Source organism: Ambystoma mexicanum, chromosome 9 (genome assembly GCF_040938575.1).
Source record: "Ambystoma mexicanum isolate Mex_15411 chromosome 9, UKY_AmexF1_1, whole genome shotgun sequence".
Taxonomy (NCBI): domain Eukaryota; kingdom Metazoa; phylum Chordata; class Amphibia; order Caudata; family Ambystomatidae; genus Ambystoma; species Ambystoma mexicanum.
This window is the reverse complement of record NC_090931.1, coordinates 1,485,053,590-1,485,125,678: the sequence shown is the minus strand read 5'-3', so window position 1 is coordinate 1,485,125,678 and position 72,089 is coordinate 1,485,053,590.

The following is a 72,089-nucleotide window of genomic DNA, read 5'->3' as shown; positions in this document are numbered from 1 at the left end:
GAAACCGGATATATTTACCTTATGTACTTTGATTGTAAATGTTAGTGTGACACAAGGTTATCTTTCTTTAGTTTTAGTTTTCTAAGTAGGAACATGTTCGTTAGGATAGGAGCAGATAGGCATTTATCTGACCCCTCTTTATTTTTAATGAATATGGCAAACATTGAGAAAACTACAACTTTATGTCCATCTCTCATTTCTGACCCCTCATATATGGTATCAGGGGTGGGATTGGACTCAATTGACACAAATTGGGGAACCCTTAAGTTTGAGAAACTTATTAAAAGAACCTCTGATCCTACCATTGTTACCGGACAATCTGTAGGATTTGATATATATAGTAGTACAGGTGAATTACTTCCACTAGGAGACAGAGCATTGATATCCACAGACTTGGTTCTTTTCCCCTCGTCCCCTCCGGTACCTACATCAGACTAGTCTCTAAGTCAGGCCTGACCTGGCGCTATGGCTTAGACGTATTGGTTGAGTCATTGATCCTGATTATAGGGGGGATTAAATGTAATAATGTAAAATAAGGGTGAAAACCACAACCAAATTAAAGCAGAAGAAAGAACAGTCCAAGGGATATTGGAAAAGGCTCTGTTTCCAAAACCCCAACAAATTCAGAGCAGTAATAAAATCGAGAGAGAAACTCTGGGTTTTGGAGAAGCAGATATAGAGCCTCCTCCTGATTCAGTAATAAAATATATCCCCACTCTAGAAGAAGAGGCGGAGGTTATTCCAGATCTAGCGTTTGCTCAACAAAATGATTCCTTAGTAGCAGAACCATTTCTTCAAGTATTGCCTGTAGAGGAAGGAAGGGAAAAGAGTGGACATTTTTTTTTCTAAAGTTGAAGGACATATTGGATGGAAAAGGCAACCGGCTTTGATCCAAGTACAACTTTATTGAATCAGAACTTATTCAAACGTCTTTCTGAATTGATTCAGAGGAAGGGAACCAAACCCTGGACACAAGAAGTGCTTTGAAGTTTTGCACAGTTTTGTTGAACTAAAACCTGATACATTTACCCTGTGCACTTTTGGTTGTATTTGATAGTGTGAGAGTCGGATACATTTGGACACTAGATCATCTTTCTTTAGTTTTAGTTTGCTAGGTAGGAACATTCTCGTTAGGATCGGGACACATAGCCGTTTATCTCACCCCTCTTTATTTTTAAATATGGCGACCATTGAGAAAATGACAACTTTGTGTCTGTCTCTCATTTCTGACCCCTCACAGCTGCGATTCCTGATTTGGTTCTCACCACCCCCTCTTGCCTTCGTTCTGGGCTGTGATTCCTTATTTAGTTCTCGCTGGACCTCGGATGCCTTGGTTCTAGGCTCTGATATCTGGTTAGTTGTGTGCTGTGATTCCTGATTTGATGCTCACCGGACCTCTGATGCCTTGGTTCTAGGCTCTAATATCTGGTTTGTTCTGGTCTGTGATTCCTCATTTTGTGCTCACGGGACCCCTGATGGCCTTGTTCTAGGCTATGCTATCTGATTTGTTCTGGGCTGTAATTCCTGATTTGGTTCTCATCAGACCTCAGATGCCTTGGTTCTAGGCTCTGCTATCTGGTTTCTTTTGGGCTGTGATTCCTAATGTGGTTCCCACCAGACCTCTGATGCCTTTGGTTCTAGTCTATGATATCTTGCTTGTTTTGGGCTGTGATTTATGAATTGGTGCTCACCGGACCTCTGTTGTCTTGGTTCTGGGCTCTGATATTTGGTTTGTTTTAGGCTGTGACTCCTCATTTGTTTCTTACCAGACCTCTGATGCCTTGGTTCTAGGCTATGATATCTTGCTTGTTTTGGGCTGTGATTCCTCATTTGGTTCTCACGAGACCTCTGATGCCGTGGTTCTAGGCTCTGATATCTGGTTTGTTCTGGGCTTTGGTTCTTGATTTAGTTCTCACCAAACCTCTGATACCTTGGTCTAGGCTCTGATATCTGGTTTCTTTTGGGCTGTGATTCTTGATTTGGCACTCATGAGACCTCTTATGCCTTTGTTCTAGACTTTGATAACTGTTTTCATTTGGGATGTGATTCCTGATTTGGTGCTCAGCAGACCTCTGATACCTTGGGTACTAGACTTTGATATCTGGTTTATTCTGGCCTGTGTTTGGTATGCCAGAAGACCGGGGGTTTGCACCACAAAATCATAGCTCAGTAGAGTTCCCAAAGCCTATCGAACACTCCCCTGGCAATGACGGAGGACTCAACCATGGTGCAAGTTAGAAATGTCTTTTATTTTCCGCACAGACAGGCATCATACAGGAAAGAACAGAATCTCTGGCAGTCACAGCTTCTCAGCACGTGTCACAAGCTTTTATCCTGTAGTGACCTCACAATTCCAAACCTCTCCCAAAAAACCTAAGAACCAAACCAATTGGGTAGCTTGAGTGATAACACTTATAGAGATCCCCTATATGGTTTGTTTGATTGGTCTTCCCATGTCAGGTGGGTTCGCCTGAGACTTCCCCAAAAACTATATATTACATTGTTGCAGGGTCGCAGGACTACCATTGGTGCTTGCATCCTCGCACACCACCCCAGGATTTGAGCGTCTTGATTGGCTGGAGTGGGCCCAGCCCAGGGACCCTGTTCTGGTCTCAGCGCCCAGTGTACCTTTTAAAGGTAATGGGAAAGACTACATGTCCTTCTTGTTGCCATTGATGTGGCCCCCTAGCATGGGAGAGTGCCTGCAGGATTCAATGTTCCATGGACAACACATGTATCAATCTTGTCTGCTCCGCGTCAAACAGATCCTCTTCCCATCCTGGGTAAATGGTCATTGTACGACTGGGGTAAGTCACGTAGGTAAGGACAACAAAACGGAGCTTTTTGGTCTGCAATTAGTGAAGATTTTATTCTGTTATTTTGCAGGTGGCTCCCGTCGCCGGGAGCCAGGAATCTTCCACCCGCCGTGGTCCTTGGCTGCAAGCACTGGCCCTGTGCTTCACGCTCTAGAGTCTGCATCTATTCTTCCCTGTTTTGAGATCTGTGGCTTTATGTGACTCCACTACAGTCATTCTATGGTTTCCCTATATATTGTATAATTTCCTTTAGAGGTTAGTAGTACTCAAGCCCTACCAGGTTCACTATATGTTCCTATAGCTCCATATGGTTAGTTGCAATAAAGCGGTTGCAAGCTTTCTCCGGGTGAACTATGCTTTCTTGCATTTCTGCGTTTGTATCTGTCTTCTAGCTACAGAACGGTGTGTGTATGTTCTTCCTGTATGCATGTGTGTGTCTGCGTAACTTTGTGCCGAGATGCGAGTTTACTTTGTGACTAACATTGCTATGTCGTGTTGTCACTAATTACGTCAGCACGGCTGTACATTTATCATTAGTACACCTGGTCCAGTTATGAGGCACCTGTATCCTTGAAAAGATTGGCTGGATAGGGTTTGAACGGTTATATAAGAGAATATCTGCTCCCATACATGGAATACACTCGTCCACCTGGGGGTTGGCCAAACAGCGACTGGCATCTCTCGTTCCTCATCCTTCGGGCTGACATGCGCATAGGGGACATGAGGGCCATCCTGGGGACCCTCTCTTCGCCTGTAATACCTGGTTTGGTGCTCATCAAAACATGCATTGTTCTGGGCTGTGTATCTTGATTTGTTCTGGGTTCTTATACCTGGTTTGGTGTATCTTAATTTGGTGCTCATCAGACCTCTGATATCTGCATTGTTCTGGGTGCTGATAACTGATTTGTTCTGGGCTGTGTATCTTGATTCGGCACCAGACCTTTGATGCCTTAGTTCTGATATCTGGTTTATTCTGGCCTGTGATACCTGGTTTGGTGCTCATCAGACCTCTAATGCCTTGGTTCTAATCTCTGATATCTGGTGTATTCTGGCCTGTGATACCTGGTTTGGTGCTCACCAGACCTTTGATGCTTTTGTTCTAAGCTCTGACATCTGGTTTATTCCGGCCTGCGATACCTGGTTTGGTGCTCATCAGACCTCTGATGCCTTCGTTCTGGGCTCTGATACCTGATTTGTTCTGGGCTGTGTATCCTGATTCGCACTCACCAGGCCTTTGATGCCTTAGTTCTAGGCTCTGATATCTGGTTTGTTTTGGCCTGTGATACCTGGTTTGGTGCTCATCAGAACTCTGATGCCTTGGTTCTAGGCTCTGATATCTGGTTTATTCTGGCCTGTGATACCTGGTTTGGTGCTCATCACACCTCTGATATTTAGTTTATTATGGCCTGTGATACTTGGTTTGGTGCTTACCAGACCTCTGACATCTGGTTTATTCTGGCCTGTGATACCTGGTTTGGTGCTCATCAGACCTCTGATATCGGGTTTATTCTGGCCTATGATACCTGGTTTGGTGCTTACCAGACCTTTGATGCCTTTGTTCTAGGCTCAAATATCTGGTTTATTCTGGCCTGTGATACCTGGTTTGGTGCTTACTAGACCTTTTATGCATTGGTTCTAGGCTCTGATATCTGGTTTATTCTGGCCTGTTATGCCTGGTTTGGTGCTCAATAGACCTCTGATATCTGGTTTATGCTGGCCTGTGATACTTGGTTTGGTGCTTACCAGACCTCTGACATCTGGTTTATTCTGGCCTGTGATACCTGGTTTGGTGCTCATCATACCTCTGATATCGGGTTTATTCTGGCCTGTGATACCTGGTTTGGTGCTCATCAGACTTCTGATATCGGGTTTATTCTGGCCTGTGATACCTGGTTTGGTGCTTACCAGACCTTTGATGCATTCGTTCTAGGCTCTGATATCTGGTTTATTCTGGTCTGTGACACCTTGTTTGGTGCTCATAAGACCTCTGATGCCTTGGTTCTAGACTCAGATATCTGGTTTATTCTGGCCTGAGATACCAGGTTTGGTGCTTACCAGACCTCTGATATCTGGTTTATTCTGCCCTGTGATACCTGGTTTGGTGCTCACCAAACCTTTGATGCATTAATTCTAGGTTTTCATATCTGGCTTATTCTGGCCTGTGATACTGGTTTGATGCTCATAAGACCTCTGATGCTTTGGTTCTAGGCTCTGATATTTGGTTTATTCTGACCGAGTATACCTGGTTTGGTGCTCGCCAGAACTTTGATGCCTTGGTTTAGTCTGGCCTGTGATACCTTGTTTGGTGCTCACCAGACCTTTTATGCATTAGTTCTAGGCTCTGATATCTGGTTTGGTGCTTAAGAGACATCTGATGCCTTGATTCTAGGCTCTGATATCTGGTTTATTCTGGCCTGTGATACCTGGTTTGGTGCTTACCAGACCTTTTATGCAATGGTTCTAGACTCTGATATCTGGTTTATTCTGGCCTGTTATGCCTGGTTTGGTGCTCAATAGACCTCTGATATCTGGTTTATGCTGGCCTGTGATACTTGGTTTGGTGCTTACCAGACCTTGACATCTGGTTTATTCTGGCCTGTGATACCTGGTTTGGTGCTCATCATACCTCTGATATCGGGTTTATTCTGGCCTGTGATACCTGGTTTGGTGCTCATCAGACTTCTGATATCGGGTTTATTCTGGCCTGTGATACCTGGTTTGGTGCTTACCAGACCTTTGATGCATTCGTTCTAGGCTCTGATATCTGGTTTATTCTGGTCTGTGACACCTTGTTTGGTGCTCATAAGACCTCTGATGCCTTGGTTCTAGACTCAGATATCTGGTTTATTCTGGCCTGTGATACCAGGTTTGGTGCTTACCAGACCTCTGATATCTGGTTTATTCTGCCCTGTGATACCTGGTTTGGTGCTCACCAAACCTTTGATGCATTAATTCTAGGTTTTCATATCTGGTTTATTCTGGCCTGTGATACTGGTTTGATGCTCATAAGACCTCTGATGCTTTGGTTCTAGGCTCTGATATCTGGTTTATTCTGACCCAGTATACCTGGTTTGGTGCTCACCAGACCTTTGATGCCTTGGTTTAGTCTGGCCTGTGATACCTCGTTTGGTGCTCACCAGACCTTTGATGCATTAGTTCTAGGCTCTGATATCTGGTTTGGTGCTTAAGCGACATCTGCTGCCTTGATTCTAGGCTCTGATATCTGGTTTATTCCGGGCTATGATACCTGGTTTGGTGCTCATCAGGGCTCTGGTATCTGGTTTGGTGCTCAAGAGACCTCTGATGTCTTGGTTCTAGGCTCTGATATCTGGTTTATTGTAGCCTGTGATACCTGTTTTGGTGCTTACTAGACCTTTGATGCCTTAGTTCTAGGCTCTGATAGCTGGTTTATTCTGCCCTGTAATACCTGGTTTGATGCTCATCAGACCTCTGATGCCTTGGTTCTAGGCTCTGATATCTGGTTTGGTGCTCAAGAGACTTCTGATGCCTTGGTTCTAGGCTCTGATATCTAGTTTATTCTGGCCTGTGATACTTGTTTTGGTGCTTACCAGACATTTGATGCCTTAGTTCTAGGCTCTGATATCTGGTTTATTCTGCCCTGTGATACCTGGTTTGGTGCTCATCAGACCTCTAATGCCATGGTTCTAGGCTCTGATGTCTGGTTTATTCTGGACCGTGATTCCTGGTTTGGTGCTCACCATACCTCTGATGCCTTGCTTCTAGGCTCTGATATCTGGTTTATACCGGGCTGTGATACCTGGTTTGGTGCTCAAGACACCTCTGATGCCTTGGTTCTAGGCTCTGATATCTGGTTTATTCTGGCCTGTGATACCTGGTTTGATGCTTACCAGACCATTGATCCCTTGGTTCTAGGCTCTGATATCTGGTTTATTGTGGCCTGTGACACCTTGTTTGGTACTCATCAGCCCTCTGATTCCTTGGTTCTAGGCTCGTATATCTGGTTTATTCTGGCCCGTGACACCTGGTTTGGTGCTCATGAGACCTCTGATGGTTTGGTGCTCATGTGACCTCTGGTGCCTTGGTTATAGGCTGTGATCTCTGGTTTATTCTGGCCTGTAATACCTGGTTTGGTGCTCATCAGATCTCTGATGCCTTGGTTCTTGGCTCTGATACCCGATTCGGCACTCACCAGGCCTTTGATGCCTTAATTCTATGCTGTGATATCTGGTTTATTCTGGCCTGTGATACCTGGTTTGGTGCTCATCAGACCTCTAATGCCTTGGTCCTAGGCTCTGATACCTGGTTTGGTGCTCCCAAGACCTTTGTTGCCTTAGTTCTAGGCTCTGATATCTGGTTTATTCTCACCTGTGATACCTGGTTTGGTCCTCATCAGACCTCTGATGTCTGATTTGTTCTGTGCACTGTATCCTGATTTGTTCTGGGCTGTGTATTCTGAATCTGCACTGGCCAGATCTCTGATGCCTTCGTTCTAGGCTCTGATATCTGGTTTATTCTGGCCTGGGACACCTTTTTTGGTGCTTACCAGACCTTTGATGTCTTGGTTCTCGGCTCTGATATCTGGTTTATTCTGGCCCATGATACCTGGTTTGGTGCTCACCAGACCTCTGATATCGGGTTTATTCTGGCCTGTGATACCTGGTTTGGTGCTCATCAGACTTCTGATATCGGGTTTATTCTGGCCTGTGATACCTGGTTTGGTGCTTACCACCGTTGATGCCTTGGTTCTAGGCGCTGATATCTGGTTTATTGTGGCCTGTGACACCTTGTTTGGTACTCATCAGCCCTCTGATTCCTTGGTTCTAGGCTCGTATATCTGGTTTATTCTGGCCCGTGACACCTGGTTTGGTGCTCATGAGACCTCTGATGGTTTGGTGCTCATGTGACCTCTGGTGCCTTGGTTCTAGGCTGTGATCTCTGGTTTATTCTGGCCTGTAATACCTGGTTTGATACTCATCAGATCTCTGATGCCTTGGTTCTGGGCTCTGATACCCGATTCGGCACTCACCAGGCCTTTGATGCCTTAGTTCTAGGCTGTGATATCTGGTTTATTCTGGCCTGTGATACCTGGTTTGGTCCTCATCAGACCTCTGATGTCTGATTTGTTCTGTGCAGTGTATCCTGATTTGTTCTGGGCAGTGTATTCTGAATCGGCACTGGCCAGATCACTGATGCCTTCGTTCTAGGCTCTGATATCTGGTTTATTCTGGCCTGTGACACCTGGTTTGGTGCTCTTGAGACCTCCGATGCCTTGGTTCTAGGCTCTGATATCTGGTTTGTTCTGGGCTCTGATATCTGGTTTGTTCTGGCCTGTCTCTGGTTCTTATGTAAGTTCTCATATCTGCTCCCTGAGTTCTTCTTTGCGCTCATATCTGGTTTGCGTGCACCCTTGTACCATAGAAACACATGTGTGCGTGGTAACTCACTTCACGGTGGCACTTCGTGGCTGTGAAAGAGGTAACTGTCATGTGGTGAGGTATAGAGGGGTGGGTGGCGAGGGTGGCGGGGCATATGGAGGGCACTCCCATTTAAAGAGAAGCAAACGAAAGTAACTGCCGCCAAGTAAATTACCACTCCGGGATGTCTGTGGGTGAAGCTGCGTTGTGTGGTTTGGTTCTCACTGGACTTCCAGTGCCTGCGTAGGTTGTGGGGTTTCTGGATCATGATGACGTTTTGATTTTGACTAAAAATCTGAGCAAACACAAGATGTCGACTAAACCCATGAACAGTGGGCGGGGTGTGCACCGTCGAACCGCTGGCCGTCAGTGGTGTTGTGGTGGGGGTGGTTGGAGATGAGGTGAGATACTTGTCACCACTTCCCACTTTTATTTGGGAGCCTGGGGGCTATGGGACGGAACACGCTTTTATAGCGAGATCTCAAGCAGTGGTAGTATCCGGACCCCATTTCCAGGGTGTGTGTCCGTGTGGGCGGGGTAATTAGATTGCGCTCCGACTATTTTGGCGCCTAATCCTAATGAAAGGTGGGATTTACCTGGTAACTGCATTTCCCCAGTGCGCGTGAATTGGGGTGTGAGATTTCAGCTCCCGCGGGATATAACAGCGTCATTTGGGGCGGGGGGCTTGTGGACGTGCGTCCACTCACACGGGCAACACTGTTACCAGAGACCCCCCATCACACACCGCTGCCTCGCGAGCACAGAGGCCTCTCACAAGCACCGAGGCCTCCATAGGCACGGAGACCCCTCACAGCCACCGAGGCCCCTCACAGGCACAGAGGCCCCTCACAGGCACCGAGGCCCCTCACAGCCACCGAGGCCCCTCACAGGCACAGAGGCCCCTCACAGGCACAGATGCCCCTCACAGGCACCGAGGCCCCTCACAGGCACAGAGGCCTCTCACAGCCACCGAGGCCTCTCACAGCCACCGAGGCCCCTCACAGGCACAGAGGCCCCTCACAGGCACAGAGGCCCCTCACAGCCACCGAGGCCGCTCACAGGCACAGAGGCCCCTCACAGGCACAGAGGCCCCTCACAGCCACAGAGGCACCTCACAGGCATTTAAACACCTCACAGCCACCGAGGCCCCTCACAGGCACAGAGGCACCTCACAGGCACAGATGCCCCTCACAGGCACCGAGGCCCTTCACAGGCACAGAGGCCTCTCACAGCCACCGAGGCCCCTCACAGGCACAGACGCACCTCACGGGCATTTAAACACCTCACAGCCACCAGACCCCTCACAAGCACAAAGGCCCCTCACAAGCACAGGGGCCCCCTCACAGGCCCGGAGACCTCTCAGAGCTACCAGGCCCCTCACAGGCACAGAGGCCCCTCACAGCCACCGAGGCCCCTCACAGGCACAGAGGCCCCTCACAGCCACCGAGGCCCCTCACAGGCACAGAGGCACCTCACAGGCATTTAAACCCCTCACAGCCACCAGGCCCCTCACAAGCACAGAGGCACCTAGCGAGCACAGAGGTCTCTCACAAGCACCGAGGCCCCTCACAAGCACAGAGGCCCCTCACAAGCACCGAGACACCTAGCGAGCACAGAGGTCTCTCACAAGCACCGAGGCCCCTCACAAGCACAGAGGCCCCTCCCAAGCACCGAGGGCCCTCACAAGCACAGAGGCCCCTCGCGAGCACCGAGGCACCTCACAGGCACGGAGACCTCTCAGAGCCACCAGGCCCCTGACAGGCGCGGAGACCTCTCAGAGACACACTCATACAATCGCCCCCCCCTATAACACTGGCGAATGCTTCTGGACTAAAGAATCTCGTTGCCCTTATGCTGTACCCTATGTGAGGGAAGAAGAACACTATTGGGTATGTTTACCCATACCCATTTCGAAAATTTCACTCGACCACTAAAAAATTTTATAATACAAAAAATATTTTATTAAGACAATGTGTTAAAAATATATTAAACAGTTCACAATGAAAAGACTCTATGCAGACCAGATGCCAATTATCATTCATTTTTTGTACTGAAAACACGCAAAGTGCGATAGTACCTCCTTTCGCACACTGGGCCATATATTCACCGACTGGCTCTCTCTCTTCAGCAGACACTTTTACCCACACAGGTGTGAATGCAAAAACCAGACAGCTCTCCATCTACGAGTCGCTCCCTCCAGACCCTGAGTGTCCTCATTAGGCGAATGCTTGCAAAACAAGGTTCTAGTTGACTTAATGGTTGCTTAATAAATGTTGCCTAAAACTGCAACAACACCAATGCCGGACATGTTTCGTTCTCTTTACAACATTAAATTATAACAAGGATAGAACTTCTTCAGAGGAAATTCGACACGCAGGTTTTCATTCTCTTTCACACTCCGTGTAGTAATGTTCATCTGTGACCCTATAGGGAACAGCATACAAAAACAGCCTTAAGTATTGCTGCTACTGAATTAAACATCTAACCAACAAAGGAGCAATGTGTCTCCTGTGGTAGGCTTACCATGGCCCTCACAGGCGCAGAGACCTCTCAGAGCCATCGAGGCCCCTCACAGAGACAGAGATCTCTCAGAGCCATCAGGCCCCTCAAAGAGACAGAGGCACCTCGCCAGCACAGAGGCACCTCACAGGCGCAGAGACCTCTCAGAGCCATCGAGGCCCCTCACTGACACAGAGGCACCTCGCCAGCACAGAGGCACCTCACAGGCCCAGAGACCTCTCAGAGCCACCAGGCACCTCACAGGCCCAGAGACCTCTCAGAGCCACCAGGCCGCTCACAGAGACAGAGATCTCTCAGAGCCATCAGGCCCCTCACAGAGACAGAGATCTCTCAGAGCCATCAGGCCCCTCACAGAGACAGAGGCACCTCACAGGCCCAGAGACCTCTCAGAGCCATCGAGGCACCTCACAGGCCCAGAGACCACTCAGAGCCATCAGGCCGCTCACAGAGACAGAGATCTCTCAGAGCCATCGAGGCCCCTCACAGACACAGAGGCACCTCGCCAGCACAGAGGCACCTCCCAGGCCCAGAGACCTCTCAGAGCCACCAGGCCGCTCACAGAGACAGAGATCTCTCAGAGCCATCAGGCCCCTCAAAGAGACAGAGATCTCTCAGAGCCATCCCATCAGGCCCCTCACAGAGACAGAGATCTCTCAGAGCCATCAGGCCCCTCACAGAGACAGAGGCACCTCACAGGCCCAGAGACCTCTCAGGGCCACCAGGCCCCTCACAGGCACAGAGTGTTATGTGTGGGTCCCTCCTAAGGGTGATATGCTCTTAATATGTGTGGAGTATTATGTGTCCCCCTCCCACGTGTATTGCCCTTTTAAGATGGGCCATGACAGCTGATAAAAGGAGCCCATGCAGGCACATGCAACAGAATAGCTGCAGACTCCCAAAGAGAGGTGACTGAGTCTGTCTCTCATTTAGCCCTGCAAGTCACACCGTGTGAGCACGGGCCTGCAGGCCATGATGCTGTGGGGCCCTCGAGCCAGCAAGTTGGCAAGAGTCTGCATGGTCAGGGTATTGCCCGCCCTGCTCCCACTCAACCCTCTGAGGCACTGGGCATCCAGGATGCGGGTGACCCATAGCTCCTATGGGGGCCGGCATGGTGGTGTTGCTGCCCAGCTGTCTGCTGTGCCAGGCTCTCGGAGGAGGAATGGGAGAGATGGCGGCACCGACCGCTGAAAGGAAAGGAGAAAGAAAGTGAATGCCCCAGCACCCCGCCAGCAACCCCCCCTGGCCGCAGCCCCCCCCCCGATGATGGTGCGCGTGCGGCCGGGGTGGAGGTAAGCCTGCGGCACCCGCCGGCAAGTCATCTCATCTGCTCCCGTCAAAGAAAGTGCCCAGCTCCACGGCGGAACTCCCGAGTAAAGTAATAGAGAAGCGACGTCCATGGAGCGCAGTGAAATGAAGCGGTATCTGCCGCTGGGACGAAACGGGCCGACAAGACGGGGAGCGGCAAGGAAGTGGGGAGAGGTCCCGCTGAGCGCTGGAGCAGACCCGGGCCCTGCAGACAGTGAAATGACGGTGCTCCGTGTCGGCGCTAGGAAGACAACATGTAGATGGCTCTCATAGGTTCCCGGACCACCCTGCGGTGAAAAGGTATAGCGCTCTATGTTGGCACTATGATAACAAAGCAAACAAAAAGGGCCCCCTGTGGGACCCTGGGCCAACCAGGCGGTGATTAGGACAACTGTCCAAGGGCAGGGAAATGAAAGGAAGCGCTTCACGAGGAGCACGGCGCAAGAAGGACAAAGGAGTGCTCCTGGGCCAGCTGGTGGTGAAAGGCATGAGGTGCTCCCGTGTTGCAGTTGTGCAAATAGAAGTCCCGGTGCAATCCTGGGCCCACAGGCGGGACCATCAATGAGATTTCGATATCAGAGCTACACGAATATAAAAGGCCGCAAGAAGCACCCTAGCGCCCCCCCCCCCCCCCCGCAGAGAGGGGTACATAAAGACTGTTGGCATTGCACGCACAGAGCTGAGCCCAGTCGCTTCAACTAGAAACAGGATCTTGTTTCTTTGGTAGCAGAGTTTGGATGCATGGAAGTTCCACAGTTTGGCATGAACCTATTAGGATACGGTGGGACTGGCCTGAAACAAGAGGAAAGATACTTGGAATCAACAGAGAGCGGCTTTGACAAGACTACCCAAGTGAGAGGGACGACGGCTCTCACTGCAGACCCAAGGCAAGTGCCCTCTGGTGAACCTAGGCCTCAGTGGTGACATAATGCTATACGCTTAGCGGGGACATCCCCTGTTGGCCACACCCTTTCTAGTGGCGTGAGACATTTAGCAATCGATACACATACCAAAGAAATATAAAGGACAACTGGTGTGTATTTGGAAACACAAGATCACATTTATTGGAGTCATACAGCAATACAGGGGGGAGGAGGGCAGTCCAGGCCCAAAGTAAATTCACATCCTTAGACTTCTAAGGTGACCCCTAAAATGGGCAATGTCATTTTCATAAGTTCCCGGAGACACTTGTCACTTACGGTTTGCAGAGTAGCGGACATACGCCTCTGATTTGTCACTTGCGGTTTGCAGAGTAGCGGACATACGCCTCTGATTTGTCACTTACGGTTGGCAGAGTAGCGGACATACGCCTCTGATTTGTCACTTGCGGTTTGCAGAGTAGCGGACATACGCCTCTGATTTGTCACTTACGGTTGGCAGAGTAGCGGACATACGCCTCTGATTTGTCACTTACGGTTGGCAGAGTAGCGGACATACGCCTCTGATTTGTCACTTACGGTTTGCAGAGTAGCGGACATACGCCTCTGATTTGTCACTTACGGTTGGCAGAGTAGCGGACATACGCCTCTGATTTGTCACTTACGTTTTGCAGAGTAGCGGACATAGGCCTCTGATTTGTCACTTACGGTTGGCAGAGTAGTGGACATACGCCTCTGATTTGTCACTTACGGTTGGCAGAGTAGCGGACATACGCCTCTGATTTGTCACTTACAGTTTGCAGAGTAGCGGACATACGCCTCTGATTTGTCACTTACGGTTGGCAGAGTAGTGGACATATGCCACTGATTTTTCACTTCCAGTTTTGTTGAGTAGCGAACATTCACCTCGGAATGTAACTATCAAACAGTAATTCCACATTGCACGTTCCACATTCCAGTTGCCACGTCATGCAGTCGGGAACAAAGAGTGTGCTCCCGGCCCCAGCACACTGGTGCGTCATCTGGTAATTTGTGCAAATGCTTATTGTTGTTTCTGTGGTAACAAGGCAGTTTTGGAAACCGCTGAAGACTTGTTGGTTCATTGTAATTCACTGATTGTAAACCGTACCAACTATTTTAGACATTTATCTGAGGGGACAATGGCAACGACTGTGAACTATTCTGGGAATCGCGCCGGAGTGGTCATTTTGTTTCATTGTGTTTGGCCGTTTTAGGTTTTTCTCTGAAGTCTGAAGTCTGAAGCCTTTCAAAAATATTTTGCTGTATTTAATGACGCGTGTTTATTTTAACGATCTGTGATGTTTTTGATATATTTTATACACATCGTTATAAAGATTTGGTGTGTTTGACTATTGTAAAGATTGTTCTAACCATACACTATGAAAAGAAGAGAAAAGGAAAACAATAGGATTGACTACTGACTCAGACACAATGATAGGGGCCAATCATAAATCGCAGACCACTAAGTTATTTCCTCTTGGCATATCACTGCAGTAGCAGTTGGCAACTACGTATTGTATTGTATGAGTATTTATAAAGCGCAACAAAGACCTGGTGGCATCAAGGCGCTATGGCCCACGTTTGACTGATTGGAGGGTAGTAGTTTGGAGGTTGAATGGTGGTTGTGATTGCCATCCCTTGCCGGCAGACCAGCCAGACAAGAGGGTTTATGTTGAGGGGTTGGGGAGAAAGGATATGATAGCTTATTAATAAAGCGCTTAATACCCAGAGGTTTCTAAGCGCAGACCCGGGGATCGAACCCGTGTTGCTCCGTGTTGTCTTGCTTCCAAGGCGAGCACGTTGACTTTGAGCTATCCTCCCGAGATGTGCCTTGCGTCTTTTGCTGGATGATTTGCCTGTGCTTGGCTGTTGGAGCCAGACCAGACCCCTGGTTCAGCTAAACCCATGAATTCTCTGCACCCAGCTCTTTTTGAGTGGAGGGTCATAGACACCAAGTACACGGGGGAAAGGGGAGGCGGCTTCCTTTAGTTCTTTCCCAGTGGGGTCATGGACCCTTGTAGAGATGTTTAGAGTTTTCAGTTTCCGACTGTGCATTCTAAATGCACCTGTGCACAGTGTCAAGGTGGCTGGAGAAGGAACACCACTAGCTTTTATGTCATACCTACAAACTGCAGTGGAGTAACTTTGCTGCAAATGTTGGGGGGCACATGACATCTAAAGGAGAGGGGCACCTGCCAAATCAGAGGGACAAAATGGGGTGCCACGAAAGCTAGGGGAACAAACACCCTTGACCCCCCCCTAAAATTACACCTTGATGAACTGCTCTGTTAATTTGAGCATAATCAGGGATCCACATCCGATGCTGAATTCTAGGAAAGTTGGGTGGCAAGTCATAAAGCAGAAAGTGGCAAAGTTAGCTCAGCAGGTTGAGTGACTATTGCTGAGATGCTGTACGTTCAGAGTTGCATGTATGTAAATGATATGGCTTTTTCCAATTCCTTTAGTAATATGTGCTGTAAAAAGCACTGTTTCGGCCGGGTGATGGGGGTCAGCTTCATGTTCAGGGTATGGTGTGGGGGTTCCTGCCTCCTGTAGTGAAAATAAAAAGTTGGGAGGAGGTGGGGGTGTGAGGAATTCGACCATCTGCACGGTGGATGTGCGCACGCCTGGACTTTTTTGAAAATTTTAATGAAATTGAATGATGGTAGATCAACATCCGGAAAATGTATGGAGCTACTCTGCACACATTTTTCCATGCTCACCGCACAACATACACATAGAACCCATGTACTCTGGGTGGACACAGCCTACAGGCACAGTCTCTCCTCTCATATCTAGTTGGGATCTGACAGGTGAAGTACACAATGCATCTCCAGAAGGGGAGGGCCAAACCTCCCCCCTGCCATAGACAGTCTAATTAACTAACAAAGGCTCCATTTAGCTAGTGGCAGCATTGACATACTAATCAGAGTTTAATTGAAGCAAGCCCACATGGGGCCTGGCTACAGAGACTAACAAAGGAGACAGGAAACCCCCAACACCCTTTCATATGCACTGTGCAACAATGTGCATAAGGCACAGAGCAATCTACGGCCAAGGAGCAGAATTCCTACAAAAGAAAATAACGATTTACAAATCGCCCAGAACACTCAGATCAAGCAACGATATCCGCCTAGAACCAAAACCATACACAAGTAAAAAGCTAGGAGGAACCTCCTCTCACCTGGCAGCAAACACTTGGAACACCCTCCCGAAAGACATACGAAATACAAAGGACCACCTAAAATTCAGGAAACTACTCAAAACCTGGCTCTTCACCACAGAACCAGACAGAATCAACTAAAAAAAACAATCCCCCTGGACTCACCCCTTCCGAAGCCCAAGGGAGAGGGACCGTGCTGGAGACAAAGGAGCATTAATCACTAACACCCGACAGGAAAGAGAGCGCTTAGAATTCATAGGGATTCATAGGGAGAAGACCGTGCCCTAGTAGATCAGGGAGGCGATGCCAGGCAAAGCCCACTTACGACCAAAGAGCAACCCATAACCTTAGCAACCTCACCTCCTTTCCAGCCCACAGATCACTAGACAGCCACAGAGATAAGCCACGGCCTCATGCAGAACCAGGCGAATGAACCACAGAGGAACGCTCCAGCAGACAGCAAGGCCAAAGACACCCAACACAGACGCCCGAAAGAACGAGATAACCCCACTAAACCCTCTGCTAAAACCTCAACTCTGCACACGCCTCTCAAACCCTAAATAAACACAACCCCTCTCTTGCACTGCAAACCTCAAGCACTTCACTACACAGCAACAACAAAACAAACCACACATAGTCCCGCACATCAGCACATGGGAGCCCACAGATCCGTAAACCGCACCCATGCTCAGCGAACAGTGCTAACCGAACTGAGGCTGCCAACAGAACATCACACATCTTGATCTACCTTATCCCGCTACACCCTACTAAACAATCCTACCCACTTAGCTTTCAGATCCGCCAGAGCGCCAGGGGACCACTCCGGTGGTGATAGTGCATGCTATAAATATCCTTTAACATAATATAACCGTGTCAAACTGTAGCCAGCTCCTGCCCTCAGTATCGATAGACAGTGAAATGTCATGTCTGGGACTGTGTGTATAACAGTAGTCATCCAGGCAGGGGGGCCCCATTCAGAAGGTACGAGAATGTGGTTTTGGGGAGCCAGAGAGTCTGCTCTAGCTGCAGCTTCATGGGAGACCTGCCACTTTAATCAGGAACCACAGAGAGCTCCATTAACCAGAGAGACCCTTTTATCCACAATAGACAGGAAGATGGGTGGGACTTAGTAGCCCATATTTTCACCCGTTTTACCTTTTCTGTTGCAAAGCTCTCTGGTTATGAACTTAAGCATACAGGAGATTGTTGGTGGGGACCCAGGATTGGTTCATTAAGGTAGGCTTAGCCTACACCAATCCCTCTGGTCCATTTGGCTTTAAAGTAGGGCACCCCCCCTCTTTTGGCAGATCATCTGAAGGCATCACCAGAAACAGATGGAAGAACTCATTATTGCACCCTGACTGAAGGTACATTCTGTCTTACATGTTCTGCCAGTGAATGAAGGCCAGGACCTCCAAGAGGGATGCAAGATCCCTTCGTTAAATATTGCCCAGGGAGCACAGGGCGATAAAGACCTCAAAGGACACTACGGCCACTCCAGAACCGGTACCCAGCCAGCACACAGCGTGCCCTGCTAGGCTCTGCAGCAAGCTCCCTAGGTGGAAAGTGCCAGAAAGTCTCTGAACCAAACCAAGGACTAGGCGGCACACTTTCCTCAGTTTTAGGACGTTCGCCTTAAAGGACGACACAAGCCCAGTGAAGAAGCTAGGAGTGCATCAACAAGCATCTAACGATGTTCGTCTTAAAGGACGTTTTCGAGATGCCTCGATCAGTCCTTCAGGACCGCCAACCAGCACTGAGATAAGGATTCCTGATCGCGAGCCGATGTGTAGGCCAGCTTGCAATCATTCGTCCAGCTATGCTCGCAGAACTACCTGCTGCTGAAACCCACAGCTTTCTTCCATCTTGAACTCTGTCGCAGAAGCTGCAAAGTGCCCTGAAACCGACTCGACCTTGTCGAGCACCAAGAACCCCTCCAGCACAAGGTAAATTGTGGTTCTGTACCCTTTGTCCTTTTCTGAATGCCCTAGTGACATTTTATGATATGTTGCTACCTTTGTATTGAAACCAAGTATCCTTGAGCTATTGAGATTAATTACTTTACCGACTATCCTCCTGTCTGTAGCCAGAGTACATCCCTTTTCCTTCTTTGAAACTGTTCTCTCCTTTCCTTTAAAGGGTGGGTTGTATTTCGGAGTGTGCTAGAAGTGTCTGTTGTAGTAATAATAAAGTAGACATTTGTGTACAACCTTGACTGGACAGTCCCTTTTATTATTGTGTAATAATTGTATTTTTGCTGTATTGCAACTAACCAATGATCCAAGACCTTTCAGAGATAAGCCTGCCGTTCCGTCCACATTACCAAAATTGGACAAGGAGGTTTATAATGTGCTTGTGTTTCCAATCTGTTCGGATCCCCTCTGGTGTACTCGAGGTGTGGGGCTGATTGATGGTTTAGAAAGCGATATTAATCCCTGGACCACTGGAGCCCCAGAAGTTGATGTTCTCGCTTCTTGGGTGGTGCACAGTCCACAGAACGGGTACGTTTGGTTCCTTCTCAGTAGCGGCTTAGCCATTTTTATTTAATTCGGACATTTGTTGTGCACGCTCTTTTACCTTCTTCAGGCGGAATCGCCTCTTTTGGAGTCTACGTTAATGGATTTAGCCATGTTCAGTTTTTTTGCAGCACACTCCCCTTTTCCCTGTTCCCACATTTTGGAACGGCTGTCATCCGGCTCTTTTGGGAACCGGGTTTCTGGAGACGACTTAAGGACCCCAGGGCCGAGGCAGGGTGATGATGAAGGGGTGGTGGCGACGGCAGGGTGGCTGTCGGGACTACAGGGGCACACTCTTGGAAGATATGAGAGACTGCCTTCAAAGTTGCTGCCGCTCTGGATGCCTTCACACCAGCAATTTACTGTCTTATTGATTGAGAGTGTGTGGGGCTCTTGCGCTTCGGGGTGAGGCCAATGAATATCTTTGGTACTTTTTAGAGAGTGGCTAAGAGCCGAATAAACCAGGCCAAGGCTAGCCGTAGCCGCAGTCCCAGGGGTGAGCACACCACCCTCCCCGACATTCTTCTAAAGAAAAGCACTTTCTATTCAGGCCCCGCCGCAGGGCGCTAGTCTGAGAGACAAGACTCCCAGTCCCGGGATCTGTGCAATGCCGGCTTCCCACACACACAAACCATAGGTGCCGCTTTCAGAGGAGTGCACCAGGGCGGGCTGTAAACCTCCGAACTGCCTGGCCAGACATTCCTGAGGGTGGGGGCGGGGTCACTGGCCGGAGAGTCTCTGTCCTTATGCACTGCAGCCAACCTCCGCCCTGCTCTGGCGACCAAGGGGGACAGCCGCAGGGCTGTTGCTAGGTCTGGAAAAGATCCGGGGCTACGCTAATTTTGGGACTGTCGTGACTCGGGGCTAGCTAGCCTTTTTGGTTGTAACCCCTCAGCTTCTATCCGGGGCTACAACCAAAAGACCCAGGGCTAGAGGCCCCTCAGCCCCCGCCCCGTCCCCATAGCAACGCCTCTGGGGACAGGAGTGAGCTGGCCCAAGGGACGCGACATTTGCTCAAGCACAGGGTAGCTACACATGTCACCAGGTAGTCAGGCACAGGTAAGGGAAACTAGACATAGACAGGACAGAGACCCCAGCATCCTCACCCCTCACCCCCACCACCCAGATGCTAGATGTAATTGTAGTAAGTAACTGTCAACCTTGGAAATTAGGAATGGAACACTTGAGGCCCAAACATGTTACACTGAGGCCAGACTCCACAATCCCAAACATGCAGTGATCGAAGTGTACGAAAAGAAGCAGTGGAACTATGTTCCCTGTTGGTCTGCCCCGCTCCCCAAAAACCTCATTCCTGCACCCCCTCCCACACAATCCAAACCCCCAAACAAACACACCTGCTATTTATGGGAATGTGCGGTGCAGAGCACTGAAGTGCAAGCTTCAACTTCTTCCTACACTTTCCTTTTAAAACTCAACCATTCCAGAACGGTTTCTTTTTAAAATAAAAGTATAGGAACAGCGAAAGTTAAAAATAAAAAGTATGGGAACACGGCTCCTGACCGCCCACTTCGATCTCTGCAAACATGGAACACGGCAGACAGGCGCCATAATCACAAACACACATCACAATCATGCAGGGAACCCGTCCACTCAAGCAGACCTAGGAGACTAGAGGTACAGACTATAACAGACTCACTCCACACCCCTCAGGTGGGCGAGAACCCACAGTTCATGAAGTTATGCAGCCCCTCACACAAACATAATACAATCCACCTTCACACATGCCTCAGTCATTAGAGTTCAACGAGGCAGCTGTTTCCTCTTCATCCCTCTTCTTACTGAAAAGGACCGTCCTCAGTGCCCCCTCCAGACCCTTGCTACTGCGATGGGTCACTAGGCGTCAGGGCGAGGGTGTAAACCCCACACCCATTCACTCCACAGACGCCTGCCTGCCGTATACCACACATGGCAGTTCATATGTCACGTTACAAGGCTTTTATACTGCGCCAAATCATACCATAGTGTCCTGGAAGTTGCCACATTGAGCCCCCACCCGGGTATCCAGACCTAGTAGGGAGATGAGGATGGGAAAGAGGGTGACATGTCACATGCGTAGGGGGGCAGTGATGTAAAAGGGGTTCCAGCACATCCTTATCGGGGAGAGGATGGTTCACTCTATGCATGTTGGGCATCAAACGGATTGTTTATGGGAAGAAGTTTCGAGGGGCAATAGGTGATCGATAACAGAGGCATGTTAACTGCTCGAATTGTTTTTTCAAATGTTTTCACTGAATTGTTTGCCACAGATGTGGGGAGACACCCACTGCCCCAACCCACCCGATACCGACCGCCATCAATATTGCCTGACCCCAACCCACCACTTAAAATGATTAAAAAATGCAACCCAACAAAGTGATGAGTTGGGGGTCGAGCGAAAGTCCAGACACAGTTAATAACGGGGTGTTTGGCTGCATGATGGGCTGGGGCCACATACATTTATACATATGGTTCAATTTGAGGTGCTTTTTGGTGATACCCTTAGATTTGTACTCTCGCGACCGAATCTATTTGGAAAATGGAATTTTTGAATTGTAGATTCTGTTTTGTTAACCTTCAGTTTGTCGCACAGGTGCATGCAAACACGGAGACCATGAGCTCCTCAACTCTGTTAGTAAAAAAAGAATAGAAAACTTCTAACTGACTCGACGCTTGGAGCATGAATTGGACTTTTTCCAGCAGATGGGATTGACCCCAATTACTAACTGGACCTCAATAAAGCAGACTATCGGGACCGCGATACTTTAGGAAATGCCCAGATTTGAGAAAGGCAAAGTGTAATGCCGAAACACGTGTTATCCAAACGAGCCTAGAATTATCACAAAAATAAACAAAATTACACTCAGACGGACTTGAATGCTTTCATTTATTCATTGGGAATAGCATAAGTCATATATGTGAAGACAGGAAATACTGGCGCAAAGAAAGGTGCAAGCAAAACCAAAAAAGTTTTCTACATTTATACATATGATGGAACCATGGTGGCTTTTTGACCTGCAATTACCTTTAAAATTGTTCATGGGGCAAACTTCGGAATAGTAATTTGGGACTGACAAGACTGGCCACATGTGGCACGGTCTAGCAAAGACTGAGGGCAACCACAGAAATAAAAGATATATATATATATATACATATATATGTAATGATTCCGTGGGTATCCAGGCTTCACTTGTGTTGCTTAGAGTCTTTAAGACTTTTTTCTTGAGCCATGCTATTTGGGGAGCTGCTGGACAGTGGGATCTGCTCAGCATTGGTGGACTGGTGGAATTCTGCAGCGAGTAGGGCGTGTTGGTCTAGGGCACTTGCTTTGAGATACAGGACAGCTCAACACATACTCAACACTTTCCCTCCTTCGTGACAACGGCATTTTTGAAGGGATCGATGACTTTGATGGGGGCTACCAAATATGGAAGATGCACGTTTGCCATTTTGTGGAGATTTGATCTTTGTCTGTTCTCCCCGTTCGATACATCATACTGTAACTTTGTCAAATTAGTCGGCTTGTTTCTTTTAGATGCGTTGAACAAATTGATTGCTGTATGACTCTTCCTTCTTCCAATGGAATGGTGGTTTTGAGTTCTGTTGAAGCCGGATTGGGTGTGGTGTGGGCCTTGCATCCACAGTGCTATTTCTGTAGTAGAGTTATTACTCACCCTATGAGCCGACAGCGCGCTGACCCGCTTAAAGGAAAGCACTATTGTTCGTTCTGGATTTTGCGTGGTTTCTTTGATGAGCCGATTGACTCTTTCCACTTGGCTGTTGGCACGGGGATGGTACAGGGCAGCCTTGTGATATCTTAGCCCATTCCCGCAGGGTGGCAGGTATTGTTTTTGTGTTAAGATGGCAGGATGCCAGGCATTGGTTTTGTGTTGTGCGCCGTTGGCACGCAGGGTGCTGGTATAGATTTTGTATTGAGAAGGCAGAACACCAGGTATTGGTTTTGTGTTGTGCAGGGTGGGGATGCAGGGTGCCAGGTATGGGTTTTGTATTGAGAAGGCAGAACACCAGTTATTGGTTTCTTTGTTGAGAAGGCAGGACACCAGGTATTGGTTTCGTGTTGTGCAGGGTGGGGACGCAGGGTGCCAGTTATATGTTTTTTGCTGAGAAGGCAGGATGGCAGGTATTGGTTTTGTGTTATGCTGAGTGGGAGCGCACACTGGGTATTGGTTTTGTGTTCTGCGGGGTGGGCACCCAGGTTACCAATTATGGGTTTTGTTTTGAGAAAACAGGAAGCCAGGTATTTTTTATTATGGGGACGCAAGGTGGGAGTTATGGTCTTTGTGTTGAGACGGCAGGATACCGGGTATTGTTTTTTTTGTTGTTGTGCGGCATGGGGAAGCAGGGTGGCAGGTATTGGTTTTGCGTTGTGCATAGTTGGGAGGCAGGGTTTTGTGTTGAGGTTGCAGGACACCAGGTATTGGTTTTGTGTTGTGTTGGGTGGGGATGCAAGGTGCCAGGAATGGGCTTTTTGTTGAGATGGCAGGGTACCAGGTATTGGTTTTGTGTTGAGGTGGCAGGACACCAGGTATTGGTTTTGTGTTGTGCGGGGTGGGGACAAAGGGTGCCAGGTATTGGTTTTGTGTTGTGTGGTGTGGGGACACAGGGTAGCAGGTATGGCCTTTGTGTTGAGAAGGCAGGGTGCCAGGTAGGGGTTTTGTGTTGAGGTGGCAGGATGCCAGGTATTAGTTTTGTGTTGTGTTGGGTGGGGATGCAAGGTGCCAGGTATGGGCTTTGTGTTGAGAAGGCAGGGTGCCAGGTATGGGTTTTGTGTTGAGGTGGCAGGATGCCAGATATTGGTTTTGTGTTGTGTTGGGTGGGGATGCAAGGTGCCAGGTATGGGCTTTGTTTTGAGAAGGCAGGGTGCCAGGTATGGGTTTTGTGTTGAGGTGGCAGGACACCAGGTATTGGTTTAGTGTTGTGCGGCGTCAGGGTGTAGGGTGCCAGGTATTGGTTTTGTGTTGAAATGGCAGGATGTCAGGTATCGGTTTTCTGTTATGTGGTGTGGGGCTGTAGGGTGGCAGCTATGGGCTTTGTGTTGAGATGGAAGGATGTCAGGTATTGGTTTTGTGTTGTGTTGGCTGGGGACGCAAGGTGCCAGGTATGGGCTTTGTGTTGAGAAAGCAAGGGGCCAGTTATGGGTTTTGTGTTGAGAAGGCAGGGGGCGAGTTATGGGTTTTGTGTTGTGCGGGGTGGGGAAGCAGGGTGCTAGTTATTGGTTTTGTGTTGAAATGGCAGGATATCAGGTATTGGATTTGTGTTATGTGTTGTGGGGCCGCAGGGTGGCAGGTATGGGCTTTGTTTTGAGATGGCATGAAGTCAGTTATTGGTTTTGTGTTGTGTGGGGTGGGGACGCAAGGTGCCAGGTATGGGCTTTGTGTTGAGAAGGCAAGGGGCCAGTTATGGGTTTTGTATTGAGGTGGCAGGACGCCAGGTATGGGTTTTGTGTTGTGTTGGGTGGGGATGCAAGGTGCCAGGTATGGGCTTTGTGTTGAGAAGGCAGGGGGCCAGTTATGGGTTTCGTGTTGTGCGGGGTGGGTATGCAGGGTGCTAGTTATTGGTTTTGTGTTGAGGTGGCAGTATGCCAGGTATTGGTATTGTGTTATGTGGGGTGTGGCCGTAGGGTGGCAGGTATGGGCTTTGTGTTGCGATGGCAGGATGGTAGGTATTGGTTTTGTGTTGTGTTAGCTGGGGACGCAAGGTGCCAGGTATGGGCTTTGTGTTGCGAAGGCAGAGGGCCAGTTATGGGTTTTGTGTTGTGCGGGGTGGGGAAGCAGGGTGTTAGTTATTGGTTTTGTGTTGAGGTGGCAGTATGCCAGGTATTGGTATTGTGTTATGTGGGGTGGGGCCGTAGGGTGGCAGGTATGGGCTTTGTGTTGTGATGGCAGGATGGTAGGTATTGGGTTTGTGTTGTGTTGGCTGGGGACGCAAGGGGCCAGGTATGGGCTTTGTGTTGCGGAGGTAGGATGCCAGTTGTGGGTTTTGTTTTGAGGTGGCAGGACGCCAGGTTTTGGTTTTGTTTGGTGCAGGGAGGGCACGCACGGTGCCGGGCATGAGTCCTTTGTTTTGGCATGTGGGAAGCCAGGCTGCCAGGCATGGTGTGATGGGGAAGCAGGGCACCATGTATGGCTGTTGTGTTGTGGGAGGTGGGAAGGAAGGACGCCATGATGGATTGACTTTTTGGGGGGTAGGCAGGAGGAAGGCCGAGTATGTGAATTTTACTGGCTCATGTCTGGCTCTTGGGGCACTGTATTTAGGGGACCTGTGTCTACTGGTCCCTGTGCTTTAGTGAACTAATGTCTTGAGGCCATTGTGCCAAATTCGGTGAAGTGGATCTAGTGGGGGATGGTCTTACTCCACTGATTGGGAGACAGGTGTAGATGGGTGCAGCAAAATACTTTGTAAGTCACTTTACTTTAACACTTGACCTGCCTCTTACCTGGCTGCAACCCCCGCTTACCCAAGCTCAAGATCACCCTGGTGCACCTCTCTGGGAAGTTGAGGTGTGATGGAATGATAAAGGTTAGTATTGGACCCCCCTCACCCCCAATAAAAGCCTAAGCAGACACTGAAAGAAAGGCAGACAACAGAATGCTACGAATAGAAACAGTCTTAGGCTGATTCTGGCGCTCCTCACTGTGTTCAAATGAAATAGATGCAAAGCCGCGGAACCGTAGGTCTATTGCCCTTAGACTGTAAAGGGAAACAGAACAAAAAAATTAAACTAATTAGACCTAAAGGTGTTTCGCGCTTTGCAATCGATATGTCTGATTGGTCAATCAACACGAAGAAAGAGGTTATTCGTGAATGTTGGTTTCAAAGTCTTATACACTGAAAGGAAATAAGCCCATTGGTCTCTTAGCCTTGCTTTAATTTGAATTCTTGCATTCAAAAATAAAGACTGTTACATCACAGTTTTTAATTTTTCCCAAAATGTATATTCAATTAGAAATGACAATTTATTGCATTCAGGTGCTTGTACAAGTTGAAAGACAGGTTACATTCAAGTAGTTCTAATTCGTTCAGTCCAATGTTATTGTTGCAGAAAGAACCCAATTGTTATAAATCCTGTTACATCACAGTATTTACTTCCTTGCATTAAAAATATGGATACTTTTGCTTCTCAGTTGTATTGGTGCTCTTGTAACAAAAATTCAATTTAACTTTGCAGATTTAGGTTCCATTTGATTCTGTACCTTTAATGCACAAAGATGATTATTTTAAGTCTGTGCCCTCTTGATCACTGTTACTTCACAGTTTTAAATGTCATCATTAGATTTTGTGCCTTTACTTATGTGAGTACAATTGTGGTGAGACTATGCCTTCTTGGTCTACAACCCGACACGTGTTTCACCGTCTGGTATTGGGCGGATCTTCCTGCTCTGAACTCTCATTACAACATGTGGAGAATACCGTTAACCTCTTAAATATATCTGAAGAAGAAGATACCCACGCAGTGGGATCATTTGCCCAAGAGCAGGACATTACTCTGGGACTAGCTAAACACACCAAACTCAAATCCCAATCGCGCTTCACTCCAATTCTGCCCCCAGACAATGTTATTGACATCTTCCAAAAAGCAGTACAAAATGAGTTAAGGCAATTATACCTAGCTAATCACAAAATCAAACTAAGTCATAATCTCAATCAATCACAAATGCAAGCTATTGAGAAATTGAAAGATAACCATGACATCATAGTGAGGACAGCGGATAAGGGAGGCAATATTGTTCTTCTAAAAACTGAAGAGTATATCCAAATAGCAAGAAACCATTTGGAAGCCACTGATTGTTACCAACCACTTACAACCAACCCTATCAAGAAACTAGCAGCAGATTGGAACTTAATGAGCTCACATTGGCATGATAATAATTTACTATCAGACGAGGAATATGAATATTTGAATGTTACACACCCAGTACTTTCAACAATTTATTTCATGCCCAAAATTCACAAACCATTTACTGTCTTACCACAATGTAGACCCATCATTAACAGCATTGGATCAATTACTGAAAGAATATCGGAATACATTGACCACTACTTGCAACCACTAGCTTCCAGCCTGAGCTCTTTCATCAAAGACACCACGCATGCCCTTAACCAATTGGAAAATATATTTTGGGAGGACAATTATTGGTTTGTAACATTAGATGTGACTGCACTATACACCAGTATCATTCATAAAAAAAGGAATCTCAACAACTGAATATTTCTTGAAAACCAGATCTGTCTCACTCCAAGAACAAAACCTGATGATTTTGGAAATGCTCCATTTTACTCTCACTAACAACATATTCTGCTTTGGAGACAAAATCTACAGACAAATACAGGGCACCGCAATGGGCACTAAATTTGCCCCCGTATACGCCAATCTCTATATGGGACTTTTGAAACTCAATTTGACTGGCAACATCCCGATTTCACAACCAAGAACAGAATTGCTTTTTGGGGGCGATACATTGACAATATTATCATCATTTGGAATGGATCAGAACAGCAACTACTTGACTACTATGACTTTCTCAACATCAATGATTACAACCTAAAAGTCACCATCAACTACAGCCAAGAAGCTATCAACTTTCTAGATCTTCATTTGTACTTACAAAATGGAACAATTCACAGTACACTGTACACTAAAGAGACAGCTGTTAACAGTCTTTTACATGCTTCAAGCAATCATCCTCGTCACATCATCCAGAACATTCCATCTGGAGAATGTCTTCGCATCAAACGCAACTGTACATCAGATTTGGAATGCAACAAACACCAATCAGTCACTATCCAAAAATGTAAGAATCGTGGCTATAGCTCAAAACATCTAAAAGTAATGCTTCAAAAAACCAAAGAAAGATAAAGACCAAGCTTACTCAGGGAAAAAACCAATAAGTTATTACCTTTGGAGACACCTAGGTTCATCACCACCTACAGTACCAACAACCACAGTATTAAGAAAATTCTACAAAGAAATTGGAACATTTTGACAACTGACGCAGAACTGAATATGCTTCTAGATAAGAAACCAAATGTTGTCTTTCGAAATTGCATCAATCTCAAGAAAATAATAAGCCCATCATACTTTGACAACAAAAAATATGAGAAATATAAAAAAGATTCTTCATCACATAAGCAATCCTGGTTACTAGCACCTACACGAGGAAACTACAAATGTAACAACTGCCAGATTTGTCCATATATGCTCAATGCTAAAAAGGATTTTGTACAACCAAATGGCAAATAAACTAAAATCAAACAACTCATAAACTGTAACAGCAACTTTGTGATATACACCATAATTTGTGCTTGCAACAAGCCCTACATAGGAAGCACTATAAGGAAACTTAAAACCAGAGTTGGTGAACACATGAGAGCAATAAAAAATAAAGATATGACCTCCCCTCTAGCACTGCACTTTCACCAGCAACATCAAGAAACAGATCTAGCTAAATTTCAATTCTATGGGATTGAGAAACTATCATCACTGAAAAGAGGAGGCAATCTGGAACTATGCCTCCGGAAAAGAGAAGCCTACTGGTCTATGGACTCAATCCACAGTGGGCTCAACGTGGACCACAAACTACATCACTTTCTACTGTGAATTCATTTGTTTACGTTTGATTGAGAGCCGCACAATGGGCTCATTTTGTTTATGTGAATCTTAGAATGTTTATGATATTTTGTTTGTTTCTCTATAACTAAATATCGTATTTTTTGAGGAACACTTTGGCACATCTGGCAGCACCTTAAGTAAGTAATTAATCTGCTTATTCTCTTTTGGCGATAAAACAGAGTGCAGCGCCGTTTTGAGTACGAGTTATATACCATTTATCCCATCTAAGTCTACCTCCTTAGTCATAACACTCATTCACAAATCTACATTGGAACACTTAGCCTCAGAGTTCACGTATTACCGAATGTCAATGGGCGTGTTGTTAGGGCTCATCAGCCAATAGTAACTAAATTGCACTTTTTACCCAGTAATTATCTTTCTAGAACATGGAGCTTTTCTTTTTACAATCGGGTAAACCCTATTAAAGTGTTGAATATATTAACGTATATTGCAACACAAGTTTAACGGTTTATTTCTTTTTTTGTGAACCACGGATAATGACACCACATGGTGCATCATGACACTCATTCGCGTAAGCGTTCACGTGATTCATACGTTTTTCACGTTCGCGGGCGTGTTTTCACTTCCGGGTTAGAGCAGGCAGCGCTCGCATTCATCAACACACGGCAATCAGACCGCAGCGAGACGCGCATTGACGTACTTCATTTTCTGTGGCTTGATACCGAGGTAATAAGTAACATTCAACTGTTACTGCTGAGCAACTAGTGTCTCTTCGTGTTCGTAGTAATTAGCATGTTCATGCTTTGTGACAACAAATGCTAGGCACCATTCTAACCGCACACATGCCCCTTCTCTCTTTTTTTGTTTTTCTCCACTGAAGGTCTTTCTTAGAGAGCAGCCACAGGCAACTTTGACATCCCACAATTTGAATCCAATTTTCTCATTAAAACGTCTAAAAAGGGCTGCTCAAGTAAGTGTTTGCATGTATTCAGCAGACAGCATTGTACAAAGATATTTTCTTTTCTACCAAACACCCATTGCATAAGTGGATTAGCTATGAAAAACAAATAACCAAAAGGTCACATGCCGATTGGTTAACTATTACACTAAAATAAGATCATTTTTAAAACCATTAGTAATTTTTTCCCCTGTTCTTCTTTGTTTTTTTCTCAAATCTTTCCTTTTTTTCTCTTTCCCTCTTTTTCCTTTCTTTAACTCTTATCAGGAGTAACCTAAAATAAGACCATCAGCATAATTCAACAAGTGCTAACTCGCAACTTTCTCATGAATTAACTTTCAACTCAAATCCCCTGAAGATCTGCCCAATACCAGACGGTGAAACACGTGTCGGGTTGTAGACCAAGTAGGCATAGTCTCACCACAATTGTACTCGCATAAGAAAAGGCACAAAATCTAATGATGACATTTAAAACTGTGAAGTAATAGTGGTCAAGAGGGCACAGACTTAAAATAATCATCGTTGTGCATTAAAGGTACAGAATCAAATGGAACCTAAATCTGCAAAGCTAAATTGAATTTTTGTTACAACTGCACCAATACAACTGTGAAGCAACAGTATCCATATTTTGAATGCAAGGAAGTAAATACTGTGATGTAACAGGATTTATAACAATTGGGTTCTTTCTGCAACAATAACATTGGACTGAACGAATTAGAACTACTTGAATGTAACCTGTCTTTCAACTTGTACAAGCACCTGAATGCACTAAATTGTCATTTCTAATTGAATATACAATTTGGGAAAAATTAAAAATTGTGATGTAACAGTCTTTATTTTTGAATGCAAGAATTCAAATTAAAGCAAGGCTAAGAGACCAATGGGCTTATTTCCTTTCAGTGTATAAGACTTTGAAACCAACATTCACGAATAACCTCTTTCTTCGTGTTGATTGACCAATCAGACATATCGATTGCAAAGCGCGAAACACCTTTAGGTCTAATTAGTTTAATTTTTTAGACAACAGATTGCTGGTGTACGGTATCTTTAGTTGGTATTTAGCATACTCCTTTCCCGGTACAGCCACAGGGTTTTAGAAGTTTCACTAGAAAAAGGGGGACATCACAAGACACACTATAGACACTATTCCTATAACAAAAGCAGCGCATTGCTAATGAGTCCTTCCTAAAAAATATACACAAAGGAGTCTCCATACAGTGCACTGTACTATGTGCAAAAAAAGGGACTTGGGAGACAGCCTGGCCAGGGCTGTCTCAATTATTATTGGGGTATTTATTTGAGTGCGGATCTAGCTCCGGGAAGCAACAGAGCGCTTCACAATTGTAGGGGGAAGAACACAGTGAGGGAAGCAGAGAAAAAAGGAGTGGGGAGCTAACAGGGGAGGGTTGGCAATTGGCAGCAAGGTATCTACAAGCAGCCCGGGGGGAGACAGTGGGGAGCAGATCACCTAGTCTCAGGTAGGGTGCAGAGTGCAGGGTGTGTGGACCTAGGCGTTAAGGAGAAGCCATTCCTTCAAGAGGAAGGTCTTGAGCTCCTTCCTGAACTGTAGAAGTGAGGGAGCAAGTCTGATGTTGATAGGAGGAGGTTCCAGAGACTTGAAGCATCCCTGGTGCTGTCGGTCTTAATTCTGCTCCTTCTGGATGAGTTGGCAGACAGGGGTGCAACAGCAACAACGTGTGTGGAGGCCCCAAAGTACTTTTTTGCTAGGCTACGTATGTTAGATGCAGCCCAGAAATCAGCAGCAATGTGGGGGACAGTCCCTTTAATCATTATGACTTAGATGTGTATTCCAGGTGCAGCCCAGCATTGATTGCAGCATGAGGAGCCCCAAAGTCCTCACTCCACCTGGGTCGCACCTGCCAGCAGTGACCCAGGGAGTCCGTGTGGACCTAAAATTGTCCATTGAATCTGAAGTAATTGTTAAAGAGAATGATGTTAATAAGTTCTATAGCAAAAACTTTGTGGATTTTGACTTCCTCATGGTTCCTACTAAAACATGAGGAAGTCAAAATCCACAAAGTTTTTGCTATAGAACTTATTCACATCATTCTCTTTAACAATTACTTCAGATTCAATGGACAATTTTTCTTGCAAACCTCAGGAACATCGATGAGGTCATCGGTAGCACCCTCATATGCTAATATATTTATGTATTTTTTTTAACATACTTATGTCCTTGACAATGCTATTTGGAAAAACAAAATTAAGAGCTGGTTTAGATACATTGATGATATCTTTGGCATATGGAAGGGAACCGAAGAAGAACTTCTGAAATTCTGGGAATATCTCAACAAGTGCAACGACAGAATCAAGTTGACGATGGACATTGGCAAACCATCAGTACATTTTTTAGATGTTACCATTGAAATTTAAATCACCAATGAAGGTCTAAAGATACAAATATACAGGAAACCGACAGATGTTAATAGCAGTCTCCATTTTCAAAGTTTCCATCCAAAACATCTAAAAGAAAATTTACCTTATAGTCAACTTCTCAGAGTTAAAAGAATTACTTCAGAAGCAGACAAACTGGAGGAGGAGTATACTATCATGAAATCGAGATTCATAGACAGATGTTTTCCTGGAGACCTGATTGACAAAGCCATACTTAGAACAGAACTACAGAGCCGGGAGGACCTCCTGGACCCAAGAACAAAAACGATGTAAACTAACTTAATCCTCTCATTGAAATACTCTAGTCAAAGTTTTCAAATTAAGAGGATTATACACAAAAACTGGGAGATCATTAAAACAGAGCCACAACTGAACCACCTTTTTCCGGAACCACCAATGCTGGCGTACAAGAGGGGCAGAAACTTTCGCGATAAACTGATCAAGGCAGAAAAACGCAAACCTTCCAATCAAACTGTTCTGAGCAAAATAAAAATTGGACTTTTCCATTCGTTAATTGCCAACACTGTTCAAATGTGATTAAAGGCGATCACATCCGACATGGTAACACTGGCAAAAAGATACCTCTGAAACAATATGCTGCATGTGATTCTAAAAATGTTGTATATGCGTTACGCTGTCCATGTGGCAAATACTATGTTGGTAAATCCACCAGGAAAGCAAAAGAAAGATGGACAGAACATAAGTCCAATATCCGCACAAAAAATATCAAATCACCAGTATACAGACACTTCAGAGATCACCAGCACACAGTAGCACAAATGCGATTTCTAATATTGGAAGTTATACATCCACTCCCTAGAGGCGGTAACTTAGAGAAATTACTATCCCAGAAAGAACTTTTTTGGATTCACTGCCTTGACTCCCTCTCTCCCCTGGGGAGGAACGAAAACTACTATCTGGGCCCGTTTTTATAATGTACCCCTTGATTTATTTTCCTTGATTAAGATCTGATGATGTCTTATTATTTGTTTTATTCTATTTATGTTGGATCATGCCGCTATAAAAGACTGTAGGTCCCAAGGTGGGCAGGATATTTAAAGTACTATGTAGATCTCGACATTTAGGACTTACATTCCCATTAGAAATTTATGACTTTATTTCACATCTTTGTTTTAACCACTCTTTCTATTTATCTTGCCTTTTTTTGGCTCGGCTTACTATCTATATCTATTTTCGTTTTTGTTTACATCCATTGTTATCTATTGTTTCATAGTTATTAGTCCACAGCCTTACATTCACTCTTTATACTCGAGGACGTTTTCCTTCTTTGTTTACTAATTGACTGACGCCATCACGCCTCCACGCAGGTAGCGTCATAACGATGACAGTGCTACCTTTACTATACACCCTTTCACGCATACGCGATGATTCGATAAGTCTGACGCCACTTCATAGCATCTTGTTTATCCTACTCTAACGCTTACGCGCATGCTCACGTATGGCGTCAGCTCTATGACGCCGTGATTTTCTATCTTCGGACGCATGCGCATGCAATCGCTTGCTGCTGCGCATGCACCCCATTACGCCTTTGGGTATAAATGAAGGGCTTACATGGGAACAACACATCTTCCAATGGCGAGATGTGCGCTTCCATGGCTCCTACATTACCTGGACTAAGGCGAATATTGTAAGTATTTGAGGATCCTTGTTTTGACTATTGGCCAATTTAATGAGTAATAGTGATAGAACTCATACTCTTTTACTATCTTTTTCTATCTTTACTTGCAGCTTTGTGCTGTTAGGAACCCTTCTTTGTACTACGGATTTCCAGTGGGACACCATTTTGAATGTAAGTGCAGACTTACTTTCTTGCATTCTACTTTTATACCTAGGTTGAGCACTTTATTCTGATTATATTTATTTTTTGTTACCGATTAGGTATTTTTCCACTATCGGACGTAATGTCCTAAGGAATCATTTACTTGATGAATATTGGCACCTTTAGTCCTTTATCCCAATCTAGACACCCACCCGTTGGGGTAAGTGATGTTCCCCCGTTTCTTCTACTGACTGCACAGACCGAGACCATTTGACAGTATTCTCTCTAGACTCTTTTGGTTGGATTGAGTGTTATGATTTCTTTTAATGATTACAACCTCCTGTTGTTAGCACTGTGCTAAATTCACTTATTATTCTGTTGTAATGAAGACCATGAGGCGTGTCTAGAAATTGAGTAATTATCATATTTATCCTGAGGATACACTACAGTAGGGGAGACCTCCTCTGATGAGAAGAGGAGCTTAGTTCACCTCCTCTAAAAAATGTGTTCATTTGTAATGAAATACCTGTTTGATTATTGAAATGAAGTTAGAAATGATATACTAAGATGTGTTCTTTTCTATCTTTACTCTTTAGAAATTAGAAGAATTGTTACATTGCCCCTGAAGAAGAGTTTGTAACTCGAAACGTGTTGGGCTTTTTCATTTGTATAATAAAATACTATGTTTTGCTGAAAAATTGAAAACATTGTTTTTCTTATAACAACCTTGCATATCAAATTGTTGCTTATGTTTGAAACTATACCAAATGGTTTATATGAATTATTGACTACCCATTTGAATGTTTGGTCTGATGTTCAGACAGTAGATAGTGTGCAGGGCACGGGAGTTCCTAACTGACTTGTTAGGAACAACCACTGTTTTGTTCTTGTATATCCAACCTAGTTGCCAAGGATGAGCCTTTGCCCCCCGCACCTCAAAAATCCCATACAACATCTCTAAATATCTTTAACATTACCTCTTGGGGTACTTACCATAAAGACCCTTCAATATAGGTGTGCCTTGGTGTTTTTTTGCTCCTCTTATAGTCCGTGTGGACCTGACAGGCCCTTTTCTTTAATTAGCACGCCCAGGGCGGCGCGGTTTTAGGAGTGCCAGGGAGCTGGCTGTGATTCCGGGCGCTCCCCTCCCTGTCAGGGGACCACCACATTATCAGCCTGGGCATCAGTGCCAGCCTTAGCAGCGGCAGTGCCCGGGCAGTTAAAGAAATATTTGGCACCAATTTTCTTTTAAACTCCCCACTCCTGAGCAGAGAATTAATCACTGGAATAGGGTGCTCATGTTAGTGCATAAGCGCCCTGTACTAATAAAAACCACCTTGCTCCTGCATCGGAGAAGGGAGGTACTCATCTCAATAGGGAGCTGATGCTTCTACATCAGCACCCTATTATTATTAAATACATCCTGGCACTTTAATGACAAAAGGGCGCCTGCCGTGCCTTTTCCCACTATGCTCGCACAGGGGAGCCTTTAAAAGACTTCCCCGAGCTGGCGGGCTAATGGCTGTTTTCCTGTCCACTGTGCTTTGGTGATTTGGGACAGAGCTGCACCCCATGGTCTCTATGCTTCAGTGCATTATTAGAGAGCTGTTCTCCATCCTCTCTGTGCTTTAGTGAATTGGGGAGCGCTGTGTTTCCTGGATATTGTGCTTTAGTGTATTAGTGGAGAGCTGCACTCCATCCTCTCTGTACTTTAGTGAATATGGGAGAGCTGTGTCTCTTGGATCTATGCTTTAGTGAATTGGGGAGAGCTGTGTCTCTTGGTTCTGTGCTTTAGTGAATTGGGGAGAGCTGTGTCTCTTGGAATTGTGCTTTAGTGAATTAGGGAGAGCTGTGTCTCTTGGATCTGTGCTTTAGTGAATTAGGGAGAGCTGTGTCTCTTGGTTCTGTGCTTTAGTGAATTGGGAATAGCTATGCCTCTTGGTTCTGTGCTTTAGTGAATTGGGGAGAGCTGTGTTTCCTGGATCTTGTGCTTTGGTGTATTAGTGGAGAACTGCGCTCCATCCTCTCTGTGCTTTAGTGAATTGGGGAGAGCTGTGTCTCTTGGATCTGGTGCTTTGTTGCATTGGTGCCGAGCTGTGTCTCTTGATTCCTGTGCTTTGTTCAATTGGTGAAAGTTATGCCCCATGCTCTCTGTGCGTTGCTAAATTGGGAGAGAGCTGTGCTTAATGGTCCCTGTGTTTTGGTGAATTAGCAGAGAGCTATTTTCTCTTGATCCCTATGCTTTGGTGAATTGGGGAAGAGCTGCACCCGATGGTCTCTGTGCTTTGGTGAGTTGGTGGAGAGCTGTGTCTCTTGTTCCCTGTGCTTTGGTAAATTGGCAAAGAGCTGCACCCCATGTTCTCTATGCTTCAGTGCATGAGTGGAGATCTGCCCTCCATCCTCTCTGTGCTTTAGTGAATTGGGGAGAGCTGTGTCTCCTGGATCTTGTGCTTTGGTGTATTAGTGGAGAGCTGCGCTCCATCCTCTCTGTGCTTTAGTGAATTGGGGAGAGATGTGTCTCTTGGATCTGGTGCTTTGGTGCATTGGTGCAGAGCTGTGTCTCTTGATTCCTGTGCTTTGTTCAATTGGTGAAGGTTATGCCACATGGCCTCTGTGCATTGCTAAATTGGGAGAGAGCTGTGCTCCATCATGTCTGTGCTTTAGGGAATGAGTGGAAAGCTGCCTCCCATGGTCTCTGTGCTTTGGAGGATTATAGTAGAGCTGTGTCTCTTGGCTCCTTTGTGTTGGTGCATTGGTGGCGAGCTGTGCACCATCACCTCTGTGCTTTGGTGAATTAGCAGAAAGCTGTGCCCCATGATATCTGTGCTTTCGTTAATTGGTAGAGAGCTGTGGCTCTTGAGTCCTGTGCTTCGGTGAACTGGGGAAAAGCTGTATCACTTGGTGTGTGTGCTTTGGTGCATTAGTGGAGCACTGTATCGATTGATTACCGTGCTTTGAACTGGTAGAGAGCTGTGTCTCTTGAGTCCTGTGCTTTGGTGAATTGGCAAGAACTTTGCCCCTTGCCCTTTGTGTTTTGGTGAATTGCAGGAGAACTGTGTCTCTTGGTTCCTTTGTTTTGGTGTTTTGGTGTATTAGTGGAAGCTCTGTTGCTTGATCCCTGTGCTATGGTGAACTTGTAGAGAGCTGTGCCTCTTGAGTCCTGTGCTTTGGCCAATTGGGGAAGAAATGTGCCCCTCTCTCTCTCTCTATGCTTTGATGAATTAGAAAAAATCTGTGTCTCTTGGATTTTGTGTTTTGGTGCATTGGTCGGGTGCTGCGCTCCATCATCTCTGTGCTTTAGTGAATTGGGGAAGAGCTGTGCTTCTAGGATCTTGTGCTTTGGTGCATTAGTGGAGAGCTAAACTCAATTGTCTCTGTGCTTTAGTGAATTTGTGCCTCATTGTCCCTGTGCTTTGGTGAACTGGGGAAGAACTGTGTCTCTTGGATCTTGTGCTTTGCTGAATTGGCAGAGAGATGTGTCTTTTGATCCCCGTGCTTTAGAGAATTGGGGGAGAGCTGCATCTCTTGGATCTTGTGCTTTAGGGCATTAATGGAGAGCTGCGCTCCATCATCTCCGTGCTTTAGTGAATTTGGGGAGAACTGTGTGTCTCTTGGATCTGTGCTTTAGTGAATTGGGGGAGAGCTGTGTCTCTTGGATTGTGGGATTTGGTGCATTAGTGGAGAACTGCGCTCCATCCATGAATTGGGGAGAGCTGTATCTCTTGGATCTTGTGCTTTGGTGTATTAGCGGAGAGCTGCGCTCCATCATCTCTGTGCTTTAGTGAATTGGGGAGAGCTGTATCTCTTGGATCTTGTGCTTTGGTGTATTAGTGGAGAGCTGTGTTCCATCCTCTTTGTGCTTTAGTGAATTGGGGAGAGCTGTGTCTCTTGGATCTTGTGCTTTGGTGCATTAGTGGAGAGCTGTGCTCCATCCTCTCTGTGCTTTAGTGAATTGGGGAGAGCTGTGTCTCTTGGATCTTGTGCTTTGGTGTATTAGTGGAGAGCTGTGTTCCATCCTCTTTGTGCTTTAGTGAATTGGGGAGAGCTGTGTCTCTTGGATCTTGTGCTCTGGTGCATTAGTGGAGAGTGCTGCTCCATCCTCTCTGTGCTTTAGTGAATTGGGGAAGGCTGTTTCTCTTGGATCTTGTGCTTTGGTGCATTAGTGGAGAGCTTCGCTCCATCCTCTCTGTGCTTTAGTGAATTGGGGGAGAGCTGTGTCTCTTGGATCGTGTGCTTTGGTGCATTAGTGGAGAGCTTTGCTCCATGCTCTCTGTGCTTTTGTGAATTGGGGCAGAGCTGTGTCTCTTGGATCTTGGCTTTGGTGCATTAGTGGAGAGCTGCGCTCCATCCTCTCTGTGCTTTAGTGAATTGGGGAGAGCTGTGTCTCTTGGATCTTGTGCTTTGGTGCATTAGTGGAGAGCTGCGCTCCATCCTCTCTGTGCTTCAGTGAATTGGGGAGAGCTGTGTCTCTTGGATCTTGTGCTTTGGTGCATTAGTGGAGAGCTGTGCTCCATCCTCTCAGTGCTTTAGTGAATTGAGGAGAGCTGTATCTCTAGGATCTTGTGCTTTGGTGCATTAGTGGAGAGCTGCCTGCGCTCCATCCTCTCTGTGCTTTACTGGATTGGGGAGAGCTGTGTCTCTCGGATCTTGTGCTTTGGTGCATTAGTGGAGAGCTGCGCGCCATCATCTCTGTGCTTTAGTGAATTGGGGGAGAGCTGTGTCTCTTGGATCTTGTGCTTTGGTGCATTAGTGGAGAGATGTGTCCATCCTCTCTGTGCTTTGGTGAATTGGGGGAGAGCTGTGCCTATTGGATCTTGTGCTTTGGTGCATTAGTGGAGAGCAGCGCTCCATTCTCTCTGTGCTTTAGTGATTGGGGGAGAACTGTGTCTCTTGGTTCTGTGCTTTAGTGAATTTGGGAGAGCTGTGTCTCTTGGATCTTGTGCTTTTGTGCATTAGTGCAGAGCTGCGCTCCATCCTCTCTGTGCTTTAGTGAATTGGGGGAAAGCTGTGTCTCTTGGTTCTGTGCTTTAGTGAATTGGTGGAGAGCTGTGTCTTTTGGATCTTGTGCTGTTGTGCATTAGTGGAGAGCTGCGCTCCATCCTCTCTGTGCTTCAGTGAATTGGGGAGAGCTGTGTCTCTTGGTTCTGTGCTTTAGTGAATTGGGGAGAGCTGTGTCTCTTGGATCTGTGCTTTAGTGAATTGGGGGAAGGCTGTGTCTCTTGGTTCTGTGCTTTAGTGAATTGGTGGAGAGCTGTGTCTTTTGGATCTTGTGCTGTTGTGCATTAGTGGAGAGCTGCGTTCCATCCTCTCTGTGCTTTAGTGAATTGGGGGAGAGCAGTGTCTCTTGGTTCTGTGCTTTAGTGAATTGGTGGAGAGCTGTGTCTCTTGGATCTTGTGCTGTTGTGCATTAGTGGAGAGCTGCGCTACATCCTCTCTGTGCTATAGTGAATTGGGGAGAGCTGTGTCTCTTGGATCTGTGCTTTAGTGAATTGGGGAGAGCTGTGTCTCTTGGTCCTGTGCTCTAGTGAATTGGGGAGAGCTGTGTCTCTTGGATCTGTGCTTTAGTGAATTGGGTAAGAGCTGTGTGTCTTGGATCGTGGGCGTTGGTGCATTAGTGGAAAGCTGCGTTCCATCATCTCTGTGCTTTAGTGAATTGGGGAGAGCTGTGTCTCTTGGAACTTGTACTTTGGTGCATTAGTGGAGAGCTCCGCTCCATCCGCTCCGTGCTTTAGTGAATTGGGGGAGAACTGTGTCTCTTGGATTGTGTGTTTTGGTGCATTAGTGGAGAGCAACGCTCCATTCTCTCTGTGCTTTAGTGAATTGGGGGAGAGCTGTGTCTCTTGGTCCTGTGCTTTAGTGAACTGGGGAGAGCTGTCTCTCTTGGATCGTGGGTGTTGGTGCATTAGTGGAGAGCTGTGTTCCATCATCTCTGCGCTTTAGTGAATTGGGGAGAGCTGTCTCTCTTGGATCGTGGGTGTTGGTGCATTAGTGGAGAGCTGCGTTCCATCATCTCTGCGCTTTAGTGAATTGGGGAGAGCTGTGTCTCTTGGAACTTGTACTTTGGCGCATTAGTGGAGAGCTGCGCTCCATCCTCTCCTTGCTTTAGTGTACTGGGGAGAGCTGTGCCTCTTGGTCTCTGTGCTTTGGGAAGCTCTACCTGTGTTCTTGGATGAGGGCTATTTCTCTTGTGCTTTGGCCCTGTTCTTTTTTGTCTTTTTTGGAGCGACCCCTTCTTTGGTCTTTTGCTATTGGGCGGTTTTGGATTATCTGATTTGGTGGGGGCTGGTAAAATAATGTTCTCACCTCCATTCACCAATAGCTTCGCTACCCTAGAGCCCTGCCTCAAAGTGGACGCGGATACTGTACGCATGCGCATTTTCACTGGGGAGGCCTCTCCTTTACCTTGCAAGAATTCAGCAAATGCCTGGGATAATCCCGTGGTTTTGCGCATAACTTCGTCCCGGCAATACGGTAATCACGCGCGCGATCCCACGTTTTTGTGCTGTAATCCTTCACTAATAAGTCGCGCGAGCTTTGTGGTCAGCAGTGCCGCGTGGACGCTTCTTTCCCGCTGTGCACTTCACAGGATGCTTGCTACCAGGCTAGGTTTTGTCTTATTTCTTGCATTTGTAGGCCTCCTCCTGGGCCGAAATATGTTGTGGAGAAAGAGGCAGCGAGGCATGAATTGAAGCAGTAGGTCCTGCATGGTGCGCGCCCGCAGTCATTGGCAGCTTCTGTGGAGAGAGGGATGAGGAGCTGAGACAGCGCTCTCTTGAAATGTGCACTGCTCTTCCTCTGTGGTGTGCAACCATGACACAGTCACACAGTCCACACAGCCTTCGGCCCACCACAGCCCATTCAAAAAAACTCACTGCTGCGCCACTCACCACCTGACCCAATTCTTCACACTGTCCTTTACACCACCGACGACGTTTTCATTGCTGCCCCCCCCCCCGCACCCAGCCCAATTCACAAAGCACCCCTGGCCCTACATACCTCATTCACAGTGTCTACACTACCTACACATCTGCCACCCTCATTCACAGATACTGCACCACACGACACACCTCCTGGACCCACTCAGAGACTAACTACCCACACCTCCTCGCCACCACCTATGTCCCAGTTACGGCATCCCACACAGCACCCGAGTCCCGGCCCCATTCGCAAAGTCCCAATTGCCCTTCATGTCATCATGCCAACTTTACAGAGTACCCACAGCCAGGACCACCACCAGGCCCTATTCAACGGCTCTACACTGCCCCACACCCCTCTCGCAATCATAAATGGCCATTGCCCAACAGAACTCCAAGCCCAATACACAGAGTCACCATTGCCCACACATGCCAGCTTTACATGGTCCTCACAGCCTCATAGACGGAGCTCACCACCGCCACCCCTAGCGACCAGCAGCAGGGTACACAAGCCTGCAGCGGGTAACATCTAAGGGAGATCAGAGGAAAAGCTCAGGGGAAAAGAGAAGGAGGAACAGAGAGAGGGGATGCATATGCAGGGTGAAAGAAAATATCTAGCAGACATTAAAAAGAACATGCGCCAGCAAGTGGCTGCATTGTTCAGTGAAGCAGAACGGGCAATAGAAGAGGAGGTAAGGAAGAAAAGCACGGTAGACAAGGGGAATGGTTATCAGGAAGAATACTATTCGGATTAGATACGGAGGACAAAGAAGAGGACGCAAAAAAGATGATTAGGGGAACGTGGAAGACGTAGCTTCAGACAGAGGGTTAATAGGAGACAAATGGAGTGACAAGGACAGCGACAAGTGGATACCCGACAAATTAAGGAGAAGGGGAAGATAAGAGTGGAGACGACAGGACAGTGACAGTTGCGGTAGAGATTTGTCCACCTCCTTACGCAGTAGGCCGGGAAAGGTAAACATTGGGTTAACACAAGTTCTCAGGGGAGGAGGGGCAGGACCAAAAATGAAGGTAATGCCATTATTACAGAAGGGATGAGGAAGAGCCGATTATGTTCCCTGGCAAACAACGGACAGGGATAACCTAATATGCGTCTTGTCTTCCCTCGTAGCCGCGGCCAGTAAATGGATACAGGCACTCGGGGGGGGGGAGATGACAGCAGGGGTGACTCTGGCCAATAGGCGATATGAAAAGTTTGTTTGCCAAAATCATAGGAGAATAGGCAGACAAAATGTGTAATCTGGCGGACTACAAAGCAGTGAAATGGAGCTCCAATGCTCATGACAGTGCTCCAGTTAACAATTGTCGAGCACGTGTCTGGGAGGTTCTAAGAAGCATTTCCAGACAGCTAACACCTGAGCACAGTGATGACTCATAAAATGAAAGGTGACAATGACCCAGAAGAATATATAAAGCAAGTACAGGATTTATGGACCCAAGAGACGTGGAGTTCCTGGGACGAATGCATACCATTGTTCTATCACATACTAGTAAAAAGGCTGCCAACAGAGGTCCAGGCTTCCTTGGATAAGATAGTGGGCATAGTAGCTAAGGGATGGCCCGAATTACACGCAACAATAGTACATTACTGTAAGAGGAAGCAGGAAAGTGACAGGCAGGCAGCCGAGAATGCAGCAAAGGCAGAAAATAAATTAGTTGAAAGGAAACTGGCCAAATACACTATGGAAGGAGCACTGTTAGTGCCAGATGCCGCATCCATTGTGTCAGCACCACAAGGAAGGTTTCCCATAGGACAAGCACCGCAACAAGGAGGGTACATGCAGCCACAGCATGGACCACAAAGGGGAATAGTACCACAGGGGAACTACATGCATGCAGGATACTTCCCTGTAGGAAGAGGGTTTTCACAGCGGGGAAGAGAGTGATATCGAGGAACAGGATACAGGGTTTTCAGACCATGCTACATATGTCAGAACATGGGACATATAGCACTTATCTGCCCATTTCTGCAACAGGCAGAGGCAAACCAAGTAGCGCAACAGCAGGGACTCCAGTGGCAGCAGATACAGTGTCCTCCAGTGCAGATACAAGCACAGCTGGGGGGGAATGCAGCCCCAAAGAAGAACAAATGACAGCGGGGCAATGGGCTCAGCTGTGAACCGAGCCACCAACAGTAACAGGGGGAACCACAGTGGTGTCAGGGCAAAATGTGGAGCCCCACTACACAGGAGTCAGCGTGGTAGGAGGGAATCCCTTTCCCTTGCCGCTGAAAAATACGCAACAATAGGTGGGCCCACAGAAAGTCTGAGCGTGTCCACTCCTAGCTATAACAGACGACCCCAAAGAGGCACCCAGGGTGGCAGTGAAGATAGGACCAAGCGAGTTCTCATTTCTCATAGATACAGGAGCAAACAAATCCTGCATTAGAGCGGGGGGATTCCCATTATCTAACAAAGTCATGGTCATGCAGGGGTTTTCTCGAGCGATGGTCGTGGTTCCAGTAACTAAAGATTTACCAATAAGTATAGGGACGCAACATCTTGTAGTTCCCTTACTATACTCCAAAGACACACTCATCAACATATTGGGGAAAGATTTGCTCAGTAAACTGAATGCAACTATGTCATTCACAGAGAAAGTGTTGGTCTGCTCCAGGTCCGGCATTTACTATGCCCGGGAAGCAGCTCTTCTCTTTGCAGCACACATGCAATGCACATTGCGAGCACAACCACTATATCACAACATGTTCCTGTACGGGGTAGAAGTTCTGCTAGAATGGGTCCCGGGACTACAGGGGAAGGTGTTCTGACTGGCTTCAGAATTCCTATTCAGACCACAGTGCCAGAAGGATGACATAAATGGGAAAACAGCAGTATTACAGCTGGAAGAAGCAGTAATATGCAAAGACATGGTGATTCTGTGTTCACAGATAATGACAACATGGATGGTGAAGAGTGTTGTGCATTGACCCCACTTTGACAGACCTGATCCGGTTGCAGAATAGCAAAAGGAAGCCTGTGATGCTCAGAAAATTGTTAAATGTAGCCTTGGAACAACTGTATTTCTCTACTCATGCATCCAAAGAAAGTATAGCAGCAGAGCTGAGTGAGGGATGGTATGTTCCAAACATGCATGACCAAGTAAATGAGTTTGTGGGAAATTGTTTGGCTTGCAAACAATTTCTGTCTGGTCAAACTCTGAAAACCCTATGTGGAATGATGCCACTGCTGGAAGGGCCCTTCCAGCATTTGCATATCGACTATGTTGGCATGCAAGAAAGACGTGCCTCTTATAGTTACCTAATTGTAGTAGTCTGTCCATTTTCACATTGGCTTGAGGTGGGAGCCTGCACAAAAAATGATCCCAAACCTGCACCGAAGTTTCTAGTGAGGGAAGTATACACAAGATGGGGCGTATGCGAAGAGATAAGATCAGATAATGTTCAGCACTCCGCCAATTATCTTTTTTGAGAAGATAACACATCTCCTAGGAATTAAACACAAACTTTACACAGTTTACAGGCCGCAGGCGAACAGGATTGTGGAGAGGATAAATGGACTACTAAAAGAGCAATTGGCTAAGCTAGCAAATACTATGCGTCAAAATAGTCTTTTTTGCCTCCCGCTGGCACTCTTTGCCCTCCCTAACACACCTTCTGCAGATCACGACCTGACTCTGTAGGAAATTGTAAGGGGAAGGAGAATGTGATGCGCCTGTCCCTCCTTCACATTCAATTTCAGATGCTAACCATAGCTCAGAAATCCTTGGAAATGAAATAAAAATCTATCTAACTGAGATGACATATGTGCTTTGCTACATTTCCCGCCAGGTCCAGCAAGCTACAAGCGCGCCAACCAACACTGAAGAGAGCGTACAAGCTTTTCCACAAACACAGTCAATCTATCAGGGGGACAAGATCCTCATTCAAAACACAGTAATAAAGTGGAAAGAGCCTAGGTTTGTGGTCCATTTGAAGTGATCTTCGCTACACCCAAGGCAGTGAAGATAAAAGAACGCCATGCATGGATCCATCGCGCAGATGTTCGATGAGATACCAGCAGCACGTTGGAAAGAGGAGGAATGACATGACGGGAATTATAACTCAATGTACATTAACATTTTGTACTATAATATTGTGTTACAGGCAGGCCCGGCCTTAGGGGGGGTGTCCAGTCATAATGTCGAATGAAATTAGTCGAATTACAAAAAAGTCGAATCCAAAAAGTCGAAAAAACAAAAATGTCAATTTTTTAATTTTTTTATTTATATATTTATTTTGGGTTCTGGTGGTAAAAAAAGGGGTAAAACAAAAAAAAAATGAAAAAAGGGGGTTGGGAGGAAACCCCCCATTTTGAAAAAAAAGCAACCAAAAAAAAAATTCAACATTTTTGTTTTCGACTTTTTGGATTCGACTTTTTGACTTTCGAAATTATTGAATTCGACATTACGACCATGAACCCTTAGGGGGGGTGAGCCGGGCGACCGCCCGGGGCGCCGCGCCCCCCAGGGTGCCATTAGCTCCCACCATGCCAGCTCGAGGGAGTCTTTCAAGGGCTCCCTCGAACTGGCATAGCGGGAGAAGGCGCAGCAGGCGGGCGCATTCAATGTCAATCGGGTGCTAAGCACCCGATTGACACCAAATGCGCCCCTCTGCCGCAGGCGCCTTAACCAACAAAAGGCACCGTTAGCCCCACGCCAGCTCGGGGGAGTCTTTCAAGGGCTCCCCCAAGCTGGCACAGTGGCGGCAGGCACCTCATTGTTGGTCAATGCGCCCGCGGCTGCGGAGCACATTTAGGAACAAAAGGGTGCTAATGCACCCTATTAATAGAATAGAATGAACTCCTCCCCGGAGCAAGGAGGTTAAAAAAAAGAAAATTTAAAAAATTACACTCCGTGGCCACGCCCCCTGTTGAGCAGGGGCGCGTGGGGAAGGGGGGCGCCAATTCGCCCAGGGCGCTGCTGCCCCTAAGGCCGGCCCTGGTTACAGGAAACCCACAATGAAGATGGAGGATGGACGAGGAAAAAGAAGAGGGCTTGGGAGTAACGAGAAGAGTAGAACAAAAGTAAAAAGTGTCATATTGTTCTGCATCTTTGTTCTCTGTCTTCTTCTCTTCTTTCTCTTCTAGTATTTAGCACATAAGGATACATTGAGTACATCAGCTGGTGGTGATAGGGAAACACGCATAAGAGAAATGTAGCTAGCACACTGAAAATATATAACATTGCCGCTGATGGAGTAGATCTGGCCTCAGAAAATCTATGGTATGGGGAAATGAAGAAAGTGGGACAGGCAACACCAATGATACCTACTACGCGTGCGCACTGATTCCACACCTCACAGGAATGCCAAAACAATTCTTGCTACAAGAGGTGACAGCAGAAGAGGGTACATTTGGCCTTGTGCAGAACTGGGGTATGTTCCAGGGGCATACAGTAGAGGTAAAGTAGATTGATGGGGGGAGGTGGTGTGCAAGAACAACTTTATGCATCTGGAAAGTATGGCCCAGTTGGGGAAAAACCAACACATGGTTCTGGAATATGTAACAGAGGGGGTCCAAAAGGGAAAATGGGTGGCCACTGTACATGCAAGAATATACTGTAAAACCTCCACAGGGTATGATGTGCCATGGTGTCACATCAACCCTTGTTCAAATCCACGTTTCTGTGTTACACAGTGGGAAATGGGAAAGAGAGATGACACAGTGCAGATGGGCTGGTGGACTTTGAAGAAAGGATGGTCAAGAAAATAAACTCTAGATCTAAGAACATTTGGGACATGTATATACATGCTTTAATGTGGATAAACGAGAACACACGTCCAGAAAACATAAAGCCACTGAAACAATATTCTCTATGCTTTAGCTCCAACGGAAGAATAATGCTGGAGATGAATACTGGCTGCAGGAGGATGATGGACATCGCAGCATTGCAGAAGGGGGGCGCTGCTGTGATGGACATTTGTCAGGCTTGCGGAGCAAGAGCATACGCCCAACTACCGCCAGTTTGGAAGGGAGTTTGTGCACTGGTAACTCTTTATGTTTATGTTTATTTATTTATATTGTGCGCCAAACCCGAGGGTATAAGGGCACAGGAGCAGCAAGATTATTCTCAGCTTGGTTACAGTGCTGTACAGTAATTACAGAGTGAGCATAGGTACAATAGTTACAGGAATGATAAACAGATACAAATGTGCATATTCACATATAGTGATAAAAGTTTACAAATATACATATTACAGGTATACGTGGGATAGGCAGGTGAATTAATGGTCATTGTCCTTTATCCACTGAATGTAGCTGCGTCTAAAGTGGGGGTAGGTTTGCAGTGCCGTTAGGAAGAGTGGCAGGGAGTTCCAGTGTTGGGCTGCTTTCACCTGGAAGCTGTTGCCGCCTGTTTTGAATCTGGGAACTAGGAGCAGGTTGGCATTGGCGTTTCTGGTAGGTCTGTTAGGGGTGTATCTTTTTATTCTGTCGACTAAGTAGCGGGGGGGCTGCATTGTTGAGGCATTTATGAGTTAGGGAGGCTACTTTGAGAAGGTTTTTGTCTTCATAATCCAACATTAGTGGTGCCCTGTGCAGGCTTGATACCGCTCAATGGGCTGTCCCCTGCTAAGGAGAAGATGGCAGCAGAAAAGAAAAAAAACAAACACCAGACAACAAGGAAGAAGAGGTCCAGTAGTAACTGTATTTCAGCGGAATCGACCAAGAGCCTAGAGAACATTCCATCCCATTTGAAACTCTTCACTTCAGCATCTGTTTTTTTCACTTCACTACTGGTTCCTGGAGTGCAAGCAGCAGCCAATGAAAAGTGGCTGCAGATTACCTGCTACGAACTGCTCCAATTGGCAAATGCAACTGAAAAGGGACTCAACACAGTGGCCCTCATTAGGACCCTGGCGGAGTGGGTTTCCGCCAGCGCTAATCGCGGCGGACCCGTCCGCCGTACTACGAGTTCCCTTAGCGCCATGGAGGTTTTCTCCGCCTGGTTTTGCCGGGCGGAGAAAACCATGGCGCTAAGGGACCTCGTTGTTAATTACGCCGCCGTACTTTACGGCGGCGTAATTAACTCCTTCCCCACTCCCATTATACCCTATGGGGCAAGAATGGGAATGGGGAAGGGTAAAATGGGGATTGGGGATTTACCGCTCCGCCAAGGTCGGCATGGGGTGGTAAATCCGCCAACCCCCATGGCGCTATCGACGGCTTTCCGCCGTGCTTCGCGGTGCATTTAGCACCGCGAAATCCGCCAGGGTCGTAATGAGGGCCAGTGTGCAAAGAACTACAGGTTCTACAGTTAATGGCCCTCCAAAACTGGTTCGTTCTTGATATTATGACAGCAATGGAGGGGGGAGTGTGTCATAAGATAGGCAGCTTGTGCTGCATCACAATTCTCACAAATAATGCTACGAATAGAACAATCAGAGACGCAGTACAGGAAATAAGGATAATACACAAAAGAATGATGAAAGAGATGCAAGACATTTCATCAACATCCAGGTTGGAGTCTTTGTTTACTTGAGCACACAACTGCCTTGTGGCTATGTTTAAGATAAAAGTCCCTCTTCTCGTTGCGATACTTATCGTCACCTGTGTCGGTCGTCTGTCTGATCATCCTGTGGTGTAAATACTACCAGCACAAGAAAGGGTATGCAATGTCAATACAAAACATGCAGGTCAAGCGGGTATTAGGTGAGGAACACCCCACTGTGAATGAGCGAGTGAAGATGAAATGTGAAGAAGAAATAACCAGACTTTACCATGCATTATGAGGAGAGTGTTCACCTGATGGGACAAAAATACAGTTTTTCGGGGAATATTTGGATGGGTACGACATTGACCGGGGGGGACATGACCAGGGTAACAAGGATGTGGGTGCATTAGGAGATGGAAGGGGTAGAAGTATCGATCAAAAGATCGATTGAAGGGGGGAATGTGGTAAAGGTGCTAATTCAGCACCGGATTAGGGGATGCACCAACCAACTGTGGGAGTAGAGAAGATGCACGGTAGAGGTGGCCTACTTGGGGAATAACACAGATACTCTGAGCCTAAGACACACTGCATAAATGACTTCACCAGGAATTGTAGGGGTAATTATACTTTGGATGTAACCTTGGTCCAAACCCTGCTCTATGATTAGCTAATGGAGGGGAAGGACAAAACATTGCACAATCCCAAATAAACATAGTGGGAAATCCCTTGGGGCAGGCTGGACCTAGGAACATTCAATCTAAAAACACCTTATCACAACAACAGGGATGTTCAAAGAGGAAGGAGGCTCAATTTACTCATCATAAGGGAATCAACACAACCAGAACTGGGTGATGTAACTGCAGGGTGGTCAGCCAAACAAGCCGCCATACATGGCAGCGGCGAGGGAGGCTCTGTTCCAGGTTACCGGTCACTCGACCGTTGATACCCATCTGCAGATGGCTTTAGGAAGGGAGGACTGGATGAAGTGGCGTTCCTGGGAGGACCAATCAGACAGTACGTTTCTGAGCTCTGACGAGGTGGTCAGCCCTCAAAGTGCCTATCAGAGAGTTTGCGAAGGACATTATCTAACAGGTATCGTGTGAATGTCCCCTTTCCCACCAGCTGCACGGTGTCTTGTGTTCCGTTCTCAATGGTCCTGACCAATGGCAGTGTAGTAAAGTTCTGGCGATCAGCACAAATGTTGCTTCATTAATAACAAGATGTTCCAGGGTGGGTTATGAATAAAATGTGGTACCACATGGGGAGGTGAGGTGATGGGAATGTATTAAACTGTGTTGCTCTAATGACGCTTTACTAATTAATGTAACTATCGGTGTCCGGACATTTCGTCAAAAGAAATTTCATCGAAAGACATTTGGTCGACGGAATTTGGTTGAAAACCAAATAGTCGAATTTATTTTTTATTTATATATATTTTTTAGGTTTTAGTTTAGGGAAAAAAGGGTTTTTTAGAAAAAAAGGGGGCTCGGGGGACCCCCCCCCAAAAAAAAAAGTGAAAATAAAAAAAATTATTCGACCATTTGGTTTTCGACCAAATGGTTTCGACCAAATGTCCTGTCGACCATTTTTTTTCGACGAAATGTCTGGTAACCGTAACTATCTAGGAGGAGGAGATTTCAAACCAATCAAATCCATGGGAAGCACAGAAAAAACAAAATCCTGACTTCCGAATATTGTATTTCATGTTATAAAAGTATAGTTCGTAGTTCATTCAGATGTCAGCCTCTCGATCATTGCTAATCCACTGTTCTGTTTGATTTGTGCGCACCCAGCTGTAATAAACAGCGTTGCTTCTTGCCCGGTTTCTGCTATATTGTTTGAGTGCATGGTTTTTATCATGCACTAACCAGCAGACCCCTGACTACAATGCCATGCCACCTTTAAAGAGTCCCCGCAGCCCTGACCCACACAGTAACATTCAAAGAGTCTTTATTGTCCAACATCCCTTTCCCATTAATAGAATAGTCGTTGCCCCACAGAACGTCAAGCCTGAGAAAAATAGTCGGCATTGCCCCACATATCACCATGCCACCATTACAGAGTCCACTGCCGCCCTGGCCACCACACAGTGACATTCAAAGAGTCTATATTGCCCCACACCCCTTACGCATTTATAGAATGTCATTGCCCCACATAACTCCAAGCCCAATTGTCATGCCTGCCGTGAGACAGGTCACTTACCTGCAGCAGGCTGGCGTCTTTATCCTAGGGGTCAATCACCCCCAGGATAGGACAGAGATTTATTATCCACATTCCTGGCTGTGGCGGGTTGCCTGCAATGCCACAGTATGGTCCATGTTTGTTCTGCCTTGTCCAGGTCGAGGCCCTGCTCCCTTACGGTGCTTTCTGCTCCTGGACTGGTGCTGAGGTCTCCATGGTGACACATTCATGCTGCAGCAACCTGGAAGCCATAAAAGCTAGCCTCCACAATCTCTCAGTGTGTCTCAACGCTCTGGATGTCTGTGCCCCATGCTCCTGACTTCTGTTGCTCTCAGTTGTCCTGCCTAGGCCCTTGCCTTTTTCTGCAAGTTCCCCGGGCCTCTTCCCTTATTCTTGTGCCTGCCTGCTGCCTCCTCCTTTGTGTTTTTTGGTTGCTTCTGGATACTGTCCTTTCTCCTCAGTGTTGCCTAGCTGCCCTGCCTGTTTGTTGTGCCGTACAACCCTAGAAGACTCTATGGATATCTGGCAAGGCCTTTTCAACACATCTTCACGTTATCTACAGCCAGAACATCAACTGCCAGAGAATTGCTTTTCACCATCAACCATATTGGGTCCCCTGCCAGTGCTCAGCACTTTTCTGGTACCACACAAATCATGGGAAGCCAGACTCAAGGTACTGGGAGGGCTGTCAGAGGATTTCTGGGTTTCCACCCACTCAGGGGTCTTTTGGGATACCTCTATGTGCCATAATACATGACGGCTGAATTGGAGGAAACACAAAGAATCGGAATCAGGAAGAAAGGTAAATCAAAAAAGAGTGACACAGTAATTGCCAGACTGAGACACACAGAGAGCCTGAGCAGGTGAGTGTCACGTCTATATCATTAGTTATTTTAGTTCTGTTAGGGGTTTCCGCACTGGTACCTTTGTTTATTCCTTTGGGTAGTCTGGCATCTACTCTCAGTTGGTTAGGCCCTTAACCATTATGTTTGCAAAATGAGTGGTCCCCATTCCAGCTTAGCTGTGATGGAGAAAGCAACTGATTGGAGTAGAGAAGGTCTGGTAGCTGATTGGAGGACTTTTGGTCTTGGAGATAGACTTGGCATTCAAAATTGCTTTTCATTGCCCTTCCCAAGCAGGAAGGCCCTGCATTTCTGAAGCTCCAATCATTGAGCCTAGGCAGCAAAGGTGGAGCAGTGGTTTGAGGAGGAGAACTGAAAGTTCAGCTCTACGTGGGACAAACAACCAGAGATTTTGGTGGGAGTGCAGCGGTCTAGTGGTCAACAAGAAATTGATCGGAATTTCCTTTGATGGGATTGGTGAATTTAATTTGTTGATTTAACAAGTTCTAGTTTAGGTATTTAGCAGGTTAGTAATAGGGCAGGGGTAGAACACTTCACTCTGTATGAAAAAGAAAGGAGTGAATGTTTAGATTATAAGGGAAATCCTTGTGGGCATCTGTAAGCAATGTTTTAGTTTTTCTGCACTACACATGTCTGAAAAGAAAGCGTCTTTCACAGACGCCGTTTAGGGAGAGGCAGTCAGCGCTATTCCACTCATCTGCATGCGTAGAGGGATCAGAGTAAGATCAGCCTTAGTATTGAGAAGAGCAATGAGCTGCGCAGCGCCTGCGGGGAGATTAACATCCCTTTGGGACAGGATTGGCTTGGAGTCTGCACGTTAAGGCAGAGAAAGTGTTCTTTTAACAACGTGTTTATACGGAGCTGCAACTCAAAACGCCAGGAGTCTTGCGGGAGTGCTGGCTCATTTTACATGAACGAGACTTTGGAAAAACTAATTTAATTACTGAAAAGCAGCCCACAGTTACTTTTTGTTGCAGTTTCAGTTTCTTTGCTGTAAATACAAAACCCATTAGTTGAAATTAATTCAAAAGCAACTAAATTTCATTGCAAGATGAAGTAGCAATGAATAACTACTAAAAGACTGAAATCTCTATAAGGAAGAAAGAACTACCAGTTAGGTAAAAACAATGAACCTTCCTAGCTGCACCAACCAGAGGATTTAAGACAGGAGAGTTTCTTTTAGAATTATAGGTCACTAAGAAGACATAAGGATTTTCTATAACAAAATAGTCAGCCTCATCTCAAGCATCTTTTGAGGAGAATCTTGTTGCCCCAATTTTTCACCTCCCAGCTCCTCAAGGAGGGATAACAGGTATAAAGAGTTGATCAGGGGGTTGCAACAGGGGGGGGGGGTGAAGATGGTTAGTTTTGTTGTCCTTTGCAAATTTCCCAACTAAGTTGAAGACTGAAGTCTGTGTTATTTTTATTTTATCCACTTCCCCTTTCCCTCTAGAATGTTGGGACTTCTACTGTTAAAGTAATCAGTAGTTGACCAAACATCTTGGAGGGTCTGTGGGGTTCAGCAGCTCCTGTAGACAGGAACATCAGGACCAGACAGCCAGCGTTTATGGCTTCTGGGTTGCTGCAGCATGAACGTGCACCATGGAGACCGGAGCACCTGGCTGGGAGCAGAGAGTGCCAAAAGGGGACGGGGCCACCACCCAACGAAGCAGAACAAACATGGAGCATTCCATGGGATTGCTGGGAACCTGCCGCATCCGGGACTTTTGATGTAGAAATCTCTGTCCTGTCCTGTGGCGCAAATGCCACCTAAGATAAAGATGCCAACCTGCTGCAGGTAAGTGACCCACTGCACGTTTCACATCGGGCATGACACCAATACAAAGAGTTGACATAGCCCCACATGTCACCATGCCACCTTTACAGAGTGCCCACAGACATGAGCACCAGTCAATGACATTCAAAGAGTCTATATTGTCCCACATCCTTCTCAGATTCATAAACATATCATTGCCCCACATAGCTCCAAACCCAATACAAAGAGTCACCAATACCCCACATACCACCATGCCACCTTTAGGCAGTCAGTCCCCACAGCCCTGATCACCACCCAGCTTTATTCAAACGGTCTACAATACCCTGAATCCTTCTCACATTCATAGAATAGTAATTTCCCCACATGACATATAGCCCAATACAAACAGTCACCAATGCCCTGGATGCCATCATGCCACCTTTAGAGAGTACCACAGCCCTGATCATCACCCAACTCTAGTCAAAGGGTCTACACTGCCCTGCATCCCTCTCACATTCAAAGAATCTCGACTGCACTAGGCACCCAGATTCAAAAAGTCCCCATTGCCATCCATGTCACTATGCCAACTTTACAGAGTTTCCAAAGCCCTGATCACCACTTGGCTCTATTCAAAGGGTCTACAATGCCCTGCATCCCTCTCACATTCATAGAATTGCCTCTGCTCCAGATACTCAGATACTGTTTGAAAGTCTGAAAGGAACTGGCCAATCCTACTGCAGCCTCTTCTTCTACTGCACCCAGCCAGGCCCTTTGCTCGGCTCTGGCCGCACACTTCACTACCAAAACACAGGACATCCTGTCTTCCCTTGTCTCTGCACCCACTCGTGCTCCACCACCTCCTGGGCCCCCCTCCGCTGCCCCCACCACTCTCCTCTCCACCCTCTCCCCTGTCACACCCAAGGAGGTCTCTAGACAAGTATGGTCTGTGAAAGCTTCTTCCAAACAGGTAGACCCCAGCCCCTCCAAAACCATCAAGCACAACAGTGACTCACTAGCTGCAGCCTTGTGTCATTATGTCTACCCCCGGGCATCCGGATCAAGGCCATTGGCCCCGGGAGCAGGCATCCAGACATTTACAAAAACCCCAGCAGCCCCAGCTAGGGGCTGTCTGGGTTCAGTCCTGGCGCCATAGGCGCCAGGCTCATAGACATTACTTACCTCATGCAGACCATGCTGCAAATAAATCCAAGCCAACGTGAGGCCTGGATGGGACTATTTTACTACAGGGACAATTTTTTACTCGGGTGTGGTCCTGGGGAACTTCTTTCCTGGGACTACTTTGGAGGCTATTTAAACCATGCCCGAACAGCAGCACATGCTTTGTGTTATTCTGCATCCAGCAGCGTGACTCTCACCATGCCTGCAGCCAGCATCCAGTCTTCTGCCACGCCTGCCTCGAATCCAGAGCTCCTAGAATAAAGAGGAAGAAAAGGACAAGATTAGAAAACAAACTTATTTCAAATTCCTCACCTGATTCTGGATCCATTTCATCTCCCGACCTGGAAAGTACATCAGTCCTGCACGCGTCACTTCGCCAGCTCCAGCACGGCGCCATACTCACCAGTTCTCACAGCATCTTTCGATCCGGCACTGTCTCCATCATTTCTTCGCCGAACTCCTGCACCTAGGGGCACAAGAATAACAAGGTGAGCCAAGGGAATCAACAAACACCTCTTACCACCATAGACTTACGTGATTTACCACCGGCGGTATTATCCTCCATATCTTCATATGCCGCATCTGTAAAGAGGGAGAAAAACAACACGTTAACGCATGCAATAGTTACCACCAGTGTTGGGTAACACAGACTCTTACCTGAACCCCAGCAGCAGCTACAAGACCTTCTTCTCACAAACTCAGTTGCAACTTAAGGAAGGAAGGGAACAAGAGTGATCATCGGGCACATTGAAATCTTTGAACTTGATACTTACCAATCCCGCCTGGGACTTCAGAGTCAATGCTTACCGGAACTCTCCCAACGCCTTCAAACCAGTGAAGTAACTGGCATCTACGCGCCCCTGCAGACACGCAGGATGGAGAGCTCATCTTTTACAAACATAAGGTGAGGTTACTAAGGGGATATCGGAGGTGATTAGTGGGGGAGAGCGAGAACAGTTGGGAGGCCATCACTAAAACCCACAGGTGGCTAATCCCTGTCTCCACTTGCAGGAAAATACTTCTTCGAGTCCAGCAGACAAGACTAGGCGGGCCAGTCCAGACAGTCATCTCTGAACTACGCATCATGTTGACAGAGACTGCAGCTGTCCGGGTCCGATCGACATCCCTGTGGGGTCCAGGTGAGCGTAACAGAATACAAAGCCTTTCTAAAAATACCCACCCGGGTGTTATGGAAACCTCGGAAACCGACCAACTGGCCCAATTATTGGGGGAACTTAGGGCGGAAGTACATGCCGCTCACCAAGAGACTAATGCCCTCAGGAGAGAACTGATTGTCTCAAAGGAGCGCACTGATGATCTGGCTAGGCAACTACTGCAAAACCAAGCTGGGCAAACGCCCCTACCTGGATATGAGGGAAAACCAACCCCCGTTTCATCAAGCAATCCTTTGCAAGTGGTTTTACCAGGAAATATTCCGTTAGCTCCACCCGAATGCTTTGCTGGGGACCCCAAAAGGTTCGCCGTGTTTATGAACCAATGCCGCTTGCACTTTTTATGCAGACCAGGAGCCTTTCCAAATGACCAAGCCAAAGTAGCCTTTGTATTGTCATATCTTAGTGGCAGCGCAGCGGATTGGTCCATTCCGTTAGTCAACCAGGATGATCCTCTTCTCCGGGATTTTCAGGGTTTTCAAAGGAGCATGGAAAAACTATTCACCAGACACTCACAGGGTCAAGCCCTGGACAACAAACATTTATCTGTACGACAGGGTAACCAGGATCTCCTAACCTATATTGCAACCTTCAATAGGTTGGTGGTGGAAACCGGGTGGCCGGAGGAAAAACGAATTACATTGTTTCATCGTGGACTTCGGGGAGAACTCAAAGACGTCTTGGCTCAAGTTGTGAACCCACCTCAGGATTGCGCAGAATTCATAGACTTAGTGGTCCAGCTAGACCACCGACTTCAGAACCGAAAGACTGATCGAGCTAAGTTTGAGAATCGGGTATTGGTTAAACCCAACGTTGCCCCCAAAGGAGCAGATGCATCTGAACCTATGCAGATCGGGGGGGTTAAAGGACCCTTAACTCAAAAGGAAAGAGAAAGAAGACACAGATGCAGTTGTGTCTGTACTGTGGAACCTCAGGACATTTTCTACGGGATTGCCCTAAAAAACCACCCAAGAAGGTGGTAGGAGTTGCTGATAAAAGCCACATAGAGCCTGATTCGGGAAACGACCATGCCCGACAAGCGTAGAGGTCCGCTTGCCGAGCTTAAAGAAGGACACTCAGACCTCGCATCTGATCATCCCAATGGTCCTACTTGATCCCAGGCAGCCATCACGTATGCACGCAGTAAGGGCATACATAGATAGCGGGGCCGTAGGAAACTATATGGACCACGAATTGGTGTCAAGGATGAATCTACCTCATTGCAAAAAGACCACTTCGGATTTCATCACCACAGTTGATGGAACTGAGATTGCCTCGGGGCCTGTAACTCATTCTACTACAAAGATGACACTGTTGAGTCAAGATGGGCATCGAGAGACTATTGTGTTTGATCTAATCAAAGCCCCACAGTTCCAGATAATACTGGGGATGCCAGTGTTGGAAACACATAATCCTTGTATAGAATGGCGAGAGAAGTGAATAACCTTCCCGGATTGTGCACACACCTGTTACCCGGAGAAAACTTTGAACAAAGGCCTGGCTACAGTCGTTGACCCAATCGTGCAGTTACCTCAGGAAGAGCAAGAATTTCAGGATGTTTTTCAAAAAGAACAGGCCAATACATTACCTCCTCACAGATCATACGATTGTCAAATCCACCTCCTACCCGGTGCACAATCCCCATGCAGTAGAATGTACGCCCTCACGGAACCTGAAAATCTTCACCTATGGCAATACTTGGAACAATACCTTGCTAATGGCTTTATTTGTCCTTCCAAGTCTCCTGCATCCTCAGCTTTATTCTTCGTGCCAAAAAGGAAGGTGACCTTAGAACGTGCATAGATTACCGCGCATTAAATCAGATTACGGTAAAAAAACGATACCCATTGCCTCTGATCCCCGAATTACTAGACCAAGTAAAGGATGCTTTGTTAAGCTGCGCGTCTCTGGAGCGCTGCGTACCTGAAGTTTCAGTTGCTGGTCTCGCCGGTGATGCCAGACTGGTAAACCTCCAAACTGAATGCAGAAATTGTAACGCTAGGAAGCGACCCCAACCCAACCCTAATGGAACAGGGATGGATTGGAATTACCTCCCAACGCCACTGGGTCACCTCCCTGTGGATTAAAGTGACGTCGGGACAGTGCAAGCACTGACAGGGAGGTGATGAGGTGGTAAGATGATCGGATCCGGTAGAGGTTCACAACTGGAGGATGAGAAGTCCACAAAAGATGTCCAGGCACGATCCACCAAGGCAGTTGAAAATCAGGAAGACTGGTACCCAGAGCCAATAGACAAGAGAGATCGAGGTAAACAAGGAGATCAGGAAGAGAGTGGAACCAGGGAACAGGAGGGCCCAAGGAGAGGGAGAGGAGCTGGAGGACAGGAACCACAAGGAAGGGACCCAACAGGAATTAAGGGAGCCAAGACCAGAGAAAAGGACAAGGAAGCAGGAACCAAGGAGCAGGAACCTGATGCCAGGCACCAAGCGACGGTAAGTGGGAAACAAACCACGTTAAGACGCGATCAGCAGAGGGCCGGACGCTATTTACAGCGTCCGGCACGAAAGCGAGGCGTGGAACGCTAGCGAGACTGTGCCTGCGTACTGGCCGAGCGGGCACCAGAACGAGGCTTGGAACACAAGCTTGACTGCCCATTCCTGGTTACCCGCGAGGTCCGCGCACGTAAGTGAGTGCCGGCCTGCTGCCTACAGCCACGCTTCCCAATCCGGTAATATGGGTATAACTGCCACGTCCGGGAACGGATGCGATGAGAAGGCCAGGTAAGTGTCCTAACACCATACCCCCCTCCAGAAAGGCCGGAACAGCCCGGCTTCCAAGGAAAACGGGCATAGAATTCCTTCACCAAACGAGGGGCATGAACGCTCTCAACAGGTTCCCAAGTGCGGTCACAGGCAGAATAGCCCTTCCAGTCAACCAAATACTGCAATTTACCCCTAAAGAAGCGGGAATCACATATTTCTTGCACCTCGAATTCAGGGAAACCTTCCACGTCAATGGCAGCGGGTCGGGGGCAGGCACGATGGAAGGGATCCGAATGATATGCCTTCAAAAGAGATACATGAAAAACAGGATGGACCCTCCAGGATTCCGGCAACTGAAGTTCAAAAGCTACCGAAGATATCCTCTTGACAATCGGAAAAGGACCCAAAAACTTGGGAGCTAGTTTCAAGGGCACGTTCCGTGCGGGCAAATATCTGGAAGATAACCACACTAGATCACCCACCCGGAATGGTGGCTCGGGGCTTCGATGTTTATCGGCCTGTCTCTTCATGGCCTCACGTGCCTTGGCCAGGGTACCAGCCGCTTGACGCTGCCGATCTTGGATCTCGGTGACAAGGCGATCAGCCGAAGGAACATTACTTGACTGTACTGGAGTAAAAGGCAGCAATCTGGGATGAAGGCCAAAAGTACAAAAAAAAGGACTGAGTCTGGTTGCAGAATGAACTGTATTGTTATACGCAACTTCGGCCAAATCGAGATGCGACATCCAATTTGCTTGGGAGGCATTGGCAAAACAACGGAGGTACTGCTCCAACGTCTGGTTCGTCCTTTCTGTCTGTCCGTTGGTCTGAGGATGGTATCCAGAACTGAGAGCCCTCTGGATGCCTAAATGCTGGCACAATCGACCCCAAAAGGAAGAGATGAACTGTGAACCACGGTCAGATATTATCTTGACAGGTAATCCATGCAGACGATAAACATAGTGCAAAAAGGCACGCGCTACTAAAGCAGTCGTGGGAATTCCAGGGAAGGGAATGAAATGGGCCAATTTGGTGAAACAGTCGACAACAACCATGATGCAGGAATGACCTTCGGAGGGCGGAAGGTCGACAATGAAATCAGTGGCGATTGTATGCCAAGGAAAAGGCGGAGTCTCCGTGGGATGTAAAAGACCTACAGACTTCATGCGTGGAACCTTGACTTGGGCACAGATGGGACAGCATTCCACATAACGTCTGACTTGCAAAGCCCATTTAGGCCACCAAAAATGTCGAGAAATGAGTTCTTGCGTAGACCGAATACCACGATGACCCCCTATCTTGGAATCGTGAAAGCTTTGTAGAATCGTTTTGCGAAGCTCATCCGTGGGTAGGTACAACTTATTCTGGAAAAAAAGCAAACCGTCCTTCTCCTTAAACTGGCGACGTCTCACCAACGTATCCCGTGAAGAGTCAGACAAGGTAGCTTGCACAACCCTCTGCAAGAACGACGGCAAAGCTAGTAGAAAATGCTTGGGAGCGATCACAGGCAGGTTCCGTCCCTCATGTTGCACATCAGCAGCCAAAGAACGAGAAAGAGCATCCGCCTTCACATTACAATTACTGGGTACATAGGTGACACGAAAATCATACTGTGAAAAGAAGAAGGCCCATCGAGCTTGGCGGGAGGTCCGACACTGCAGAGAGCGTAGAAATTGTAGGTTTCGATGGTCAGTGCGTACCTCAACTGAAAAGCGTCCTCCAAGAAGATGATGGCGCCATTCTTCAAAGGCGGTCTTGATGGCCAGTAGTTCCTTTTCGATAATGGGATAATTCCGTTCACTAGCCGTAGGTTTTCTGGAATAGTAGGCCACAGGAAACTCCATCCCAATGCTAGGATCCATCTGAAGTAGAACGGCTCCCACAGCAAAATCTGAAGAGTCGGCCTCCACGATAAATGGCTGGTCGTCTTGGGGATGATGTAAAATAGGCGCGGAACTAAAGGCTTTCTTTAGTTGCTCAAATGAGGCGGCAGCATCATGCCCCCAAACAAAGATTCTCTTACTGCTGGTCAAACAGGTCAAGGGTGCAGTTAATTGCGAAAAGGATGGAATGAATCTCCGGTAGAAATTAATGAATCCAAGAAAACGTTGAAGAGAATTTCTGTCGCTGGGGACCTTCCATCCTAGGATCGCACGGACCTTGGCTGGATCCATGTGTATACCCGACGTACTGATCACATATCCAAGAAATTCAATATGGTCTTGGTGAAAATGACATTTCTCCAGCTTAGCGTAAAGGTTATTTACACGTAGCCGCCGAAGTACCTCTTTTACTTGTACTATGTGTTCTTCAAGATTCCTTGAAAACACCAATATATCATGAAAATAAACCCAGACTGAGGTCCCGATTAAATCAGAAAATATATGATCCATTAGGCGCTGAAAGACTGCTGGGGCATTACATAGCCCAAAAGGCATGACTCTGTATTCATAGTGTCCGTTTGGAGTCTTGAAGGCCGTCTTCCATTCATCCCTGGCCTTTATCCGTACCAAATGGTAGGCTCCACGGAGATCAAACTTGGAAAACATTCTTGACTCACGTAGAGATTCCAAGATGGATCGAATCAAGGGAAGTGGGTATCTGTCCTTTCGAGTAATGTCATTTAGTTGGCGATAATCAACACATGGGCGCAGAGTACCCTCCTTCTTCCTTACGAAAAACAGTGGAAATCCTGCCGGTGAATTAGAAGGGTCAACATACCCTTTCTGAAGACATTCATCAAGATACTCCTGCAGAACCTCTTTTTCTTGAGCGGTCAGGGAATACACCTCGCCGTGTGGAATCACAGCATCGGGCAATAGGTCGATGGCACAATCGAAAGATCTGTGAGGAGGTAAGGGTATGTCCTTAGGTTCAGAGAAAACCTCATGAAATTCAGCATATTCAGAGGGAACTGAAGAAACAGAGAGTAAGCGTGGCACACCAACCCCCTCAGTCTGGGTGGCGATTGAAGATTGCGTCGAAGAAGAACTGACATGGCAACAGTCCTGCATGCAACGATCAGAGCTGAAGACCAAGGTCCGAGTCTGCCAGTTGATGTTGGGGTTATGATGTAACAACCAAGGCAGCCCTAAGATGATCGGATAAGAGGGAGTCTTGATAATATCCAAAGAGATCTGTTCATGATGTTCTTCAATCCACAAACTTAGTGTATCGGAGTGTTGATGGACTGGACCCGAAGACAACGGGGTACCGTCAATAACTTCCACCACCGAAGCACAGTTCTTTTCAATCAAGGTGATACCATTCTTGATGGCAAATTCAGCGTCCATATAATTTCCAGAGGCTCCACAATCCAATAATCCTAGCACCTTCATGGGTTCTCTTCCTGACCAAGAGACCTTGAGTGTTAAAACCATAAGCACGACTGACTGCATGGGTTGTCGGACCTGTACCGAATCGGGAAGGACTGAAGAAGAAGAGGGGCCCATCGTCGCCTTTCCCCAAGACGATAGGCCATTCAGTTTTCCGACTTTCGAAGTGGTCTTGATGGACACGTACTGAGATAATGGCCGGAGGCCCCGCAATACAGGCACAACCGTAGGTCACGCCTACGTTTCTTCTCGGCATCAGATAGAGGACCTCTGACCGCTCCTAGTTGCATTGGTTCAGGAGTTGGTTCAGACGAGGTAGATGCTTTGGCTGGTACTGGAATGAATCTTGATATTGACCTTTCCAAACGGCGCCTCTCACCCCTTCTCTCAGACAACCTGTGATCGATCCGCATCACCTGTTCTTGCAATGCTTGCAGGGTTTCAGGTTCAGGAATATGGAGAAGTTCATCCTTATATTCATCTCTCAACCCCCTACGAAAAAGGGTCTTTTGAGTAATCTCAGGCCATTGTGAATCGGTGGCCAGCTGACGAAAACGGCTGATGTAGGCGATTATATCGCTGGATCCCTGCTTCAGGTCCATGAGCTGATTTTGCGCAGCTGCGGCGAGGTTGGGAGACTGGAACACTTCCAAAAAAGCCTTCTCAAAGGCCCCAAAGTCGTCCAGAACTGGACTCTTGGCAGCTACCAAAGGAGTGGCCCAGGCCAATGCGTTTCCGGTGAGATTTCCCAGAATATACCCAATCTTAGCCTTATCCTGGTTGAAATGCGTAGGACGACACAAAAAATGTATTCTACAATGATTGCAAAATTCTGCCACCCGTCTAGGATCTCCGTCAAACTTTATTGGGGTGGTCTGAGCCATCACAGACTCTGCAGAGGTACTGGGGTTAGTCCCTTGAGCTACCAGCTGACGTAAGGCCAAGTTCTCCTGATGCAATACAGACATCTCGGCGCGTAAGGCCCTGATCTCATTCCTCAATTCTTCAGAATCCTCCATTTCGGAATCGGAACTGGTGGTTAGGCGTCTTAATCTGTTAAGCTGCGCGTCTCTGGAGCGCTGCGTACCTGAAGTTTCAGTTGCTGGTCTCGCCGGTGATGCCAGACTGGTAAACCTCCAAACTGAATGCAGAAATTGTAACGCTAGGAAGCGACCCCAACCCAACCCTAATGGAACAGGGATGGATTGGAATTACCTCCCAACGCCACTGGGTCACCTCCCTGTGGATTAAAGTGATGTCGGGACAGTGCAAGCACTGACAGGGAGGTGATGAGGTGGTAAGCTGATCGGATCCGGTAGAGGTTCACAACTGGAGGATGAGAAGTCCACAAAAGATGTCCAGGCACGATCCACCAAGGCAGTTGAAAATCAGGAAGACTGGTACCCAGAGCCAATAGACAAGAGAGATCCAGGTAAACAAGGAGATCAGGAAGAGAGTGGAACCAGGGAACAGGAGGGCCCAAGGAGAGGGAGAGGAGCTGGAGGACAGGAACCACGAGGAAGGGACCCAACAGGAATTAAGGGAGCCAAGGCCAGAGAAAAGGACAAGGAAGCAGGAACCAAGGAGCAGGAACCTGATGCCAGGCACCAAGCGACGGTAAGTGGGAAACAAACCGCGTTAAGACGCGATCAGCAGAGGGCCGGACGCTATTTACAGCGTCCGGCACGAAAGCGAGGCGTGGAACGCTAGCGAGACTGTGCCTGCGTACTGGCCGAGCGGGCACCAGAACGAGGCTTGGAACACAAGCTTGACTGCCCGTTCCTGGTTACCCGCGAGGTCCGCGCACGTAAGTGAGCGCCGGCCTGCTGCCTACAGCCACGCTTCCCAATCCGGTAATATGGGTATAACTGCCACGTCCGGGAACGGATGCGATGAGAAGGCCAGGTAAGTGTCCTAACATGCTTGTATCTACACTAAGTTAGATCTCTGAGGGGCATATCATCTGGTATGTGTCAAGAAAGGCGACAAATGGAAGACTTCCTTTCGCACCAAGTACAGATTATTCGAATATCAGGTGATGCCCTTCGGGTTGTACAATGCACCAGCAGCCTTCCAGTATTTTATGAACGATGTCCTTCGTGAACTCATTGACGTCTATGTCATCGTATACATAGATGGTATTCTAGTGTACTCCTCCTCAGAATCAGACCATGTTAAGCATGTGCGTGCAGTCCTTGAGAAACTACGCCAGCACAAGTTATATGCAAAATTGGAAAAATGTGTTTTTCATGCTACGGAAGTTGAATTTCTTGGATTTATCCTGACTCCAAAGGGAGTCCGAATGGACTCTCGAAAGGTGGACGCAATTCTCAAGTGGCCATCACCCAGTTCAGTGAAAGGGGTACAAAGCATGCTCGGATTTGCTAATTTCTACCGCAGATTCATTCCGGACTTCTCCCATGTTGTACACCCCATCACAGCATTTTTGCGAAAAAACAAACGCTTCTTGTGGACCGAAGAGGCTGAAAAGGCCTTCCAAGAGCTGAAAGCGAAATTCACATCAGCACCTGTCTTAAAGCATCCACGCCCTGAGCTTCCATACATAGTAGAAACTGATGCATCCAGTTTAGCCATGGGAGTTGTCCTGTCCCAGAAGGATCCTGAAACCGGTCAACTTCACCCAGTAGCGTTTTTGTCCAGAAAGTTCTCAGCACCTGAGTTAAACTATGCGATTACCGATAAAGAGCTATTAGCTATCAAATCCGCCTTTAAGGCTTGGCGGCACTACCTTCTTGGTGCCGGACATACCATTACCGTAATCACTGATCACCGGAACCTGCAGTATTTAAAAACAGCTAAAGCCCAATCATCGCGACAACTTCGACGGGCATTGTTCTTTGCCGAATTCGATTTTGTGATCACTTATCGACCAGGCCGCAAAAATGGCAAAGCAGATGCCTTATCCTGAATAGGGATGGGAGAAGCATATGCAAACCTAGAACCGGTGCCAATAATTCCCGAGCAAAGAATTCTTGGCATAACTACTCAACAGACACTAGAAGATATTCATTCAAAAATCCAACAACTCTTCGATCCAGCAACCCTGCAGGACTGGGTAAAGAAAGGTCTGGACTACTCAGTCGTCAATTACCTACCTTACTATCAAGTACGACTATTTCTACCACACAAGGAAATACAAGAACCAGTCATCTCCAATTACCATGACACCCTGATGGAAGGGCACCCAGGTATCGCAAAAACTGAAGCGTAAATTAAGAGACAGTCCTGGTGGCCCACTTGGCGAAAAGACGTAAAGTCATTTGTGATGTCTTGTGGCATTTGCGCCCAAAAGAAAAGCCAGAAGAAAAAACCTGCTGGCCTTTTACAACCTTTGGATATTCCACCTACACCATGGCACACCTTCTCTTTAGACTTTATTACAGATCTACCTCCATGTAATGGGTTTTACACCATCCTAGTTATTGTGGATCTTTTTTCCAAGATTGCCCACTTTATTCCTTTAAAAGGATTACCTTCCGCTTCAATTTTGGCCAAGGAGTTCCTCGAAAACATTGTTCGAATACACGGATTTCCTTCCGTATTGGTCTCTGACCGAGGCAGTCAACTCATTTCACAATTTTGGAAGAAATGTTGTCAATTGGCACAAATCGACGTGAGGTTATCAACCAGTCACCATCCCCAGACCGATGGTCAGATGGAGAGGACCAACCAGACCCTTGAACAGGACCTATGTTGCATGCTGCACCAGACCGAAAGCAATTGGAAGGATATTTTATGGATTTCCGAATATGCATACAATAACTCGGTACATTCTGGAACCGGACAAAGCCCCTTCTATACCATATACGGACATCGCCCTCGAACCTCAGAACTCGATTCGCCTCAGCACTTAGAAATGCCTGCAGTTAGTCATTTACACTCTACTATTACAAAAGCCTTTAAGGAGGCAACAGAACATTTGAAACAAGCGAAAGAGAAATATAAGAAAAATGCTGATCAACATAGAAGCGATGCTCCACGATATCAGATTGGGGATCAAGTTTGGCTGGCTACAAAACACATACCTCTAAAAGGAACTCAGACTTTTAATCCTAGATATTTGGGACCTTACACTATTAAGGCCATTATCAACCCGGTGGCTGTCAAGTTGGAATTACCCTCTAATATGCGGATCCATCCTGTCTTTCATGTTTCACTTCTGAAACCAGTTCAACCCGGGACAAGACTTGCCAAACCACCTGACCCCATCCTAATAGATGGAGAACCTGAATTCGAGGTAAAGAATATCCTGGACTCTAAGTTGGTTAAATCGAGACTTTTTTATTTAATCGACTGGAAAGGTTACGGACCACAGGAAAGGTCATAGGAGCCTAGTGACCACGTGTGGTGAAGAAATTCCATCGGAACGTCCCAGACAAACCAGGGCCAAGGGGAAGAACAACTTTAGGAGGGGCCTTGGGGGGGAGTGCTGTCATGATGCCTACCCCCGGGCATCCGGATCAAGCCCATCGGCCCCGGGAGCAGGCATCCAGATATTTACAAAAACCCCAGCAGCCCCAGCTAGGGGCTGTCTGGGTTCAGTCCTGGCGCCACAGGCGCCAGGCTCATAGACATTACTTACCTCATGCAGACCATGCTGAAAATAAATCCAAGTCAACGTGAGGCCTGGATGGGACTATTTTACTACAGGGAATATTTTTTACTCGGGTGTGGTCATGGGGAACTTCTTTCCTGGGACTACTTTGGAGGCTATTTAAACCACGCCCGAAGCAGCACATGCTTCGTGTTATTCTGCATCCAGCAGCGTGACTCTCACCGTGCCTGCAGCCAGCATCCAGTCTTCTGCCACGCCCGCGTGCCTGCATCCAGCATCCAGTCTTCTGCCACGCCCGCCTCGAATCCGGAGCTCCTAGAATAAAGAGGAAGAAAAGGACAAGGTTAGAAAACAAACTTATTTCAAATTCCTCACCTGATTCCGGATCCATTTAATCTCCCGACCTGGAAAGTACATCAGTCCTGCACGCGTCGCTTCGCCAGCTCCAGCACGGCGCCATACTCACCAGTTCTCACAGCATCTTTCGATCCGGCACTGTCTCCATCATTTCTTCGCCGAACTCCGGCACCTAGGGCCACAAGAATAACAAGGTGAGCCAAGGGAATCAACAAATACCTCTTACCACCATAGACTTACCTGATTTAACACCGGCGGTATTATTCTCCATATCTTCATATGTCGCATCTGTAAAGAGGGAGAAAAACAACACGTTAACGCATGGAATAGTTACTGGACAGCGTTGGGTAACACAGACTCTTTCCTGAACGCCAGCAGCAGCTACGAGACCTTCTTCTCACAAACTCAGTTGCAACTTAAGGAAGGAAGGGGACAAGAGTGAACATCGGGCACATGGAACTCTTTGAACTTGATACTTACCAATCCCGCCTGGGACTTCAGAGTCAATGCTTACCGGAACTCTCCCACCGCCTTCAAACCAGTGAAGTAACTGGTATCTATGCGTCCCTGCAAGACACGCAGGATGGAGAGCTCATCTTTTACAAACATAAGGTGAGGTTACTAAGGGGATATCGGAGGTGATTAGTGGGGGAGAGCGAGAACAGTTGGGAGGCCATCACTAAAACCCACAGGTGGCTAATCCCTGTCTCCACTTGCAGGAAAATACTTCTTTGGGTCCAGCAGACAAGATTAGGCGGGCCAGTCCAGACATTCATCTCTGCACTACGCATCACGTTGACGGAGACCGCAGCTGTCCGGGTCCGATCGACACCCCTGTGGGGTCCAGGTGAGCATAACACCTTGGCAGACCTCTGCAACCTCTCCTTTGCCACTGGAGTCTTCCCCTCAAGCACTCTGTTGTGCAAGCTCTGCTCAAAATACACTTTGCCGAGCCTACTATTCCAGCTAACTATCGCCCGATCTCCATCACTCCTTTCCTGGAAAAACTCCCGGAGAAGCTGGCTATCTCTCAGTTTACCCTCCACACTGAATCTGTTGGTTGTCTCCATTACCATCAGTCTGGCTTTAGAGTATCCAGAGGCACGGAAACTGCTCTTCTGAACACCTGTGAAGACCTGCTGTCAAACTTTGCCTCTAACTTTCCCTCTGCCCTCATTCTTCTTGACCTCTACTCTGCTTTCGATATTGTAAAACTCCTGACTCTGTGAGGCCCTGGGCATAAGTGATCAAGCCCTTGCATGGCTAGTATTCTTTCTATTTGACTGTCTTTCCCAGGTAGAACTTGGTTCCTTTCTGTCCGCTATCACTCTCTCTACTTGTGGTGTCCCCAGGGATATAATCTATCAACCTGGTTTGTCAATGTCTGCATGGCCCCTTTGGTCCACATGATCTCTGCCTTCACCGCCAACTTTCAGAGTTATGCGGATGACACACAGTTCTCTTTCAGGTTCCCCTCGGCCTCTTCCTCCTCCTCACTCATCCCGAACTGTCTGTCTGCAATTCAGTTCTGTTGTGCTGCTAATGATCTTTGCTTTAATGCCAGTAAGACAGAGATCATCCTCATTGGGACCAATGCTCCTGTTTTTCCACTGTCATTTTGGCCGACCACCCTTGCTCCTGAACTCTCACCCACTAGGGAGGCAAAAAACCTGGGGGTCATGTTCAACTCTACTCTTTCCTTCTCTTCACACATCTCGGACATGTCCAAAAAGTGCCACTACCAGCTGTGCCTCCTCAGAGGCATTCTACCTTTTCTCACCTTCCCCCAGAAGCTCACTGTCTCCAGAGCCCTGGTTCACTCCAAATTGGACTATTGCAACAGCTTCTTTCTCAATCTTCCTACCTCTACTCTTCAACCTCTTCAATTTATCCAAAACAGAACCACAAGACTTATCCTTGGGCTCAAGCACAGGGACAGCATCTCTCTGATGCTGAAATACCTTCACTGGCTCCCCATGCCTGCAAGGATCAAGTTCAAGTCTCTCTGCATAGTCCGCAAGGCTTTCTAGGGCCAGGGCCCTTACTATCTACAAACGTCCTCTTCCTAAATACTCTCCTTCCAGAGCACTCCGCTCGGCCTCCTCCAACTCCGTGTGGATGAGCATCTTTTCCAAACAGAGATTTGGGGGTAGATCCTTATCCTTTTCAGTTGCCGCCCTCTGGAAAAGCCTACATACTACTCTCCTTCTTGAGCTGGACCTCCTTACGTTCCGGAAACTCTTCAAGACATTCCTCTTCTCTTCCTCTTTCTCACGCCCTTGCTAACCTCCTTCTCCTCTCTCCTGCTTCCCTCCTTCGTTCTCACCCCCAACCTGTTCAGTCAGCTGACTGGTTGCCTGGTGCACATCCAGAGCCTCACAGGTCCTATGCTCCCCTGCCAGTCTTGCACTTGCCTCCGGGCCTCCGCACTCTGCCTTGCATTACTGCACATGGAATACATTCCATGAGAGTGGCACCCACTCTGCACTTAATCCTGGCCCCTGCTGAACTGAGCACACTTGTCCCCCTCCCTCTCCCTTGCACTTCTGTCTGCGCACTTGCACAACCTGTATGTACTAGGCTTAGCATGTTTGCCTGTCACGTCCTCCTCTACCTCCCCGCCCTAGCTGGCTGTTCCTGCATGCATATGCATCCCCCCCTTAGTTTTGCCTCCACTCTTTGTCACACACTTATACTAGTAGATATGCCTCTGGCCTAGTATGCTAGTTATTGCTGTTAGATCATTCAGAATCTTCAAGGCATAAGAATGACGACGATATCCCCTTTGTTCCCTTCCCGCCTTGAAACAATTACAATTACAATGCCCCCCAAATCCCAGTCAGAGTCCCCATTGCCCTGCATGTCGTCATGATATGATATGATAGTTTAGTTATATAGCGTCTAGACACAATGTGTTTCAAAGCGCTTCAATGTCACCTTCACATCGCTTTCACAATCTTGAGCACCCACTGGCTCTATTCAAAAGGTATACACTGCCTCACATCCCACATTCATAGCATTGCCGTAGCCCAACATACCACGAGTCACAGTGCCCCCATTGCCCCTCATGGCGTGATGCCACCTTTTTAGAGCCCCCACAGTCCTGCCCACTGCCCTCACCATTCAAGGAGTCTTCATTGCCCCGCATCCCTCTCGCATTCATAGCATAGTCATTGCCCCACATAACTCAGAGCCCATTACAAAAAGTTACTATGGCCCCACGTGCCACCGTGCCACCTTTACAGAGCCCCATTCAAAGGGTCAGCACTGGCCCACACTCATCTCATATTCATAGAATGTCCACCGCCCCACACACCCAGATTCACTGAGTCTACATTGTCCCTCATGTCGCCATGCCACCTTTACAGCGTTCCCACAGCCATGACCACCACCCAGCCCTATTCAAAGGGTCTACACTGCCCGGCATCTCTCTCACATTCATGGAATGGCTGTAGCCCTACATACCCCGATTCACAGTGCGCCCATAGACCCTCATGGTGTGATGTCACCTTTTTTGAGACCCTGCCGCCCCGATCACCACCCAGCAACATTCAGTGGGTCTTCATTGCCCTACATCCCTCTCGTATTCATAGAATAGTACTTGCCCCACATAACTCAGAGCCCACTGCAAAGAGTTACTATGGCCCTAAATGCCATCGTGCCACCTTTTCCCAATGCCCTGACCTCCATGAGTCCCATTCAAAGGGTCCACACGGCCCCACATGCCTCTCACATTCATAGAATGTCCACTGTCCCACGCATCAAAATTCACAATGCGCACATTGCCCCTCATGTCACCAGCCACGCTTACAGCGTTCCCACAGCCATGGCCACCACCCAGCCCTATTCAAAGGGTCAACACTGCCCTACATCCCTCTTATAGAATGTCCACCTCCCAACAAACACAGATTCAGAGAGTCCACATTGCCCCTCACGTCGCCATGCACCCTTTACAGAGACCCCACAGCCATGATTACAACCTGGCTCTATTGAAAGGGTCTGCACTGCCACATGTTCCCCAAATCTGATTCACAGAGTCTTTTCTGGGTAAGAACAGTTTTCAGTTAAAGGGATAGTGTGCTCAAAAATATTATTGTCTCGATCGTTCAGGCATGTGTTTTTCAGCCTACAGTGATCGATCGTAAAAAATGTTCCTATGCGTCTTACCTTAGTTTTCCTTACTTTTACACATGCAAAAACAAGGTGTCGGGTGCGACAATCTTGTGCTAATCTTATCTGTTGCGGAATCTCACTAAGGTCGAGTGCCCCTGCAGCACTAAATCATATCCCCCGACCCTGAAGCTGACATCACTATTCCAAATTATAAGCTCCACCTATTTTCATGACGTTAGTGGCCAGCGTAGCCAAACTCGCCCAGTTATCACCCACGTAATAACGTCAGTTGACGCAGAACACTGAAGATCAACACACAAATCCACTCACAGCGCATCCCAAATCAAATTTTATAACAATAATTTTACAGAAAACATAATTAATCTGCAAATTTGCAAGTGCTTTTATTTATCAAAGAATGCTCCAAAAACCACATTGAGATCCACTGATTGCGATGAACCACCAATAGTTGTGTATCCTTACGCTCGAGTGGCATCCCACATGATGGTGATGCTGAATGATGCAGTTAGGCGTATCTGCCGTTGCAGGTTGAAAAAGCTATGCCACGGCCGCTGGAAACTATGGCATTCGCAGAACGGTACAATATATCTGTGTAGATAACAGTCTAAAAATATATTTTAGTATCCGTTTTTTATTCTAATTTATGTTGTAATACTGCACCAGATCAAACAGAATAACGAACACAAACCACACACAATGAACACACACACACAACGTGGAGGACTATTTTAGACTACGATGTGCATAAAAGGTTAGTGCTGAGAAGTCGGTATAGCTCCCAAAGATATGGATAAAGTGACTCAGTAATGGGACAACAGACAGATGGCATTGTAACGGAACTGGGAATATTATCTATAGGAAAGTAAACCAATTACCCTTGGAAAATGTTCTGACCCCAGCCCTTTCAATAATGCAGCCTTGATTGCACACCCTGATATTTCATGGGACAAAGTGGTTTAGATATCACTAGCCTGCATAAAAGTTGTGCTTTTGTCTCGGCTCTGAGTAATTGTCACAAAATGCTCCAATGAACGACCCATAACAATGTCAATAATCAATACAGGCAAAAAATCCCAAGCTTTACTCATTCCGGCTTGACCAAAACACCAATAACAATTATAAGTAGACTTTTAAATAAACTGCGAATTACGCACTCAGTATTTTAAATATGGCGCGGCATACAGTATAACGTATTCTGTCCACTCTTTACGTCAAAATGCCATTTTAGCACGTCACTAAATTCTCCAATATGCAAAAAGAACAATTTCCCCTTTTTTCATCGCTAAAATATTATGTATAGTTCAATTTACATTATGTGTCTCATTACGACCCTGGTGTTGGACCATGGTGCTATTAGCTATTAGCACCATGGTCCATGCCGGATTCCGCCATGGTGGATGGCGGAATTACCGCCCCATTACAAGGTTGGTGGGGCGGTAATTCCCCATTCACCATGGCCCCTCCCCCATTCCCATTTTTGGCCCATACGGCACAATGGGAATGGGGAAGGCGCTAATTACAGCACTGTAAATTACGGTGCCGTAATTAGCACCAAGGTCCCTTAGCGGGTTGGACTTTAACGCCTGCAAAAAGCAGGCGTTAAAGTGTGAATCGGGCGTTAAGGGTTTAACGGCGCCGCAGCCTTTTACGGCGCCATTAACCCCTTAACGCCAGGGTTGTAATGAGGCCCTTTGTGTGGTTGTTCCATTGGCTTGCCGTAATGCGCAGTGTCCGCTCTGAACAATGGTTTGCATAAATTGAAACTAAACGTTGCAATGTCCACTTTCATAAGAGTAAATGTTATCATTTTTGCGGGTATTATACAGCTTCTGTCCTTCTAGCCTGGCGATTGCTCCCTTCGATCCAAGGTCGCATAACAATTGAAGCTTGTTTTCAACGCTTCTGTTTGGTACGTTTTGTTTTTGTAAATGAATGCAACAATATTAAAACCGGAGAGGATGCCGCAGTGTGAACTGATAAATGTCTTCTTTCCCCACAAGCATCATTCCACGAAGTGACCTTCACTCCATGGAGCACTGAGCACAGCAGGTGCACATGGCATTCGAAAAACACAAGAAAAATAAATTAAT